Source organism: Nothoprocta perdicaria, unplaced genomic scaffold (genome assembly GCF_003342845.1).
Source record: "Nothoprocta perdicaria isolate Ctin4 unplaced genomic scaffold, notPer1 scaffold_178, whole genome shotgun sequence".
Lineage (NCBI taxonomy): Eukaryota > Metazoa > Chordata > Aves > Tinamiformes > Tinamidae > Nothoprocta > Nothoprocta perdicaria.
The window spans coordinates 1,425,050-1,497,138 of NW_020454960.1; the positions used below are offsets into that span (position 1 = coordinate 1,425,050).

A 72,089-nucleotide genomic window follows, 5' to 3' on the forward strand; every position below is an offset into this window, starting at 1 on the left:
TGTAGTTACATATTTGCCCTGACGAAACCAGGACAGATAAAGCAGGTTGATGGTTGCATGATGTTTTGTTGGCTCCAATTTGTTGTCATCCTCTCCAGGCTGGGTGGTTTACATATTCAGGGGCATATCCAGCAGCATATCCAGAGGTGATGCTATCCTGTTGACTCTTCAACTGCTGGTTAGTCACAGTCCAGCTTCAGCAGTGATTTTGTTAACAGGAGGCTTCTTCCCCAAGGCTTTCCAAATAGCTTGCCTCAAATGGCTCAACCTTATAAGCAGCCTCATTTAAACAAAAGCAGGCATAATAAGTTAAGTGAAAAATCAAAAGAACTGAATTGTCCAAGTAGATGTATAAAAACAGTGTGGCAGAAAATCAAACGATGCCTTTTCCCCTTTGCTTCCATATTGATTTTAAGGAAAGGCGGCAGCAGTTTGTTTTCCAGGTTTTCTTGCTCATTCATTCCCCATTTTCCTTAATGATTAAGTTCTCACTCCATTGCAAATAAGGTGGTTTTATGTATGGAAAATTTAAAACTTTGGAGATAAATGGATGGTTCCGCCAGACAGTTAAATTTTTTTGGAGATCTCCCATGTTCTGTGCTACCATAGTTGGTCCAGAGCCTTTCTATCAGAATCTTCCACTTGCTCTGATGACAAAAGAACACTTACTCTTCACCTTAGTGCCTACATAAAAGAAAATACTTGCAAGGCATAGCGTAAAACTGAAGTTTCTTACCTGATAATGTCCTATACCTGATAATGATCTGCAGTCAGTGGTTGTTTCCAACCTTTATAGAAGGAAGCAGAACACCTGGACGTGTTATAGGAAAAGGAGTAGATGTTGAGCCAGGCTCAGTTCTACAAAGAGCCAGAATTGCATCTAGAAACATAAAGAGAATTCTTTAAATCCCCATCTCTTCTGCCCATTTGCTTCATATCTGAACGCTCGCTCAGCCAGTTCACAATGGTGATAGACAGCTTTAATTAAGACATTAAACTTGAGGTTGTTCTAGTTATTGGTTTCTAATTACTGGATTTTTTTCCCTGGTTCCATCTCTTCCCTTTTCTATTTGACTGCCTCCTGCTACGTGGTCTAGTAATACAGCCCTACCATAAAGGCAGTATTGGCAGTCTGTAGTGGGCGCCCTGTTGGCCAAGATTTCATCAAGACTCATGCCTACTAGCTTGATGCAGTTAAAATTAACTTGCCTAAGACCAGACTGGAGTCGTGCTGCCTTGCTAGAAATAGATGGGCTATTTCTTAATGAGCAGTTTCAGGATTAATAAGAGAATACCTTAGGTTTAGGTGCTATAATCAAGTATGTTTCTTCCCAAAACTCCTGTTTCCATATCTCTGCACATCTCCATCCTCGAGGCCTTTTTATAAGTGAGCTCTTGAGGTCTCTATCTATAACCGTTGCTGAATGCAGATGCTGCCCCTTTCCCACTGATGGCCACACTGTGTCATAATGTGACATTAAGAAAGCATTCAAATATCTTTAAATTGCTCTTACTTTGAACCAAGGGTGTAGAACAAGTGCTGCATAAGCATTCACATCTTCAGCGACGACCATCACCACAGCTTCATAATCATGGTCCTATCCTCTCACAGTGCTAATTTCCCCTGTTCGGATAGCAGGTTTTGTAACAAATCTAAATTGCAAATAAAGCAAAGTGTTCCTGAAAAGTGTATTAGCTGCCTAAGCTAGAAATGCAGAAATTGAATATGTGATTTATGTAAATTAGGGAACTTCAAGTACTTTCCAAATTAAGACACTAATCTATAATGTAAACATATTAAAATGTTGCAAAAAACCCCATTCGTTTAGTGTAGCATGAAAAATGCTGTGTAGTTACTGCAGAAAATGCTTTATTTTTGGTTGTGCCACCTGAAAGAAGGGAAATAGAGTTGATAAGGCCAGAGAACCAGCTTGATTCCTCAGCGAGGAACCAAACATCTCACGATCATTTTGTTTTGTGCCTTCTGATTACTTCTCTTTTGGTGTGAAAATGTCAACATTTTCCATGAAATGTGAGAATATGCCAGGAGTCCTTTATTTTGTTCATTTGGTAAACACAAAGATTAATTTCAGGTTCTCTCTATGGTGCTTCTGGTTGCACAGAGCATGCAAAGGAGGTTTTGTTCTGTATGCCTGCAGCTGGACAGGTATGGGGACTTCTGGCAAGATACGCTGGAGTTTCTGTTCCAAAATACATGGGGGAGAAAGGGGAATGGACAGAATTTTCTATCACCAGGAGTTATTCTTCTGGGTAGGCCAGAAGTCCCATTTCAGAGTTAATATAATTGTTTGGTTATGATGTGTTTAAAAAAAAAAAAAAGGAAGAAAAAGAAAAAGCATTTAAAAATGTGAAAGCATTTAAACATGGCAAGCATTTAATATGAAATGTGAAATTGTTGAGAAGATTTTCAAAAGTTGACATGATGTGATGCCTATGGAAAGCTGGAGCGAGCCACTTTGATAGCATTAAAATGAAGGTTCTCATTGTGAAAAACATCCATTAGTGCTAAACTGTAAATTTGACTAAACTTACTTAAAAGAAAGCTGAATAATAAATCTGTAACTTTTTTTTTTTTTTTAGTTGACTTGTATTTTATGTTATGTGCACATTGTCAGGTTTGATAACAAAATGCATTTTAGTTAAGCGATGTGATCCAAAGCCCATTCAGGCTAATGGGTGGAGTGCCCTTGACTCTCATAGATGTGGATTAAGGCAAGAAATGGCTTTAGTGGGCTGGAGAACTGGTCAGCAGAGCAGTGTAATGGGACAGAAAAATACAGCAGAGAAGAATAGATGGCTGAATAAACTGAGAAATGCTGCAGCAATGACTTGTACTTCCATGGAGACACAGATAATTTCAGCAGGAGAGATGGAGAGCGCTTCATCCCAGGTAGAGTAAGCACCTCAGGACTCCCGTTTTTGGTTATAGCCACCTCAAAGTCTTTACTGTTAGGACAGAGGAAAGAGATCCATAGACCCAAATGATGCATTTTAGAAAATCAAGTCTTGTGGGAGAACTTGGATGTTCTCTTGAAGACCTCAACTACTTAACATTGCTGAAGGCCCCTAACAGGATATATAGCATAATGTTTTTTAATGAAAGAAAATGTCAAGGAGGTCAGGGAAATAACAAAATCTATGCCAAAAAAATTCTGGTTGGCATGTACAGAGTATCAGTCATTTGCAAAATACATGTCCCTGGGGAGAGGCGAGCTGGTGGACAGGCACAGTTTCTAAGGAAAGACAATTTTGAAAAGGGCTAAGAGAACAGAAAACAAGCCATGAGACTTGCACAGTAAATCACAGAGGAATCCATATGTTTGCACAATTACAGATAGCCACTTTTGAATCTTTTTCCAATTTTTTCTTTTTTAATTTTCCTGGCAATTATAAAACTTCTTGAATGCTGAGCTTCAGTTCAGTGATCATCTTATAATAATCAATTTGCTTTTAATTTCTGAACAGGTTTTACGGACTGAATGTAATTTGAGCATTTGAAAGCATTTCCCTTGGAACATGCCATCACTCCATTTATTAAAATATCCCCTGGGGAGTTGGCTTTTATCAGGTAAATTATAGGGACTATCATCCCTTTGGCAGTTTCACAACTTTTGATCATATATTTCTCCATTCAGCATTGGCAGGGTGAATTTATTGGCTTATGTGAGATTGGGTTTCAGCAAGCTGTTGCTTAATAAAAGGGATTGGGACTGGAGTCAGGTAAAAAGAAAGTGTACTTAAGTTGAAGGGAAGACGTGTGGATCTTAAAAATCCCAAAGTGAGTCTGCAAACCAGTACTCATCGTCTGCTTTCTGGCTGCCTGAAAAGCACTAGATGAAGGTAGGAAGAGTCAAGGTTTCATTCCTTTGAAAGTGCTATGGAGCTGTCTGCATTGAAACCAAGTGACTCCAACGTTTTGGGAAAACTTTGGTGAAATTCTTTGAATTCACAGCTCGATATTACCCATTCAATGATCCTTCCTCCTCAGATTGCTTTCTCCAGCCATCTGCTGAAAGCTTTGAGCTCTTTGAGCTGTTAGGAACGCAATCCTTGTGGCCCCCTCAAAGTCGGTCAGGATCCTGACCCCTTTTTGTGTTATTTTTGCCCCGGTGAAATTTATCATGTTTGACCCCATGTCCTCTGGATCCAGAGGATGGGCTGCCTGAATCCTTCCCATTGGCATATGAGTAGCAGTTTGCATTTATGCTCCAGTAAAACATGAGATAAGGCTTTTGATCTGTATAACAGGACACATCGTTAGATTCATATTTTTTGCTGTGCAAACTCAAACTCCCATTATTTACAAGTGTCAGAAATACAATTGAGAACTCGGTCTGCCTATATGACCAAAACACATTGTGTACAGACGTGGTGTGGGTTTATCAAATCACATAACCCCTGGCAATGCGATTTCACAAAGAAGCATTGGGGGTGGGAGTGATGGAAGATGCGCCCGTGCATTATGATGTGAAGTTTAACCTTGCAACCCTGACTTTAAGACATAGCCAAATATGAATTGTAGTGTCATTTCATTTCTCACTATCAGATTGCCAGGAAATGGAGCCTTGTCACTACAACCTCATTGAGGCTACTTGCTGCTTTATGGGAAGCTGTGAAAAACATTGTGTTCATAGCGCCGAGCTTTTATCTTCCGTCTACCCCTTCTTCCTTATTTTTTTTTCTCGCAAGACATGAGGACAAATAAAGGGGTTTTATTCCCCCTAGCTCATCCACTCCTACCTAGAATGGAAAATCATTTTAGATTAACTTGGTAGTGAAATACACAGCACGAAGTGGGAGGCACAAAGGAGACTTTTAGTAACTGCTGGCAAAGGGCAGGCAGCCCCAGCAAACAAACTCCAAGGAACAGGGATCCTCTTTTCATGGAAATGTTTGTTAATTACAAACAAGAAAAGAAAAGTACACAAGATCTATAATTTATATTAGAAAGTCTCCAAATAAAACTTCTTTTTAAGTTTTTCTTGAGTTGTCAGCAAGTCTTCAGAGCACAATATTCCCATATGTGAGTAACTGAGTATTACATACAGCTGCATGTATTTTTAATGCCTATAACACAGAATCTTTGTGATCACGTCAGTGTGCTTTAGTATAATTTTCTGAGATAGACACAGAAACGTGCTTGATTACAAACAATGCTTTGAAGACTCAATAATTGACTATTAAGTGTAGGATTAACCAAAAAGAGATCATAAAACAGCATGATACAATTCACTAAGTGATTGCAAGGATGTTTGAGGAGGTAACTTTTAAATGACTTTGATATCCCTCTGGGCCAATTCTGCCATCCTTAGTCATGCTGAATAGTATTTTATTCTCCTAATAGCCTATATCTGATCAGTGGGACTCTTTGCAAAATGAGTCACAACTCAGCATGAGCCAACATGGCTAAAACGGGTCCAACTTTTAGTGCATTCGCATGTTTTATTAAACCATTTGTAGTTACTTGGGTAAGTGATTTGTTGGTACTGACTTTTTAATAGTAGAAGCACAATCACCCGAGTGTATTTTCCAAGAACCTATTTCTTGAACTGCAACGTTGCAGCATCATGAGCTGTAGACTCTGACTAGATGCCTGTATGATCAGCCTGGTGTTCAAGGCCTGGTGGTCAAGGCCTGAGTGAGTACAAACTCCCTGGAAAGAAGGGGGTATTATTCCCACTTGATAGGCAAGGAACTAAAACACACATTAGATATAGTGGAAGATAAGAAGATTAAGGACATGAGGCTGATGTCCGAGACTTCAAGAGAAGGCAGTTTTCTCTGGAATTATATCCACTTTTTATTTTCATCCCTACCACTGAAGATGAACTGGATTAAAAAGCTCTTTTTCTTTTCATTAGGCTTTGAACATCATGTTTCTCAATCTGCAAGCAGAATCTAGCTCTCTCTCTCTTTTTTTTTTTTTTATTAATCTGTATAGATTGACATTTTAAAAAATCCTGAACTTCAATGTTTCCAAGTTTATTGCCCTTGTGATAGTGAAGACTATCTTCCAGCTTTGCTGGAAAAATACATGAATCTCTAAATGACCTTAATTTCTCCCTGGGTGTTTATTCTGAAAACTAGCGATGACGATATAATACTCGCTATTGACCATTGCACTGTAGGCCATATTATCAGACAGGTTTCCTCAATAAGCAATGTGCTTATTATTGGTTGTTTGATCAAATAGTGCTCTTGAAGAGGCAGGGAAGGCTTTTAGGTACGATAGCAGAAGATGAAATGTGAAAATCAGTGTTGCACTTGAGGAAGGTGCTAGCTTGGTGTGACACTTAGGCAGTAGAAATTTTTGCTAACTGCTACAAGGCACACAGCAAACCTTGGCACATCACATGGGCCTCTTGATGATTCTGCCTCCCTGATCTATCCATTTGCTCTTTTTTAAAAAACAGTTTTTCCTCCGTTTTTTAATTCAGGAAACAGAGACAGACCTCAGCAGCTCTTAGTTCTGCTGTGCATCCTGGGATGTTCCAAATCCATGATGGGAAGGAGCCGTCCTGCAGAGGGATCAGGCCAGCTTCCACCAAGCAGTTCAGTGGTGCTCCCTACGTTGTTCTACACTCCGGCCACTGCAGACCCAGGTGAGGTCTCCACACTGGTGGTGATCAGAAAGTCAGGTCTGACAGTAGCATTTCAGTCATCTCTACATCTGAAATGTGTCCATCTAACCCCCAATAAGATTTTTGCAATCAATGACGAGTAACAGTTGTTCTGGCAAGTGCATTACCAGCACCCATCCAGTTTCTGGCCATTGGCAGCTTTGGAGATGGTATTCAGAATAGCAGTGAAGAATTCATCTTTACGTGCTCGTTTCTTTGGACATTTGACTGCATCAGCTTGTTTCTTTGGACCTTTTGTAACATAGCTCTTTCTTCACATGACTTAGGGGGAATATGGTGCAACTTGCTAGGCCAATATGATGTTTTGATAATTGCATATACTTGCTGGAAAGTAGTTTTTTTCCATAATTGATGGAAAAGAAGTAGTTGCAAAGAATGCACAGATAGTGACCTGATAATTTCATTAACGGTTAGCATGAAATGGATGTGATGCAGCTCTGTTAAACAAAACCAGGTAATTTCCAGCTCTGCCATTCACATTCTGGAGGGGCTAATCTGGTCAGGCCTTGCCTAAGTCTGTAATGAAGGGTAACGCTCATGAAACCTGCTGCTGCTTTTCCAGTCTGTGCTCAGTAATTGTAGGCTTAGCATTTAGGTTACAGCAACCGCTCGTTCTTTCCTACTGTTGCTGAAAATCCCCAGACCAGATTGACGTGAGACCCCATGTCGGCAGAGCTCTGAAACAGAATCACTGCCCGTTTCAGCTTGAAGCCAGGTAACATTCTCTGTTTGCTGCACATGTGATGAGGTTGTCAGGAGTTTGTCATCTCCTATTGGCTTTGGGCTGAGACCACAGAGGGAAGAAGTAGACTTTGACCGTCTCTTATTCAGAGCTATGGATATGGTGTCAATGGGAGCCTTAGAAGGAATGAAGATAAATAGATGATTGTGTTAAGAGAAGAAGTCTTTAGAGCTGTGCCTTTATTCTTTATTCTAAGAGTTTCATTTTCAATTAGCAGATTTTTTTTTTGCTCTGTTTTCTTTTTGAGGATGGAGAAGAAAATATTTGGCCATATAAGCAAAGATATCTGAGCCCATTTTAGATGTTCTGGGGAACCCCCTTGGCCTCTGTTATACCATTTAGGGGATTCAGGTCTCCCTAAGTCCTGTATCATTATCTGCAGCCTTGTGAAGATATCTCGGTACCTAAAGATGTCCAAAAGGTTCTTTAATGTCTATACTTGCGATGCTTGAAATAGTCTGGATTACTTTCCATTCCTCATATGCCTCTCCCTCCTTCCAAAGTCATCCAAATCCCTTGACCCGTTACGTAAAACACTTGAGTCATCGTGTCGAGAGACAGGACCGGCACAGCTTGGTCTTGCACCACGTGAGCGAGGCTGCAGCTGGTGGGGCAAACTCCTTGCCAAAGACTATTGGGAACGTGGTTGCAAGCCAGCATCTATCAGACCACGCACAAATCTAGGCAACTGCTGGCTCCCTCCTGAACCATTTGCACGGAGAGAATAAATGCTCTGCTCGATGAAGAGAAAGCAACTGGCTTCCACGCTAAGCTTGACAACGCAGCTAATGTGCTGCCAATGTTGTGACCAGCACCGTTGCAAACTATCAATGAGATTTTCTCTGGGCTGATATGTATCTGCTGGAGAGATGTCATTCTGATAACTCAAAGGACCTGTTTGTAACATGGGAATCCTTGAGCAGGGTTAAGTCCGGCCATCGGAGCAATGGGTGCTGGCCAGGACCAGCTCTTTCAGCTGAAGGTCAGCCTGGAGAAGGCAAAATTAACCTGCTGAGCTCTAAACCTGGCACCGTGGCCCATGCCCCCTCTCTGCTACACGGAGAAATGAGACCTTAAAAGGATCTTTCAGCATCATTAAGTCCAATTAGGCTCTAAGTAGGCCAGGCTGTTAAACAGCTCTCTCGCCCAGGCTTTCCCCCTTTGCTCATCCACACAAGTACATGCTCTGTCCCAGTTCTCCAGCACCTTAGCAGGGTATTTTCATTTATTGGTATTGGTAGAAAAGAAGCCAAGTTTGTGGGTTTTATTTTTATTTATTTTATTTTTTTTGCATAATAGATAGTCTTATCAATATTATTAATAGTTAAAATGTCTTTTATGTGGGTAAGCGAGCTGAATAATTAAAAAAAATGTCAATTTAGACTTCTTAGAAGCAATAACTCCCCATGAAAGTTTTATGAGAGACATTTCCATTGTTTATTCATAAAGTGGTAACAATTAAACCAGCAAAATGTAGAAACAAAGTGTTAAGAGATGGCCTGCAGTTGCTCAGCACCAGGACCATTTGAACGCTTGGACCCGGCATCATTTCTGTGCGGATGGAAACTACACAGATGTAGGCTGAGCTGAAGTTTGCATTGCTTCCATAACCCCACGGTAGGGATATACTAGCACTGCAAGCATGCCCTTGCATTTAGAAGACGGTTTCCAACTTGGGACATGCTCGAGACAAGCATGGGACAGAGCGGCACAGAGGTGGTTCACTCACCTTCGTCTGGATTCAGAGCCAGATTGAGCTGGTTTTGTGGCTTTCAGCCAGCTGCAGCCCTGAATAAGGATGAATAAGCAAGGGAAAAGGGGCAAGCAAGGATATAAGGGCATGAGGAGAAAGGAATGCGATGTGGGTCATTTTTCTTCAGCGACAGATACAGATATTTGTATGGAAATGGGGCTGGGATTCTCCGATTGCGGCAGTCGGTGAATCCCCAAAAGACTCATTGTTGCTGCTCAATGATGGGATTTTTAACATTTCCTCCTTCTGCTCCTCTGGGGGAGCCTTTATTTAATTCCTAGGTACTTCAGAACCTTTTCCCAGACTTGGGCATCTTGAGAAGAGATCTGGATACGCTAAGCAGCAAACTAAGGACATTTACGGACTCTCTTGTAGTGCCAAGGTGCCTCTGCTGCTGTGCACTGATGGAGTAGCCTGATGGCCAGCTCTGTTTTCACATTAAATCCCAGCCTGCACGTGAGAGGTGTCTATTTCAGGTGTCCTCATGAAATTGTTGTTGCTCCACCCTCGCAGACTCCAGGTCTGCCAATGCTCAGCCCACGTCAGCTGGCTCTGTTGGTTATCCACACAGCGGGGAAGGTTTTTGAGTCAATTTGCAAGTCTTGGGAAGGTGCAAGAACAAAGAGGAGACAGTTGACAGAAATTTGAGTGTGCACCTTTTCCGTGGAAAAAGCCTTTCTCAAAGCAGACTTAAACTGTAAGGCTGAGACTGCATTTAAGGCATGAATACTACAGGTTATGTGCGGTTATTAAGCTAATTGAATGATCACAAGTTGTGGTATTGGACTGTCAGCAGAAAGCAGATGAATGCGTTCTCGTGAGAATGGCAGGGGCATGTCTGGATCCCGCTGGGAATACAGCCAGGCAGGATCTGCTCACCTCTACATCTTCAAAAGCTGCAAAGGAAACTTGGTCAGCTTCTGCACAGAGCAAAATTCATTGGGAGAGGGAGACAAGGCCACAAGAGACACCCAGAGAGTGCAGCTTTGCAAGGCAAAGCTGGTCATCCTCATTGCTTTCAGCTCTCTGCTTTCTGAGGGAGGAAAACAAAAATAGAGAGTTTAACTCAATGTGCAGTGGAGGGAAATTTCCATTAATTGAATGCGTACTGCACATGCCAGGTTACTCACATTGTGGTGCGAGACAGTCTCTTGAGGCAGGTTTAATTATTGTCACCATCCCTAAGGGACGAGAAGCTTTAATGAGAGAGGGGGGAAAAAGTACTGTCTGATCTGCTCCCAGATGGAAGAAAAGTAATATTCAATACAATTTTCGGGGGGTTTTCAGAAGCCTGTGCAGACGACAGGTTACTAGGATGATCTTTCAAGAGTACCAAAAGATTATGTGCATAATGATGAGTCTTCTGTTCTTGCTGGCTTCACATTATCAAAGACGCATCAATTATGTGTCATCCTGGTTGAAAAGCACTGCCTGTGCGTGCTGCCTTTGGGTTTCCAATGTGTCTGAGGGTGACTTGAGTATTTGTGACAAATTGTCTGCAGTCCTGTGCCTGAAAAGTGCGTTCCTGTATGTGCAATAATGAATGCAAAGCAAAACAAGCTTGCACTGACTTTGTTTGACTGTCCCTGTGTACATATTAAAAGCTGAGGGGTGTCTCTGTGCAGCGCTTGGCACAATAGGGACTGGAACATGAAGTAGAGGGTCTTGAAGGCACTTTCAGATATAAACATCCAGCAAAGGAGGAAAAAAAAGAGAAGACAAACAAATTTATTACGTAGGAGAAAGATTTCCAAAACTGGTTTGTAACATAGAAGAAAAATGATGGAAAAGTGGCTTGCATTGAAGAGGCAGGGGAAGAGTCTTGATGAGTTTCATATTGGATGGGTCAAGAGGGAATCAACATGGGGAAAGAGAAGCATTATTTCTGGCATGTTGTAGAATGGTTGAGTTTGGAAGCGACCTCTGGAGCTCATCTAGTTCAACCTGCTCTGCTCAAACAGGGTTGCCTAGGGCAAATTTCCAAGGATTGTATCCAGATATTTTTTATTATCTTGAAGGATGAAGTCTCCATAACCTCTGGGCAAAATATTCCAGTGCTTTGTTTACCTCACATTAAGGAAGTTTTTCCAGATGTTTGGATAGAGCTTCCTGTGTTTGAGCTTGTGGCCAGAGCCACCACTGAAAAGAGTCTGTTCCCATCCTCTCAACACCCTTCCATAAGATATTTGTACATGCTGATGAGATCCTCTTCTCAGTCTTCTCTTTTCCAAGACTGAAGAGTCTCAGCTCTTGCAGCCTTTCTTCATATTAGAGATGCTCAAGTGCCCTGTCTTCATAGCCCTTCACTGGACTTTCTCCAGTAGCTCCATGTCTGTCCTGTACTAGGGAGCCCAGCGCTGGACACCATACTTTACATGTGGCCTTACTGGGGCTGAGCAGAGGTAAAGGATCAACCTCCCTTGACCTGCTGGCAACACTCCTGCTAATGCACCCCAGGAGATCATTGGCCTTCTTGGCCTCAATGACACATTGCTGGTTCATGGCCAGTCTGTAGTCCGTCAGGACACCTATGTCCTTTTCTGCAGAGCTGCTCTCCAGCAGATCAACCCCTAGCTTGTCGTGGTGTATGTGGTTATTCCTCCTAAGGTGCAGACCACTGCCCTTGTCCATGTTGAACTTCATGAGGTTCCTCTCTACCCAGCTCTCCAGCCTGTCCAGATCCCTCTTAAGGGCAGAAAAGCCCTCTGCATCTCCTCCAAGTGTTTTGTCATCAGCAAACTTACTGCAGGTGTGCTCTCTCCCTTTGTGCTGGTCAGTAATGAAGAAAAAGAGAAGACAATGAGTTAAAATTGATACCTAGTTTCTTGCGTTTACATACGCTTGCTGTGCTGTGCATTGGGGAGGCTTTGCAATAGGGCAAGAAGTACCTGCATGGAGCTTCGAGGGAGAGGTGCTTCATATTTCACTGAGACAAAATCAGATATGTTTCTTATAATGGCCTTGAGCTGTTCTTTGTGTCATTTCCCCAAAAAGGGCCCTGAAGCATTTTGAACCCGGCAGCAATTGCTAGCATCGAGACTTGCCTGAGGAGCTCTACCTAAACAATCCGTTGCTACCTGGTAGCATGGTGGTGCAAGTTAGTGCTCATAAAATGTTCTCAGGGCTGTGGATGCAGAGGCCATTGCAGTCTGACAGTTACTGATGGTTTCTCCAAATCTTCCAGATTTGTATTTCCCTCTCTCCTTCACTCTCTCTCTCTTTTTTTTTTTTTTTTTTTTTTTTTAGACAGCCTATTTAGAAAGCCATTAGCCCAGACCCTGAATTGACTGATAATTTAAAGGCATTTCAAAGCACGGCCTTTGCTCCATCCCCAGGTACATGGTGCATATCATTGGATACCTACGGTAGCGCGGCAGCACTATCTCACAGTAATGGCACATGGGTCCGTTGGCGAAAATAAATCAGTCCCCAGATCTTGCAGGAAAGAAACTGGCATCTGGAATTTATCTTCTGTGGGTAGTCCTTAGGAGAGGGGAGAAAACAGCAGGGAAAGGCAAAAGGCTGAGTAGAAGGGGAAATAGTATGAGCGAGTAAATCCAACAACTAAACTCATTTCTCCTCTGAAAGACACCCCTAAATCTGTGGTTTCACAGGGTCTGTGAACTGAATCTTTTGCCCATGTGCAAGGTCCTCCTCTGCAAGAATTCCCTGTCTGACTGCACACATCATGATCACCTCAGTGTTGCCTGTTATTTATGCAGTGGCCAAGTCTTTTAGGCAGTGGCCAAGTTATTTAGGCAGTGGCCAAGTAGGGAAATTTCTCCATATATCTTGACCAATGTCTTTGACAGTGGCTGTTGTCCTCACCAAAACCCTGCTAAAAATCAAGGAGTTCTGATAGAGCTGCAGTACTTCAGCCTATCCTTAAGTATATGCGCTGATTTAAGCATGTGGACAATACTGTTGATCATAATGGGATCAGAAATGGAAGAGAGGCTTTTCTAGATGACAAATAAACCTATTTACAAAACAGAAGCTAGTTTTAGAATTAATGTGGGGAAGCAAGTAAGTCTGGGGTGTGGATATAACAAGCTCTCATTAGCATCTGTGAGGAATTAGAGATTTATAGAATAACAGTTCACCCATTGCTCATATTTTAAATAACAATTATTTGGTCTAAGCATAATTATAAATAAGCTTTTGCTTCTCATAAATTTTCTACTTGATTACTAGAGCCATTGTTCAAGTGTAGAGCAGAGAGAAACCATTAGAAGCTGTTTATGCTCTGCAAATGAGAGCAGAAATTATAAAGGAAATGTGTATTAGTGAATAAAAGGACATTGATCCATGTGCAGAAAACGTCGTGCCTGAATGAGATGCAATTGTGCTGATTATTTTTGTGAACAACCAGAAATATATAAGCGAACATCTGAACATGTCTATACAATTCCTTGTTTATGCTCCTGGAAATATTTTTTTTTCTATTTTGTTTGAATAATACATTTTTTTCTATAATATTTGCTGAAATGCATTATTGGCAAATCTTTCCCTTAGGCTTAGTAATTACAAATTATGTAAAACTACTTAATATATAGTTATTGCACTCCTTATATAAAAGTATTCAAACAAATGTGAGATCCAAAGAACTGGGCTTTGCTTTGTCTTTCCTTTCAAACTTTGAAGATAATCCTTAGAAGTAATTCATGAATCATGAGATTTCTTGTCCACTAGTTCTCTGCAGCCGGTCACCTTAATTCCTGTCCTACAAAATGATTTTGCAAAGCCTCCATCATCTCAGAAGGTTCTTTTCCATTTCAGTCAGTGGCATTACACAAGAAGGAAATTGCCTGGAAACATGCTTTTTAACTGGAGCATAAGTGGGTTTTGTTGAGTCTTTCAGGACAATCTTTCCCCCATTTTTTGTTGTCAACTTATCCATGAAAAGTTGGGTTTGCACTGTTAATGGGTTAGTGTAGGTTCTCAAAAGAAAAAGCCCTTTATTAGGTGTGACACTTTTTCCCCTTCTTCCACTCCTCCAAAAGCAACAAAACAAAAAAAGTCATGGAAAATTTTTGAAGAGAAAACAAAAACTTTCTAAAACTTTCTTGGTTGGACTTGAGGAGGGCAGGAGTTCCATTTTCCAGATCTCTCCACTTGAAATGCTCTTGGTGTGACTGATGAAATGTAAACAAACCTCAGATATCTACAGTCAACTGGACCTGAAGAAAGGATTTCCTACTATGTTTGTTCAATCAGTTGTCTTTCACATCTTTGCCAAGCCCATAAAAATAAGAATTCACTTAGATTTCAAGTGATGACTTCCTTTATTCTCTACTTTGATGAGAAGGCTGTTTTGCTACAGAATCTAAGAAATGTGTGCTCATTCTTCATTACCTACATCTAGGGCAAGGGAGTCTAAATATGAGTTTTAGAGCTCCTGACTTTCTTCTCAAAAAGCTAATTTACACCAGTTAATTTTCTGCATGCAAAGTTGTTCATTGGCATACATAGGGGCAAAGATTGTAGCATGGCTTATACACCTCAAGTTAGAGTAACCAACCCTTGAAATCCTGCTTTCATTTTTCCTTTTCCTGACACAGGAGAGGTTCTGGTAGGAAGTTCCCAAATTCTCCAATGTTGCTGAGGGTCCCTTGGAAAGGAAAACTGAGTCACTTTATGAAAGTGCATTTGAATGGGAGCTTTGCCAGGGAGCTCTAAAAAGCAACCGCTTGAATCTTCAATGTTGTAGCTACAGCAAGATTAAAAAAAAGAAGGACGATGACTTTATTATGCCTAGACTAGAGAATAATAGGCAAATGGTTCAATTAAATCATCTTTCAAGGCAGGAAAATCACAGGATATTGGTGGGAATGCCTAGTCTGCTGTACCACAGATTGTACAGACAGGCATTCAGTGAAAATGCACCTGGAACTGCAGGAAGGGAGGAGATGGAAAGCCTGACATGTGTGGGAGAAAGGTAAGGGGAAAGAGGAAGTAGTTTACACAAAATAGACAAAAAAATGTTTTTCTCTCCAAAAACGTTGGCTTCTGTTTTGAATTCCTGCCACATCTAAATGCTTTGCACCACAATTTCCAATTAAGCAAGCATCTAGTGCTCATCATTTCTTAACAGCCCTTACTTGTGAGCACAGAAGGACCTATTTAGCAATGATTCAGCAGGTGATCCTAGTCAAGCTTGTGAGTAATCTCCTTTTCTCCTGTGAAAGAGAGGCTCATTCTGAGCAATCACAGCTGTCTGTGGGGATGTGAGGAGAGTATCATCCTTGCATTTCTAAGGAGGGTTAGCGTTATATACTCTTATCTCTTTCCCACCTACTTTCTTACTCTTTTCTATTATTATTATCATCTATTTCTGTTTGTTTTATTTTGGCTTTTTATTAAGAATACATCAAAAATGCTGTCTTAGAGCCAAGCCAATTTAACTGGATAGAGGCAGTAGTGCTCTGTGAGTTGGCTGAGCTGTGCTGGGGTTTGCAGTAAGTGTTAATTGTTTTTTTTCTGATGTCTTTTATCAGTGCATTCCATTGTCTTCATCCTGCTTTGAACTGTCTTTCTCCCCTCTAATCCTGGGGCACCCTACCTGCTCTAGACAGAAACCTGTTAGCGATGGATTTACCCTCAACAGGCTTCTGACAGATGAAGGCTTATGCCAGCTGAGCTTTTATTATTATTATTATTATTATTATTATTATTATTCTAGTGCTCCCTTCCTAGTTCAAAACCACCTGCTCGAATGCTCTGAGCTACACCAGGCGGCCTGTTGTTCCCCTCGGCCCTTTCCATCTCCTCTTGATGGTCTCCTGCTGTTGACCTGGTCTCCAGCACTGAAGTTACTTATCAACCCACTGCACTTCCTTGCCTGCTCTTCCCTGCCTTATCGCCTGCCTTCCATCCACCGCTGGTGCTGCAGTGTGCTTGGATATTGCTGTAGGCCCGGCTGGTTATCGTGTTTAATTGTCTGTACGTTTGCTTTTTGCAGCTGGCCGCCAGCAGAACTGGGTTGACCTGGTATTTGCATAGTCTGCAGGCTGTCTACAACTGTGGCCATCCTTGCTGGATGAAGTGGGCCTGCTGGGACCCCAGTGGATTTATGTAACTGGAAACAATAGCATTAGGTCCAAATTGGGAGCTCTCGATTAATTTCTGGGCTTTCCCTGACCAAAACAGCTCACGGCTGCAATGCTCAGTTTCTCCACGGTCACTGGTCCTAAGTGTTGCTCTGTGTGGTCTCCAGCAAAGACCAGACCCGGCTGTGAGCAGAGGAGCAGCCAGTGTTAGACTGTGGAGCAGCAATCAATGCCTAGGGCTGGGAATTTGTCTTGTGGGTTGTCCTCAGCTTGAAGCCTTGCATTTAGCACATGATGATGCTGCGAAGCTTTATTCTCCAGTTATTTTACTGACTCCGTCTGTATTTTTCATTCCTTCCCAGAAACTCACCCTTCTTTAGTTGAGGGAAATCAGTATTTACTGCAGAGACACCACATCCATAGGGCTAACAGGAAAGGAACTCAGGGGTATGGGCTGCCCTATTCTAAGGCTTTAAGACTTTCATACAGCTTTATATTTTATAGAAGCAATTGTGTGATGCAGATTTGCCTTGATGATAGTTTCCCCCTCATGTAACAGCTTCTTTTGTAGAAACCTAATAAGCATCTTTGCATCATTAAGGACTGAAATACTGATTAACAAAGAGAAGTCTCTGTTATGAGTTTAGACCTTCTTCCTTGATAACTACAGGATTTGGTTTTGACATACAGCTATAATATAAATGGAGGGTGATTAACTTAATAACACTTTCAGCTTAAAAAGTTATCTATTATTATGAATCATTGTCTGAGTAACTTATGGTTCCATTTTCCATGGGTTATAAAAAGCAGAGCTGATTTAAAACCAACACATCTGATTTGAGCTTGAAGGCTTAGGCTTTTATTTTTCCTGAATTAGTTTAATGAAGGGCTGGTGTTTTAAAAAGCATCATCTGGCTACTCTTTTTTTTTTTTTTTTTTTTTTTTCCTCCCGTCCTTCCGTCCTTCCGTCCTTCCTTCCTTCCTTCCTTCCTTCCTTCCTTCCTTCCTTCCTTCCTTCCTTTTTTCCTCCCTCTTTCTTTCTTTCCCTGGACATTTTCACTTTCAAAAAGCTATTTTTTTTTGTCTAGAACATATAGATTCCTCATTCTTTATGCAGCACATTTGGCAGAGATGGCACTGGAGATCAGTAGCAATCACAGCAATATAGGGTTGAGTTATTACAATCTATGTTTGCCTTGGCTCATCTAGAAGGGAAGAAAAAATCAAGAAGAGATTAAAATGCAATTCAACTTCAGTAACGCTAAATTTCTTGCCTAGAAAATGTTCTGCAGAAGGCCTTTGAGGGACATGCTGGGATACACATAGAAATGGTGAACCTTTTGGACTGGTGAACTGAGCTATTTTGCAGTCAAGATGCTCTTAAGTCCAGCATTCAGATGTAATTCCTTTATTGTGACTTTTGTAGCTCAATGGATAACAGAATTCATTGATCAAGTTCTCGGCTGTTAGGTTCTTCTCAGCTAAATCACAGGAAGAAGTGATTTTCATAAGCTATGAAAGTCGCTTCTTTTTACAGTGGGATACTCATCTAGTTGGTGGAGTTGGGAAATTTGAAATTTGCAGATCTTTCCAACTTATGACTGGAGGTGGTTTGGCCTTATGATTGTCTATTTTGTCTTCAGGTCTTGTATTTTTAAGATATCCTGGGTGATATTCTGGTTCTGGACGTCCAGATGGACGTTCTGGAAGTATGAGGGCTTTTAGGAAGTTGAAAGAAGAGATTTGTTCACAAAATCAAAGCTGCTCCCTACTTTTGTGACATCTAGCGCTGATTCCCACAACAGTCATCAGCTGAATGTTTCCCATGTCTTCGACAGGTTATAGATATTTAAAGTGGTTGTCACACTGATTGAATGCAAACTCTCTTTTTTTATGTGTGAGTTCCTTTTATGCTATAAGACATTTTTTTCTGTGATTATTTATGTTTAACTTGGCACAAAAAGCCTGACAGCCCACTGCTCTTGGGTAGTGTATCGCCTGGCACATCTCAGAGATAGCTGCACTTGAGGTGCACAGCTGTCTGTAAAGCTTGATAAAGAGGCATGTGGAAGAGGCATCTTTTGATAAGGAGGCACTGGAAGAGGCATCTTTTACTTAGGCCTGGAGAGAAAGAAGAGGTGTTAGTTATTCATTGGCATAGACTTGCATGACATGAAAATGATCTATCTCTTTTGGAGTGAGAAGCAAATCAACAGTCGTTTCTATCCCACCTCCTTACAATTTGCGGCACAAAGGAGCAAGAGAAACATGTTCTGTTTACAGGGATACCGATTAAAATAAAATACCTGTGCAGTCAGATTAGCACCTTAGCAATGTTTGCTTAAGTGTTGATGTGAAAAGTGAAGGTCGTAGCAAGCGATTTCAGGTATGGTCTAATCAATGTATTCAATGCAATATATTCTTTAAGGGGGCTAGCATTAGTAGTCTGGAACATCACTGTGACAGACTCATGTGCCTGCAGCCAAGTTTAACCAAAGTGTTGATCTCATCCCTAATTCTAGGACTTCAAATTCAGCTTTCAAAATGAGAACTTTTTCTAAAGGGATGGTGACATTTTTAGCATTTCCTGGAAGTCGTAGAATCTGAAGTTTCACTGCTTTTAGACACAAATATCTAAATGTCACATTCTTTTTTTTTCCCCCCCCTCTTTTCAAAAAGTGACTTATTTTCTGAAATTACTGAAGGACTTCTTGAAAAATTCATCCTTGGACACATCAAATCAGCATGATGAAGAGTGTTTATGCCTTTCCATTAGACAGTGGTGTTATCTGACAGCATCAGATCAAAGTATTACTCTGATGTTCAGTTTTGTCTGGTCATTGTTCCCTTGGCTATGAAGTGTGTGCAATGTCTAATTACAAGTCGAAGAGCAAATTGCTTAAAAGATACTTGGTAGCTTTGAATTGTTTGTGTTTGTTTAAAAAAGAAAAAGGTATTTGAAGCAAATGAATTTTCTTTCCCCTGGCAGAATGCCATTACTTCTATGCCCCAAATTTGTAGGGAGAAATAAAAATGGAGGGCTGAAATTATAGTAAAGTTATAACAAGCTGAAATGTCTCATCACTGTGAACAGGCTGTCTAAGGGTTGCACTGGGAAACATTAATATTTAAAGGTATTCTTCAGGACATTTCCAAGCAGCTCAATGTGAAACATCTTTGCCTACTTAACACATAAATATTTTAAGATGTCAATATTTTGCACACATAGAAAAACACCTTAGCTCACTGCAGGGAAATCAAGGGTAAATGTCTTTCTGTGCTCCCAACACTGCCAAACTATTGGGTTTCTAGGAGTTATTTCAAGCATGGGAGAATGCACAAGTCTTGTATCTAATTTCATTTCAGATTCGAATGCAGCTTTAACTTTAAAAAAAAAAAAAAAAAAAAAAAAAAAAAAACTCTAGAAAGACAGTATCTGCAAGTCTGGCATGACCTGCAAGTGATCTGCAAGATTGGAGTTAACACAACAAAAATGCTAAATTGCTAAAATGCAACTAAGGACAACCAAATAGCAGATCTCTCGAGAGAGGAGATTTTTGTGTTTGGCTGATTATTTTTATTTGTTCTAAGAATTATTGAATAACTTTGCCATGGCAGGCAGTTTGGGGTGACTTGAGGCACTGGGCAGCTTCACTCAGGAAGACCAAGTGGTCTCTAAGGTCCAAAATTTAGGCCTCTTACAGATATCCCATGTGGCCCTTCTTCAGGCTCAATAGGATGGAGGTGACATTTATTTGATGGTCTGATCCATGTACTTGCACTACAGGTCTGTCCCTCACAGTCTCTTTTGAACATTCATTCCAATACCTAGAACACTGACAAAACAAGTACACAAAATCATTGTCTTTGTCTTCTTTTTTCATAAAATAACTCTTCCACACCAGTTTCAGGTGTGGATTTTGTCAGTCTTCATTTGAATGTTAATTAGCAGGATACATTTATGTAGTTTAATATTAGAGAACCAACCTTGGTTAGATTTGTTTGCTGGATAGCAGATTATTGTTATTATCATTATTATTATAGTTGCCCTCAGTCTGCTCTGTAGCTTTCACTGAAAACATTTCCTACAGCAAAACACAGGAGATGGAGAGCAATAGTTCAGGGAAAAGATAAGCTCAAGTCAACAATGTCAAGTCAACAATAAGTCGACACTGGCTTGCTTTTGGAGGCTGTGAGGGAAATGGCAAATAATATTCTGAGGGTTAGAAATAGAAGATTTGGGCCAGAAACACCTGCCTTATCCTTGTTGACATGTTAGCACCAGGGCTGTGTCTATTTATGGTCACCACACTAGTAGAAACATTTGAAATATTTGGTGAGAGAAAAGTGAGAATGAATAGTGGTCTAGAAAATTTATCCTAAGAGGAAAGACTGGAAGAACTGCAGTTATCTGATATACATGAGAATAAAAAACAAACAGGTATATTCATCTTCAACTCTAAAAGACAACTTATAAGAGCAGATGGACTGCATCTTTTTCTTTCTTCATTTTGAAGAGGATGAAGAGGACAAGTAGGTTCACATCACTACACTAGAGAGGAAGAGGGTAGACATTAGGAAAATATTTTCAACACTGAAATGAATTGATTGTTCAGCTTGTGATGCCTTCTGATTCCCATTATTGAGGGTTTTTAAAAACAGTGTTAGAAAAAATGTCCTTCAGTAGTGATAGAGATAGTCTTGGGAAAAAGAATGGATTAGGAGACATCCAGCTAGCCTGCCCAGTTCTTTTTTCCTATGGTTTAATTACATTGAAATTCAGAACTAGAATGGAGGTGACCTGTCTGCATAATGAACAGTCTTTGTGTCCTCTCTTTCATACTTTGAAGTACTGTATTTGGTGAGGAGTAAGCCCTTAATATTGCTTAATTTTTGTTTGCTCAATACCAGCAAAGAAAATTTTGCAAAAGAGTGCAGTGGATATTTTTCAGTATTTAGCTTTTTTGAATGCCTGCAGGATTTCCTCAGGACAGAAATAACATTTAGCAGATTTAGTGGAATTGCCCTGGGATAAAGGCAAGTGTTTGCTGTTTCCCCATATGTAATGGAACAGATCTTGCCAAGCTGTTCATCACCAATGCTCTAGATAATTGTTTCAGCTCAGGATAGAAGGAAAAAAAAAAAAAAACCCTTTTTAGAAAAAAAGTATACTTTTGTATAATTAGCTCTTCACTTTTGCTTCTTCCACTTAAAAAAATAAAGCCAAGCTTCTACATTGCTTTCATCCTAAGCTAGTAGTTTGCTGCAGGATATCCTACTAAACAGCTACCTAAATAACTGCAACAGCCCCTCAGCATGTCATGGTAGAGGCTCATTCTTGTCATGTAATAGATGGCAAAATTATGGAGGATAATGCAACATTGTCTGCTTGGAAATAGTGTAGAAAGTCAGAATCTATCTATGCCTTACTAGGAAAATTCATATTTCTTTCTCAGTTACAAACAGTAGGTATTACTCCAAGTGATAATAGTGATAGTGGACTGCTATCAAATGCCATGACTTCCATTTAGGAATGGTGTCTGCAATTGAAGAATTGCTAGGTGATCTGCAGGAGCTGGTGGGAACTCTGTTGAGCTGCTGTGATAAGAGGCCATAGGAGGAACTGATTTATTAGGGCTTTCCATTTTGACAGATGTCATCACATGGCAATGGAATGGATTGAATGGATTTAACACATCTTAAAATGGTTTTAACATACCTTAAAATGAGAGAAGAGAGGTGGAAGCTTTTGGGCATCATGTGTGTTGTTAATGGCCTTCTGCAGCATGGATTTTGCAAACTGGTTCTTTTGACCTTCCTTGAATGTTCCGAATTTGGGGTTGATTGGGTTGAGCTCATTTAATGCATGGGAGAAGGTGGGAACCCAAAGGATGTTTCTTAAAAAGGCTCATTCTTCCTTAATGGTTAGAATTAATGTAGTAGAGATCCCTAAAGGATGAAATTTTGAGCTCTTGTATTTAGAGTTTATTCAGCTCCTGTAATGGAGTCAATGTTGTTGACATTGTTTATATTACGCTGCGGGCGCTAATTTGATTTAACACCACCGAACTCAATTAGAGGCAATTAATTCTCGCTATTATTTCAGTAGCAGAAGTATATGGAGGTAATGAAAATATGGCAAGAAGCTTTGCAAACCTGGGCAGCCATTATCAGTTAAGTGCATGTTAGTGTGGCGGTAACTGCCTGGATTTCCCTAGTTCCCCCTGCACGGCCTACCCAAGTGTTGGAAAAAGCCTATTATCCTTGATTAGTTTGGAAGCACAGATAATTCATTACCCTCCAGGAAGCCAGAAAATGCCTCAAAGCTTTTAATAGCTCTCATAAAAAGAAGAATAAAATTAGAGGGCACCACGAAAACAGTGAGCAAGTGACCAGTGTGCTCTTAACAGTGGAGCTGCTGGAATTATATCTCGACAGGCAACTTTATCAACAACTGAGGAGAGATTTGTTTTCATGGAGCAGATGGGGTTCTCGGAGAGAGGTGCTGTCAATGTCTAGATCTTGCTGCCTTCCACAGAAGAAGAATGCCAAGAAATGTTGCAGATCTAAAAAGGGATTATCAAAAAGGTTATTTAAAGTTTGTTTACATGATGTGACACGTGTTTCCAAAGGCTAATTTAGATAAGGTCTGTGACTTGGGCTTTTTTTTCTGCTTAAACTAGGATTATCTTGATTTTCTGTTGTAGCTAAGCAGTTTCTCCTCAAGCTAGGGTGCCATTTTTTGGAGATAATGTATCTCAGAAAGTTGCTTTTTCTTCAGGCTTTATGGAACAGGGAATGGAACATCTCTTCAGGGAATGGAACATCTCTCGTATGAAGAGAGGCTGAGTGAGCTGGGCCTGTTTTCTCTGGAGAAGAGACGGCTCAGAGGGGAGATGATTAATATGTATAAGTTCAGGAAGGGAGAATGCAGGGAGGAAGGGGACAAGCTGTTCTCACTGGTGGCCAGCGATAGGACGAGGGGTAATGGCCACAAGCTGAAGCATAAGAAGTTCCGTCTCCAGGTGAGGAGCAACTTCTTTACTGTTAGGGTGACNTTCTTTACTGTTAGGGTGACAGAGCAGTGGAACAGGCTGCCCAGGGAGGTTGTAAAGTCTCCTACTCTGGAGGTCTTCAAAACCCGCCTGGATGCCACCCTGTGCCACATGCTGTAGGTGTGCCTGCTTGAGCAGGAAGGTTGGACTAGATGATCTGTAGAGGTCCCTTCCAACCTTAAATATTCTGTGAATTTATCATTTTTTTTTCCTGGTGATGAGATGCAGTAAGTACTTGCCCCAGGTTTTGTGAGCTACGTGCTAGCGCAGATACGTGGTAACGTCAGGAGATTCTTGGTTCCTTGCTTCCCAAAAACAGCATGAAGGAGAGAACTGAAAGTTTTAATGATGATGTCCCTCCTCCTCTCCTTCCTTGTGGTCACCACGGAGAAGTCCCTTTCTTTGGTCCTCATGCCACGTGCTGGGGTTAATGGTCATGGGCCAGGATAGAGAACCTGGGTGCTCACAAGATGCCACATATGTGTGCAGGTTGCACCATGGATGAGCTGGTTTAGGCAATTGTTTTCAGGTTTTGTTGGGCCTGTTGAGTGCGTGGTGCTAGCCCCCATCTGGGAATTCTCTCTGCAGAGAAAAGAGCAAAAGTGTTATGCCGTGATGCCATATCTGCTCCCACCTTCCCTGTGGGAAGGAACTGTGTGTACGTGTCCTTGTCAACACAGCCCTGAGGCAGAGGAGTGGGAGAGCTCGCTGAGTGCAATTAAACATGGTGCAGCGTGCTGGGCACACAGAACACCAATGCTATTTAAGTAAACTACATCTCCAAGCTTATAGATGGATGAGCAGATTCCCCCAGGGCTTCTTAGGGTTTGCGCTTGCATGCTTGCCATCAAGTCACTACAGTATTGCCATTTTAAAGATAAAAGTATTGATGCTTTGCTGGCCTTGCGTTGCAATTAAAAGGGTAAAATAAAATGTCATGGGTTATTCCTAGGCTTGGACTCCTCCTAGGACCAAAGAGTAGCTTTTGGGCTGTAGTGATCTTTAGGCTGTCTGCTTAGTGCAGGGGTCCTTCTTGCAAGGAAGTGCTTGAAAATATGGGTCCCTGGGGACCTGGAATTCCTCCTGCCGTCTTAAACAGCATTTGCATGCTAGCCAAAGTGGAAAGTCCAGCAGCAGTGATATCACATAGAGGCAGGTGCGGAGCTGCAAGTCCTAGAGAAGGAGTTTTCCAGTGAAGGAAGAGAGCAGGAATTGATGTCATGCATCCTGCGGATCAGGATGTATTACAAGCAGTAATGCAATTCATACAAATGCCCCAGAAGAAGACATCTATACTGCGTAGTTAACCAGGGTACATAAAACCTTAACTCAGGACAGATCCACTCCAGTAATGGGTAGTCCCAGAGTTATTTTTCAAAGAACATAATGTAATAACAGCGGTCTCTTTTATTTTTTTTTATTTCTTTTTTTTTCCCCCCCATCTTCTACTAGGAAGTGCTGTTGTGGGAATGGGAGGAAAACAGTCCTTCAAAGTCATTTATGTGTCAGCTATGAAGTGAATGAGGCACAACCGTGAAATGAATTGAAACTTGTGCTGCAGCTGATCAGCCTTTCACTCGTCATCTTCCCCTTTGGGATGAAAGGCAGTGTCTGAAATAGGAAAGGAAGGGGACAGAGTCCAAGCAGAGATTTTTTTTGTCCCAATTTTTGCCATCTCCCAGCTCCATCCTGTTGGCCTGCAGGTGGGAAAGTTGCTGAGAACACCGCAGGAAAGTGCAATTATTTATAACTGAGGATAAATTAGGCCTCTACAACTTAAGGTGAATGAAAATTAATGTAGGGCTGAGCATGGTAAGATTGAATTAGGATGGTCTTTTTTCATTGTATCTTAGCGGTGAGATTAAAGTGTGCAGGACCCCTGTGTTATGCTCTTAGGCCTGGGACTACCTGATGTCGTAAAACACAGTGACACAAATATTGCTCATTTGTGCCACTATAAACTTAACTTTATAGTGGTACAATCAGTACTACCGTTTATACTATCTAAGCTCAGCATTACTAATTGTATCACTATAAAGCTATTTTATAGTCAAATAAACAGTACGAATAATGCTGTCAGGCACTGGTATTAATGCTGCAAATAAACCCACAAATGCATGATGTGGATATCTTTTTACGGTGCTAATATGCAAACACGAGGGGCCAGCTCACCCTTGCAGTCCATGAGCTTGTGTCCCTTAAGTTTTATCTCCAAAGAGGAGATAAGGAGGTGCCCTTGCCCCTTCCTTGGGTTGAGACCTGTATGGCCACATTTGCTTTTCCTCACTGTCCAGCTATTGCCTCACCAACCATGGACATGCAGTGAGAACCCATCTATGGATAGGTCATGCTCTGGAATTTCAAGGGAAATTCTTGTTTTGCCACAAATTTTCTGCTAATTTGCAACTCTTGGTCATAAATTCAGTAAAAAGAGTACCCAAAGGCCAAGGTAAGTTGTATCCATCCAGCAGTAGAGGCAGTGGAAAGGAGGTGGATGATCATTTTCTGCTTTGAGGCTCAGGGATGAATGATACACTTGTATGTGCAGTGTGATCACGCAAATGTTTTTTTTCTGTAGAAAATCATGATTAAGGAGTATTTTTTAATTTTTTTTTTAATAACCTGACACAGGGAGGTCTGCTGCAGATGTTGATTGAGCTTGCAGGAATCAATAGGCCAACCATCTGCATCTCAAGTGTTACTTGAGCTTAGAACCGAAGGACAGAGGACTTGCTAAGGAGCTTCAGTATCTCTGAAAGAAACACCATGCTTATTTAAAACCTTGCCCAGCCCTCTGCACAAAGGAGAGCAAAAGTGGAGCTTTGTAGCATCGTGTGGGAGTCTCTGCAAAGCCTGTGGTAGAAAGGAAGTATTTTATAAGTCTCTCCTTGGAAAATGGTATCTGCTTCTAGACCAAATCTATTTGCCACAGTTTTATATGTTGCATATTTTAAAATTTGATGAATATAATAAAGCTAAAAGCAATATCATTTTATGCCTCAATTCATAAAAAGTCAATTTATTCTTCATAATTAACTTTGTTAAAAATAAGAAACTATGCATTGACAGGAATATGTGTAATCTATCGATTTTAAAACCAGCTGAAAGGCACATCATAAAGCTTGCCTGTATGTTTTAGGTGTTGTGCTTTTACATTAGCCACCTTAGTTTTCCATTTCTTGTAAAATAAAGTTAAGAGATGCCCTCTCTGTACCATTTAGTCCCTGATACAATAATGAAGCACTTTAAGGGTAAAAAATTCAGTTTTGTCTTCTGAAACTAGTGGTGGTGCTTTGCTTTGACATTAATATGGATATCCAGAGTCAGGTCTAGATTTGATGCCCAAGATTTCTGGTCTGATTTGAAGGTGTTGAGTTCTTTAGACTGGCGGCAGGATCTTCATCCATTCAAAAAGATGAATATTGTACAATTAAAAATGTTGCCTCATTAGGGGAAAAGAAGAAGGTCAGGTGCAAATAAAACCACCAGCCACCCACTCAAATAGTTCTGGCATCAAGCTAATGTTTTGTAGGCCAACAGTCATAAGCCAGAGTGAAATATTCAGCCAGCCTTGATAGCAGCAGACGATTACAGGAGATCAAGGGCAGAAGGCAATTCATGTACTGGGAATCCAGATAGGTCTTGGCAGTGACTCCTCAGCTACATATATTGACGTTAGTTGCCAGGCATACTGCACATGAATGACCTGGAGACTCTATTAACAGCCTTTGGTTCTGGAAAATAAGCGGTTCTGCTACTTGAGCTTTAGTGAAAACTGTCTTTCTTTAAAGGCTTGTAAAGGGAAATATGCAAAGAAGGAGCAGAGTCAGCTTCTGGGCTTCTCAGATATATTCCCGTGTTTCTGTTTGTTTGTTTTAAATAAGGTCTTTCTAGCTGATGTAATTGTAAAGAAACCCTTGAAAACATGACCCGAAGGTAGCCAATGCAATTATACATGCTTGAGTATGCCAAGAGCCTGAAGCACTGGCTGTGAGAATAAATAGCCCCTTTCAGCTCCGCATATTAACTCAGATGCCAGTGATGACACTTCAAATGTCAACAGTGCTAGCTGCTTCCTTGCTTGTTGAAGCATGGAGAGGAGAAGAGGGATGCAAAGGTCTGTGTGACCTACTCCAAATGAAAACACTCGCTTGAATGTGATGGGAGAAGCGGTGTCTGGTAGACATCCCTGCTTACCATCTTTCTTGGAAGGAGGGAAGCTGAGACTTCACTGCTTGGCGAGATATTGAGGTCTAGTGAAGGTGAAGCCAAAGCAAAAGAGGCCCAAGAGATGCTGTGACACATTTTGGACATTCAAGCAGACTGCACAGAACATCCTTAGTCTGATTCCTTGGGTGAAGCCTTGTTTGCTTAGTTTGAGCAGCTACCCCTTGCTCTGCAGTTTAACCTCTTTTTCTCCATCACCCATAACTCAACTTCTCCTTTCTGTAGATCCAAGCACAAAACCCCAGCAACACTAAGCTGGCCATTCTCTTTCCAGCTTGAGGATGGGTCATGTCGTGTGCAATAGAGCCACTTAGCACAGCCAACACATTTCATCCTTGGGGCTGACTCTGCTACCTTGGTTTCCTCATGGTGCTCCATCCACATGGCTATTGATTGCAGTGATTCTTGGCCCTCCTTCTGGCAACTCTCTTAACCTGCTTGTCCTCACACGTCTCTTGTTCGCTTACTGTCTCAGTTGTTTTACTCAGTCCTTGTTGGCAATGTTGTTGGAGGATCTCTCCCAAGCCAGATATTGAGTTGTGTCTAGTTGTCCTTCTAAGTGCAGTGAATCTGTCCACATCTCCCAAGCTCCTTGTGCAATCCTTTGCCACTGCATGATCCAGGAACCCTTTTGCACTGCTTGATGTTGGAGACAGCCAAGTTCTGGAAAGAGATGGCAGCTGCATGGGAGGCAGCAGACCAGAGCTATGCAATGAGTTGTTGAAGATCTCTGGAGCCCCCAAAGCTGCCTGTGCCCATTGTCATACCCCCACACATGGGTTTGAGCCTTTGTGTCTTATGGGGATGTCTGGTCTCGGAGGAAAGGGGTGACCTTCTGCAGCTTCATATAGGCTTCCACCATCTCCATATGATGAACAATTTTTTTCCATGTGAGGGCTGATATTCGACATTTTTACCAGCCCAGCGCCTCATATATTGAAGGAGTCAAAGCTAGGAAAAATAAAGCAATCAAAAAGATAAAGTAGTTTATTAAACTAGACAGTGAATGACTGAACAAGGGCAACTGTGGTCTACAGCTTGAGAGTAATGAAGTGTAAGGGTCCTGGGTTGTTTGGCTGCGATCTGGGTGTGTTCAGCTTTGAAAGGACATGGGGATTAAGGAAAAGACAGGTTATGATCATGAATATGCAAGATATCAATAAGAGATAATATTAACATCTTGTTCAGGGTGGCATTGCAGGAAATATCTTTGTCTTGATCTGTGGGAAAGTGAACTAACTAAATCTTTTTTTTTTTTTTTTAGCCTACATGAGGTGTGAAGGTTGTCTCTCCTCTTCTAATTGATATAAAGCTCGTGCCTCATTTCTTCTCAAGGTAAATTTGAAGGTCTTTTAATTTCATCTTTAGATTTCTTTTTTTTTCTTAGCTGAGAGGGGTCTCAGTTCTATAATAGATATTTTTGTTCTACCAGTTCTGGGACGTGAAGGACTGTGACCAGTTTTCATGTATGTGCTTCCAGCAGACCTTTAAGCAATTGGCCATGCCTCTGTCACGTGAGGTTTGCATTGGTTAGTTCCTTAGTCTCTTTTACCCAAAAAGAGATCATACAGGTGATCTTGTTGGTCTGGGAAGCAGCCACCCTGCCACCAAAGCATGGCTCTTGTAGGATTATCGAGCCTTATCAAGCAGCTGGAGAAAGCTCTGGGTTTTGCTGTTATACAGCTGGGTACACGAGCATTTCACTCTTTTTCTGTACCAAACCAAGTAAGGACAGCCAAAGGAAATCTGTTTGAGTTGTTACAAGCTGGCTCATGAGCCACACAAGGATGTAACATGTAGTATACAAATACTGTGCACAGTGTGACCCCAACTTATTTTTAGACAGGCTGTTTTGCAGGAGTCAGGAACTGTGAGAGGATGTGAAAACAAACCTAATGTCTCCTAGTATCAGCTAGGATTGTCAAGGACCTTTGCAAGTTCCTTGCAGCCCTGTAAAGAGCAAACAAACATAATCACAGCTCCACATCCATTTTTTCCTCAGAGATTTCTCAGCTCTGAGTCAGCTTAGCATGCCGCTAGGCTGTCTGCTTGCGTTGGCACCAGACCATCAGAGCCCTTGCTTCTTTCAAATGCTGACAGTAACACACTGCCACAGAGAAGCAGTTTCCATGGAGCAGAAAACTCAGCTCAAAAAGCACATTTTGTATGTGTATCGACACAGCAGCAAACTTGGGTTCGATGAGGTAGATGGTGGAGCTTCCATCTGGCGCGTGAGGTTGGGGCTGCCAAGCCAGCAAAGTTGCCTGTGGGTTTTGGATATTGGTCTTACAAGGACAAAGCATTAACAACTGAGACTTTTCCAAGTTTTCCAGGGCTTTTGGGATTCTTGCATGATTTCGTTCATTTGCCTGTGAAGAGGGAGGTCTTCATTGTACCTTGCTATGATTTTCTTTTAAAACTGGTTACAAATGCAAAGGTAGCCTCTAAGGGTATTTATTGCTGTACCGAGTACAAAGATTCAGTTATTTTGGGCTATTCTCCTTGGACATAATGTTAAGGGTCTGGCAAAGAGTTCAGGTTGAGTTGCAGTGATTGCAGACTGGAAAATGGGAAATAGTTGGAATTCTAGTAACAGGAAGGATCCCTTTCCTGTAGGATGAAAGAGTCAGATGGATGTGCAAAGGAAGACGGCTTCTTTGATTTCATCCAGATCAAGAGTTCCCTATAAGAGACTCTTTGACTCCCTCTGTCCTGCATGCATCTTAGCATGCAGATTGGAGGACATTTTAAAGAATTTCACAGACATTTATTGTTTGACTGCTTTTTCCTTGCAAATTTGAAGTTGGATAACTTTATCTCCAAGAGCCCCAAAATACCTTAAAAAGACAACCAGAGCAATACATCCTATGTGGCGATTTTTACCAGGTTCAGGTCAAAAGATTGAAGAACATAAGTCTCAATGGGCGCAGAAATTCCAATGATGAAAGAGGGTCTGACTTGGTCTTCACATCATGATGCTTGACAGCATGTGCTTTTATATATCCCTATTCACTCATGTAGCAATGCAAGGGGTTTTGTGTGCAAAGGGCCTCTGTTCCTCAAGGACCCAGGACTATGGCCAGAGAGAATACCCAGGAGATGCTGTTTTTTGGTGAAACAGCTAAAATCTCCTTTCCCAGGGCACTGTGCATCTGTGGCTTTCCAAATGCAAACTAACCAACCATACACTGAAACTAACCCAGCGCATGAGCCAAATGAATCAATAGAAATATTTTCCAAGGCTGGAAATACAGATTTCACTGTTGAAACATAGGGCAGTTCATGCTCTGCTCGAGTCAGCAGGGCTGCTTGGGTAAGATAATCTGAATTTTCTGCTTGTTATGTTTAAAGTAATGTGACAGCAGTGTAAGTCAGTGAATTTCAGAAAGGTGATGATGTCTCCCACATCTAATGCTGGACCACCCTGGGCCTGGAATCTACTTCTCTTTCCATGCCAGGTGTCTGAGGTCAGAGTGCTTGATCTTTACTGAAAAGGCTTTTCTCAAAATCCTCTAGCTCTATTTTTCTGTTCCAATGATTCTATTGATTTCCATTGATTTGAGTCATGGCTGTATAAAACCAAGGCAAAGCAGGGGGACGAATCCAGCTCTTTGCAGGGAGACTGTTTTAATTACAAAACACAACAATATTTTCAAGGGGACTTAAGGGAAACTATGTGCTCTTTGCAGAAGGCGGATGTCCAAGATGTGGTGTTTTGTTTGCTCACCTTGTATATTATTGAAGCTTAAGTTGTTTATTAGTACTGAAAACCTTCAAACTAATAGTAGAAAAATGGTTAAAAAGTAGTAGTAGATGGTTAAAAAGTATAGTTAAATGGTTAAAAATGGTAAAATGGTTAACAGTGTGGTAAAATGGTTAAAAAGTAGTAGAAAAATGGAAAAATTTAGAGCAGCTATACAGCTGATCTAGCATGGATGAGCAGTGGGAGATGGGCAGCGTTAGCAGCTCGCCTGTTCTCTGTGTAAACAGGGTATTTCAGCCTTACTCTTTTGCAAGAATCTCTTAGCTCAGTAGTTATGTCAATGACATCTGAGATGGAAAGTGTTTTGCTGACAAGATCATTAAAATTTCAGTGTATTGTTTAAGAATCAATAAACAAGTATTCAGAATAGCTTTCTTAAGCTGAGTGCTCAGCCGGGTTAAGAATGAGCTTCCACATCCCTGCATCTTGTTCAGATCAAGGCTCTTTCCTTCTCCTTGAATAAATCTATTCAATTAGTTGATGAGATTTTGATTTCTCTCTTCTTCCCCTACCTTTTAATAGCAGTTTAATGTATGACTAATCAAACAGTAACTAGCATGCTGTCTGCCCCCATCAAAATAGGTTATCTGCTGTCTGTGTAGAGATTTATCCTAAGAATGCAAGGAGCAAAATTGTAGGATTGTGCATGTGATTTTTTTTTTTAAGAGCATTAACATAACATAGCTGTGTTTGTCTCCTGGCTTTTGCTTCCTGTGGTTTTACAATACACTGTCATGCTAACCAAGCTGAGCTGCACGTGAGAAAATAGCTTTATCCCTTTCAAATATCCATCTCTTACAAATGCTCCTGCAAAAGGATGGCTCTTGGAACATCTCCCAAAATAACAGCTATCAGCTCTGTCATGTTTGAAAGGGAAGTAATTTTAGATTTAAATTCCTTTCAGAGCAGATATTCCTCCTGTGTCCCCCAGGGTAGTTCGTGATGATCTGTGCTGCTGAGGAAAGGACCTAAAAAAGATGATGGACCTGATCCTGCCCTTGAGCCCACGTAGATCAGAAGCTGGGCCAGCAGGATTTGCTGGGTTATAGGAGTTTATGAAAAGAGGAGAATCCAATGGATGGCCTATAATCATGATGATTTATTGATATTACAGTTACATGTTTAGTCTGCATTTGGGTTCAGGGATCTATTTCCACCTTGTCCAGGCTTAGAATGAGAAACAAGTGAATGGTTGTAGTAGCTTCAAGGATTGTAGTTGCTCAGGGAGTACAGAGTCTGCTTTGAAGTAAAAACATGCCATTTTAAGGAAGTTCCTCTGCTTGTGAGTTGACCCAACAGCAATGGGAGCTCATGCTGCCGTGCAACTATCTGTTGCTGGTCTTCATCACTGCACCACGCCAGCAAGGACCTTCATCCCCATGGAGCTGAAAGGAGAGGGTGTGATCCCAAGATTAAAAGAGCGCCCTTGATAGAGGACTTGTTAATACTTCCCCTTGATGAAGGAGGCTCTCTTGCTTTGGTGGTTCAAACTACTGATTGACTGAAGGATGAAGAGCAGAATCTCTCTGAAGGATCCCAACGCTATGATAAAGTGGGAAGTTTTCCACTCCAATTCCATCCCTATGCTGTGCTTAACAAGATCCCTTTGATGTTCCTAGTCCTTGTCAAGTATTTTTATTATTTTTTATTTTACTTTTTTATTTTTATTTTATGTTTTATATTTTTATTTTTTATTTGCCCTCAGTTATTGAGGAGAAAACATCCTATGTTTCTTTTTCTCAAAACTTAGGGAAAAAAAATAGCTGGATTTGGGAGATCCTGCATAAAAAATACAACACGAGGATTTTGTGAGTGAATTTGAAAGGGTGACAGAGATTCTGAGGAAGTGGTGGCATGAAATGTTCAACATCAGTGTTCTTGATTATGGAGGAAGGAATAATTTTCCTCTTCATGAAGCCCTCAACTTTCTTTATGGAAGTGGGAAGGCTAGAGTCTCCCGAGACATGATGGAAGTGATGCCTCTACAAAGGCCTGGCTGGGCTGAGAGGAAGGGAAGGAGCTGAGCTCTGTGGATGAGCTCCTGCTTTTGCTTGATGCCGATTTCAGCAGAGCTGACATGTGACCTCTCAGAGCTGGTAGGTCACGTAGTCCATCCCACAGCCCAATGGCAGAATCAGTTCAATCTAAACAGCTCCAGGGAAAGGCTCATATTAAAAGCTTGCAGAGTGGCTGTCAACTTTACGAGGGAATTTTCATCTATCTGTAGATATGTAAGTCAATGACTGCCCACAGCTAAAATTGATTTAAATCAAAACTGCATGAAGATTGTCTGCACAGAGCAGCCTGGAGAGCAAAGGCACGTATATTTCTGAGCAATCACTGCCCAAAGTCGAAGAGAAGCCCTGCTCTGCTTCGGTGGCAATTTTGTATGGTAGGGAGACAAGCAGGCAACATGTCCTTTGGTTCAATAGCTCTGCAGGTTTTGGGGAGCAATGCAGTGAGAAGTTTACTCCTTAGACTGTCTTTATTAGTTATTTTCTCTACTTCTTTTGCTTTCCCCTCTCTTCACCTGCTCTTTTCATAGTCTTCCTTGCAACTGCCCCACCACTTTCCTGATTTTGCATGGACTAGCTGAAGTGGTGGCTATGTGTAAGAGTGTGAGCATGATCAAGGTACGTCCCCACATGGCGTGCTGTGAATCCAGCCATCTGATCCAAGAGATGTTTTTTGAAGATTTAAAACATAGACAACAAATCATCCTTCATTTTGGACCAATGGACTGAATTGTCTGGCTGCCTGCAAAAACATCCCTATGAAAATGTGCTTGAAAAGTAAGTGGAAAATAAGACATTTCAGCTGGAGAATGATCAGAAGGGATGAAAGAGCATCTTATAAAATGCTGGCTCAGAGAATGGGGCCAGAGACTTAAACTTACTCTCTCTTCTATGCAATCAGAAAAATTGGTGTTAAATTGTAAGGCCAACTATTTAGAGCTAATCAGATGACTTGACTGTTAGGGAGGTAACTAGTGGAACAAGAAATTATTGAATCAATAACATATTAGGACTGGCTATTTTGCAGGTGTTGAGAACATTCGCAATGATGTCAGAGATGCTCTAAGAATAACAAGTAGACTCATTCACACTTAAGAATATAAGGCTCCTATAGATAATTAGGGGCATCACCTCTTCACTTTTTAGGCAAGCTATCTTATGGTTTTTTTAAGAGGATTTTGCCCATCTATCTTTGTGGTAGCTGGTACAAGCCTTTTTAAGAAGCAAAATGCTTCATTAGAAATCTCTCTGCCTTGTTGCAGGATTATATTTCTAATGATCTTTGCTTCTCTGAATTTCACACAAGGTCAAATTTGGCCCTTCTTGGAAATGATACTACCATCAAAATGATGATGCTACCATCAAAATTTGAAAATTATCCTTTGCTAAATGTTATTTCTGTAGTAAAAATATGACTTTGCTAGGTTGTCTACTACTCCAGTGTCATTCCTGGTAGCACACACTTGTAGCAACAGAGCAAAACTGAAGCGTGAAGGAGGCCAGACCTTGCACCCAATGTCCAGTGTTGTGCATTAAATTGGTTTACGCTCTTGGTTGTAACTTACTGATTCCTTTATCACATTGCTCCTATCAAAATAGCATTAGAGTATTGCAGTTGTTGCAGCACTGTGTTCCCAACTCCAGACCTAAAAATTCTCTTTGAGAACTGTTTACCAAAACGTCTCTATGACAGACGTGGAGAGGAATTGCAAGGGAGTTGTGACAGCAATTGCTTTTACTTTGTCTAGCCTAAATCATCATCATCATTGCAAGCAATAGCTTGGAAAGTTGTTTGTCTTGCTCGCCCATCATGACTGATGCTCGATATCTTGAAGGGCTTTGTGGTCAAATGCAAGGTTGTCTATAGAGCTGAGCTGTGCTTGGCATGCTGCAGCAATCAAGGAGTAATGAAACGTTAATAGATGGTTCTCTATGTGTTTATTTTATTTTTTTTTTCAAAGCAGAATTTGTTCCCATTGCTTCGAAGCAAAGGGGCATGCCTCTACAAACTGGAGGAGTTACAGGAGCTGGAAGCTCACCTGGCTTCATGGTGTTAGGTACGTTGCTTGCATCCTCTTCCTCCCTTGCATCCATGCTCAAAACTGCTTGTGCCTGCTTGCCACCAGAACCCTCTTAGTAACATGTGAGAGTGTCAGGCACAGCTGGGTCTCCTTGGGCAGTGGTTGAGCAGTTCTCAATTCGAGCGACTTCATTGCAGCAAGGTGACAACAACCAAGTTGGCATTAAATTCAACCACTTTGCATTAAGTTTTGCTATCAGAGAGGAGAGGCAAATCATCTCCCCAGCCTGTACATGAGTTTCCCTGTCTGAAAAGAGGGATGGTCTCAGGGCTCTCTAAGATGCTCCTGGAGATGTACGAGCAGCTAAGAGTCATTGCATTTACCATCTCTTACGATGACACTTCAGAGAGAGGCAAATAGGCCCAAAAACATCTCTAATGTGGCAATATTGGCCTCAGGCACTTAACCTGTGTTTTAACACTCCAGCTCTCCTGCGCCTGCAAAGGAAAGAGCACTTGCAATTGTTCGAGGAAACCCTCCAAATATCAAAGCACCTAATAATGAAGGGAAGCCGAGAGAGAATAGGACGGGTTCTCCAGTAACCACATTTCCATACAAATATTTTATGCATGTGAAAATATGCATTTTTTTGTTTAAGACGCATGTAAAATGTAGATAATCTTAAAAGCATTTTTCTAATGCAGTTTCTCCTGTGCACTTTCAAGAGGGAATTGAAGTAACCCCATTTCTCACAGATGCTAATTAAGATACTTTTCTCTTTTACTGCTCTTGTTTAATATGTAACTTAGGACCAAAGGTTTATCAATCCCTGATCTGTTGGGCTGAAAGTACTTCCTTAGTAAATGTCTGTATTTCAAGATTCCTTTCCATCTGTTAGACGCCAATACCAGGCTCTGTGATTAAATTTATAGCTTACAATATTTGCTTTTATCTGTCTGGAAAAACACTTTTATATTTTTTGATCAGCTTATTTTCCTAGCCTGGCTTTTGGTCTATCCAAGCTCCTACTTCTTCTGGTCTTATATTTTAAGATTACTAAAAATGTTTATCTGTTGTGATTGGCAAGTGCAAATTGAAAATATAAACAGATGTCATTTCAAATTGGTATATAAGAGGGATAAAAAAGTACAGGCAAAAAATAAACCCCTTAGGGAGGTTCTACAGCTTGCTGATAAACTATTTCTCTCTTATAAAGTCTATATGCTGTTGTCAAGTGGAAAAAGCTGAATAACAGTGAGAGTTGATGCTTAATATAGAAGATAAATAGTTCTGCTGTCATTAATAAATTATTTTTATCATATGCTAATTTTATTAAGTGTCGTGCAGCTTTGTCATCCAGCAATAATTTTTTCTGGTTTGCACCACCAGCACCTCAAAAATAGCCATTCCTGCCCATCACCGTTCCTAAACTGTTGCTCTGCAGATGCTGATGAGTGTTTGGTCCCATGGTCTCTTCATCGTGCCCTGTACTGTCTCTGAAATCAATTCTAATGGGGATGCTCTTTGTTGTTGTTATCGCTAATGAGAACTGGGAGAGAAAGCTCTGCATTTAGTTAATGAGAATGCCATGGTCTGGGCAGAGCTGGAGAAGAAGTAGATTTGAGAGGTCGACCTTTGTAATGAATCAGAATGCTATCAACTCGCATCAGCTGTGATATGTAGGAGAGTTTAACAGCTCTGTGACATGCATGAGGTCAAAGAGCTGTATGCCTGTGAATTCTGCATGCTTAAAAATATACAGCAGTTTGCCTCTTATGGGAAAAATGAACTGGTTTTATAAATTCATGCTGTTGACCAAATTGTGTAATGGTAGGTAGGATTGAGAACTGGGACAAGAAAATATTTTTGCACCAGAACAGGCTCATGTTTTCAGTAGGACTTGAATCTGAGAGGTAGAGTAGGAACTGGTATGGCTTTGCTATTAGTGTGTCAAAACTAAGATACTCTAGGGAAATACCCAAATCTACATGCTAGCTTTGCCCCTAATCTTTTTCTCTTTGAGTAGGGCCAACCATGTCCTAAATTAACAATTTGCATCCTATTGAAGAGTGTGAGCATCTGTGATTTGCTTTATATAACAGAGCCGTGGGAGGGAATTTGAAGGTGGCTTCTTTATCATTATTTATAGACATGATGGGAGGAAGAAGTGAAAGATACCTGAAAACTGCAGCATACTCGGATTATTAGTTTAGCATACTTGGATTATTAGTTCATGACCAATTCCTAGTCCTCTGGAGCCGTTTTCCTAGCTAGTTCCCGTATATCATCTCATCCATGTGGAGGAAGAATGTGGAGGAAGAATGTGGAATTCCAGGGCTCAAGAGGCTGTAAGTAATGTGTGTGTTTGACATTTGGGTGAAGCCTCAACAGATAAGTGACTTCCGTGTTTTCCATGTTGCTTTGCTTTAGGTGCATTTGGATACAGTCCAGTTGTAGTGGGTGGTTTTTGGCAGAGCAGATAGACTTTGAGCAGCCAGGGTTATTACCAAAATTGAGTTGCACAATGGGAATTAAATAAAGGGCAGAGCTGGTTTGCTCACAGCAACTAACACAGGCATCTCAAAGTCTCCCCATATGGTTTACAGAAATGCAATAAAATTACTAATGAGAGCAAGCAGCACAGCTCTGGATTACTTTAAAAGCTGTTGAAAATGCGGCTATTGCTGAGGGACTGATATTTTTTTCAAGGAGTGACCCATTATAGCGAATAGAGTGATTCCTATTTAGTCTCCTTATCTTTCATGGATTCAGAAAGTGGGCCATAGCCAAAGATTTGATGACAACTTTTTGACGCAGGTTGTGGAGGAGCCGACGAGGAGAGGTGGGCTGCTGGACCTCGTACTAACAAACAGAGAGGGCCTTTTTGGAGATGTGAATGTGGGGGGTAACCTTGGCTGCAGTGACCACGAGCTGGTAGAGTTCAAGATCCAACGAGGAGGAGGCAGGGCAGTAAGTAGCCTTGCCACGCTGGACTTCAGGAGGGCCAACTTTAGCCTCTTCAGAGACCTGCTGGGAAAGATCCCATGGGCTAGGGCTAGAAGGAAGAGGGGTCCAGGAGAGCTGGTTAGTTTTCAAGCGGCATTTCCTCCATGCCCAGCAACAGTGCATCCCTGTGCGTAAGAAGTCAGGCAGAGGGGGCAGGAGACCTGCATGGATGAGCAGAGAGCTCCTGACAAAACTCCAGCAGAAGAAAGCAATATATAGAATGTGGAAAAAAGGACAGGCCACTTGGGAGAAATACAGGAATGTTGTCAGGGAATGCAGGGATGCAACAAGGAAAGCCAAGGCACAATTGGAATTGAATCTGGCACGGGATGTTAAGAATAACAAGAAAAACTTCTTCAAATATATCAATAACAAAAGGAAGGTCAGGGAGAACGTGGGTCCACTAGTGAATGGGGTGGGTACCCTGGTTACGGAAAACACGGACAAAGCAGAGCTGCTGAATGCTGCCTTTGCTTCTGTGTTTGTCAGGGGCGGCCCTCTAGAATCCCAGGCCCTAGGGACACACGAAGAGAGCCAGAGGGAGGAAGGCTTGCCCTGGGTAGAGGAAGAGTGGGTCAGAGAGCATCTAGGGAGAGTCGACACCCACAAATCCATGGGCCCTGATGGGATGCACCCCAGAGTGTTGCGGGAACTGGCAGATGTCCTAGCCGAGCCGCTCGCCATCATCTTTCAAAGGTCCTGGAGAACAGGGGAGGTGCCGGAGGACTGGAAGAAAGCCAACATCACTCCAGTCTTCAAAAAAGGCAAGAAGGAGGACCCGAGTAACTACAGGCCGGTGAGCCTCACCTCCATCCCCGGGAAAGTGATGGAGCAGCTCATCCTGGCTGCTCTCTCCAGACACATGGAGCAGAAGAAGGTGCTCAGGAGTAGCCAGCATGGATTCACCAAGGGGAAATCCTGCTTGACTAACCTGATCACCTTCTACGAAGGAATATCTAGCTGGATAGATGAGGGCAGAGCGGTGGATGTCATCTCTCTGGATTTGAGCAAGGCTTTTGACACTGTCCCTCACAGCATCCTCCTGGGCAAGGTCCAAAGGTGTGGGATAGATGAGTGGACGGGGAGGTGGATTAGGAATTGGCTCGATGGCAGGGTGCAGAGAGTGGTTGTCAATGGTGCGGAGTCCAGCTGGAGGCCTGTACTTAGTGGTGTCCCCCAGGGGTCAGTTCTCGGTCCGGTCCTGTTCAACTTATTCATTAATGACCTGGATGAAGGGCTGGAGTGCTCCCTCAGCAAGTTTGCCGACGATACCAAACTGGGTGGAGTAGCTCATAGCCCTGAGGGCTGTGCTGCCATCCAGAGGGACCTGGACAGACTGGAGGACTGGGCAGCGAGAAACCTCATGAGGTTCAACAAGGGCAAGTGCAGGGTCCTGCACTTGGGGAGGAATAACCCTGGACACCAGTACAGATTAGGGGTGGACCTGCTGGAGAGCAGTCCCGCAGAGAGGGACCTGGGTGTCATGGTGGACGACAAGTTGACCATGAGGCAGCAGTGTGCCTTGGTGGCCAAGAAGGCCAACGGGATCCTGGGGTGCATTAAGAAAAGCGTCTCCAGCAGGTCGAGGGAAGTGATCATCCCCCTCTACTCAGCCCTGGTGAGGCCACATCTGGAGTACTGTGTGCAGTTCTGGGCTCCCCAGTACAAGAGTGATGTGGAGCTGCTGGAGAGAGTCCAGCGCAGGGCTACGAGGATGATCAGGGGCCTGGAACATCTGCCCTATGAGCAAAGGCTGAGAGAGCTGGGCCTGTTCAGCCTGGAGAAGAGGAGGCTGAGGGGGGACCTGATCAGCGTGTATAAATACCTCAAGGGAGGCAGTGAGGAGGAGGGGGGCGGCCTCTTTTCAGTGGTGGGCAGGGATAGGACTAGAGGAAATGGCTTCAAACTGAAGCATCGGAAGTTCCACAGGAACTTAAGGAAGCATTTCTTCACTGTGAGGGTGACAAAGCACTGGAACAGGCTGCCCAGAGAGGTTGTGGAGTCTCCTTCTTTGGAGATCTTTAAAACCCGCTTGGATGCAGCCCTGTGCCACGTGCTCTAGGTGACCCTGCGTGAGCAGGGGGGTTGGACTCGATGACCTCTGAGGTCCTTTCCAACCTTCGGCATTCTATGATTTGGATTGCTCTTTTCACTCTACCTCTTTTATTATCCTCATCATAAATTTCTTCGAGATTGGAGTTTGAAATCACAGCACAGTTTGGCCTGCTGTATTTTAAGATTAGCTGGAAGATCCACTGCTTTTTATTCCCTAATCATGCACAAATAAAAAGTAGATGGTCGCTGGTGGAAATGGAAAGGTGCATCTGTCTTGCTGTCTGTCAATCAACAACATGCCCTGTGGCACAGTCAGGGGAAAGTATTTGATTTGTTATTGACATATCGCCCAAAGAATTGAATTAACGTGTGTCTGAGGAATAGAAAAGTAAGCAGATTTTCTAGGCTTTGGGATCCAGCATGCTGTGGAGTTAGTAAAATGGGATAAGATAGTAAGTTAGTTAGTGGGTGGGGGCCTTATGGCTCAGAGCCTTGATGTTTAGTGTGCGGCTTTCTCTCCAGTGCTGCAAAAGCCTTGTAGGGGCTTAACATATTTCACTATAATAATCAAGAGTTTTGTCACCAGCATGAGGAGAAAGGTCTTGATTTTTCCTGCTGCTTGCCCAAGAGCAGACCCAGGTTATCACACTGCGGCTTATAGGAGTGTGCACATAGAACAAAGCCTTACATCGGCCTTGAATTTGATCCAGGGTTAGTAGGTGTCAGTGTTTTATCCCCTTCAGAGGTTATTTGAAGAAAACCAAGCAGAATTAGAGTCTGTAACTCAGTTCCCTTGAAAAGTGAAGTTTTGCCTGGAATCGTGCCCCGTCCCTGAGCTCAGCATCACCCCTCCACAGCTCTCCATGCTGTGGGGTGCTCCACATATACCACCTCTGCTTTAGGAGTTTTTAGCAGGTTTCTGTGAGCTCCAGGGACATGAGTGGAATTAGACTGGGAAGTCAAAGCTAGGCTGGCGGCACCCACTGATAAATTTGAGACCAAAGGCAGTCCTGACCTGACAACTTTTTACAGGGGTGTATGCAATGAGCTGGTAGCTTCCATCCAATTCCTCTTGTTTGGTCACCCCATCGCCCATGTCCTTCAGTTTGCCTGTCCTTGGCAGGACTCTCTTGAAGGGTTGACTTGTCCGAATGGTGACCAAATGCCCCAGCAGATCTAGACCCTAACTGCAAGAAGAGCTAATGTGAAGGGGAATGACTCTGCAGAGTTGGTTTTCGAACAGGGCATGCAGATGCTTTCCTTCCCTGGCTTGCTTCTTCATCACCCCATGTTGGTCCCATAAGTAGGAACACCCATAGATGCTGTTAGTGCTGGCATGGATGCTACCACTTCCACACTCTGATCCCACCTTCCCCAGCCTATCCTTGAAGCCAAGTGCCAAGGCCGTGCTGTTGGGCTCTTGGTCCCTCCAGTTGGATTAGCATTGAGGAGCCACCTCTGTGTTCTCCCGTTGAAGCAGAAATCTCTCTGCTCTACTAGGATGGATGGACCCAGAGGTACCTCATCTGGATCCCCAACTTGCCTGTGACCCAACGTTGCTTGTCCTGCCCTTCAGAGAAGCACATTGCAGATGTTAGAGGTGACCAGCACTAGCAAGGCCTGGGCGAAGAGGACATCTGAACAAGCCAAATGCAAAGGGTACATGGGCAAGGCATATGTGTGGAAAAAACCTTGTCCTTCCATGGCTTTTGAATCCTATGGGACTAGCTGCTTTGTTTGGTGTCATGCACATATGAGCGGGCTCATATAGCGGAGGATGCTCTCCTGGCTATGAGCGCTCAGCTAAGGATTTCACAGATTTGTCAAATGTGTAGCAAAATACCTAGGCACTTTCCTGCAGAAATACTTCCCGCTACAGCAAAATGCAGGCACCATAATAGCAGTGAGACACAGCAGCAGGGTCCGCAGCAAAAGCCAGGTGCTTTTTGTCCAGCTGCAAAATACACACATGACACAAATGCCCAATCCCCTTCAAAAGCATCTGGGATGGAGGAAAACCGCTGCGCTGCCGTGGAGATGCTGGGCAGGGAGCTCCGGGGGCTCCATCTGCTGGTTCTGGACGTGGGTGACATTGCTCTTTTTTTGCAAGGAAAATTCTGTAGCGTTCAGTTGTTTTGCAAAACAAATCTCCAAAACAGCAAAGCAAAAAAAAAAAGCAAACAAACAAAAAAAAAAATAAGCTATATAATTTCACTCGGATCGGAAAAGCACACTCTGAAATAAAAACAAAAAAAAAAAAAAAACAAAAAAAAAAAAAAAAAAAAAAAAAAAAAAAAACCCAGGAAAAGGAGGAGGAAAACTCCTGCAAGCATTTGTTGAAAAAGAGGAGGGAAAGGTTAAACAGGAGGAGAATGTAGTTTTTGCCCCATAAATAGTGGCTTAGGGAAGGAAATTGTAGCATATCAGAAATGGTCTGAATAAATGCTCTCGTTCCAGAATTAAATTTAATTAAAATGAAGGCAGAGGGAGGGGCTCTCCCACTATTTCTCTGGGGTAAGATAGTGGGATTTGGGGTTGCAGAAGTGCTATCAGAATTAAAAAAAAAAAAAAAAAATTTTTTTTTTTTTAAACTATGGAAGGGCTAAATAAAATTATTCAGGAGGTGCTGCTAACCTCAGGGATACGTGGAAAGAATGTGAGGGTGCTTTATTTCTGAATTTTCTGGTTGTCTGTAATATAACTCCCTGTCCCCAAGTCGGTGATGGAGCATCCTGCCTTTGGGGTGGGTAAGTGAGACACATCCATCCTCGATGAGAATGTGGTGCCAGTTGCTCTCCGAAAGCTTATTGCAATTTCTAGGGCCTGGGCAAATGCTGATTATGGCGATTGCCATCCAAATGCCTTCAATTTACTAATAAAGCAGTGTGATAAGTTTCCACTAACGCTGTCGCCATCTGTCTCATGATGATATTGGACAGATGAGTTAGATTGGTATTTCTGCTTTCTTTTTAGCTCAAACACTTATTTCAACAGCTGACAAAGTTCAAAGGATGCGTTTGCCATCCTTTTTCCTGCCTCTGTGTGAAAAAGGGAGGATGCGTGAAGGAGGGTTTTACACTGAAGGAAGACCACATCCTTGGTCTGCCATGGATTTTCCATGGGATTTTCCTGAGGAATGAGGGACTTCTCTGTTCTCTGCTGCTGGGGACACATGCTTGCTGGAGGGGAAAGTTTCTCCACAGCATGGCCAAGGATTGGCCTCATTTGGGGTTAATGATCCCCATGATCCACACGACTCTGCAACCTTCCCATTGGCTTGGACAAGACGGCGTTACTGTGGTGGCACTAGTGATTTGGAAATACTTTGTTTGATAGGTGCTTAACTTTTGATAAGGACATGGTGCCTACTGTAGAATAGGGTGGGCTTTATGATAGGCAAGGATGGACTCGGGCGCTGCCTTGGCGCTGCCTGCTGTGATGCTATATAAATTTGTTGTTTGCTATATAAATTTGTTGCTCTAAAAAAAAAGATGCTTTGCATGCATTGGAAGAAAGCTTCCACATAATATTCGTGCATCCCATGTTTATTATTTATAGCAATCATAGTTCGAAAGCACGGGGTTGGGCATCTTCTTGAGCTCTTACTTCATTTCGTGCTGTTATGGAGCTAATGGAAGAGTAAATGATGATGACAAGAGGAAGATGGGTTTCAGAATAGTTACTTGCCATGACTTGGAGCTATGGTACTATGTGAATCTCTGCAGATTTCCCAGGGCTGTGTCAGCAAAATAACTTATGGTGTCTTTCCCCATAACACACGCAGCACTTTTTGGATGGTACCCACAAATTCTCTCCAGCACTTTGGGCTTTTATTTCTGTAATCATGTGCGGTATGCCAGACATTGAATCACCCTTTGCTAAAGCTCGTAAAATAGTATTCAATCTTTATGTTTCTCTAGCTGTACAGCTTTACGGGTTATTGTTTTAATGGTTCTTAGCTGATTATCTTACCCATATCTTATTACAGAGCATAAAGCTGTTTTTCTTTATAGGAAATTGAGTTTTGATTGTGATTCATATTTGCAATTATTATTTAAATTCTTTCAATGACTCAAAGTGACACTTCAGCTAGTTTAAAAAAAAAAAAAAAAAAAAAAAAAAAAGCCAATCCAGCCTCCATCAATAACAGCTTTCTCCCTTGTCTGTACCTTTGATAATCCATAGTAGCATGGCAGTCCTGTGAGTCAGATCTTCTTGGAGCTCCTTCTTACCTCTCTCTTCTCTGTGTCCATATAAATCAGGACAATAAATCAGGCCAGAAAAGATCTCTACAAAGTACCAGCTTAAGCAGGGATGCCTGTTCATAAAGCATCTGGGCGTGCTGGGATTTAATGCACTGCCATTTCACTTCCAGGGACTCCACATCGCTTTAATGTCTTGGCCTAGTTTCTCAATAGAGGGTTTTCTGCAGGATGGAGATGCTCATCTGCTGGAAAGCTTGACCCCTTAGTTTGAGATCAGTCTCAGCATGGGAAAGGCAAACAGGCATGATATTCCTAGCCCAATGACGATCAGTGATGGTACCTCCTGCTCCCACTGAGGGGGGGTATGTGAAGCGTGCTCCTAAAATGAGGTCTTTGTCCCACTTCTTTGCCCATCCGTCCTGCCCCCTTTGCTGTTTTCCAGCTATTTTGTGAGCATGGAAATTTCCGAGAGGTTAAACACTGCCCTCTTGGAGAACTGCTGTTCCAACCTGTCCCAACTGGAGCCATGAAGGAGGAGATTTTCCCCTCCAGGAAAGCAATAATGATACCATCTCTGCTGGCCTCTGTTGACCCTGCAAGACTAGAGCAGCTTTTATCAGTAGCTGCCTCTCTATAGGAAGCCATCTCAATTCGTCATAGGGAGAAAATTAAAAGCTTGGACAGTGTTTTGTTTTGGTCTGTTGTTCCTCTTTACCCTCTCCATGGATCAGCATAGCACAGCTGGAACATGGCTCTAATAAGCTTCACATGGTGTTTGTAAGCTTAATTTAGTGTTTTTAAAAGCATTTGGAGCTGTGTACCTGTGGAGAATGATGTGTAAAGGCAGGCCGATATTTTCCTTCGGCAGGAGAGGATGACTTAGGAAGGACTGGACTAGATTCAGAGAACTTGGCCAAGCTGTTCCTGTACAAAGTCTGGTGATTCACTGGGACATATCTTCTGAAGGGAGCCCTGTCCTCAGCTGAAGCCTGAAGTTTTCAGCTTTAATAATCTTGTGGGACTGACCTTAGCCTGGTTGTCTTTTTTATTTATCTATCTATTTATTTGCTAGGTGTCTCATAAGCAATTTTTCCAGATGTTGTGAATATATATACAAACCCATCACAGTTTCAGGTGAGCGCTGTGGAATACTACAGAATTATCGATCTTGCATTCATTTATTATTTAGTTCTTTTTTTTTTTTTCCTTCTTTACTTGCCCTTTTCTTCCCTTCTCCATGCTGGGGACAGACACAAAACTCAGTGAGAACAACCTCACAAAGCAATTTTTTTTCAGATCTGGGACTGCTTGTGTGAGGAAGTGGGAGCTGACCACTGACAAATGGCCATGTTTGAGCTCAGGGAAACATGCTGAAGCTCTAGCAATGAAGTGACCTTTTATTTAAATGATCATTTCATAGTGCAGATGACATTGAGCAAATGAAGTCAATACCTTGAATGAAGCATGACAATCAATACTGGAGGCCCAGGGGGTTAATAAAATAAGTCAGTGCCACAGATCTGCCTAAGAGGTTGCGATCTGGTTACACGGAGTGTTGCTCCTTAAACATTAAAAAAAAAAAAGAAAACTAAAACCCAGGTGCAAAGTGCGTAGAAATTAATTGAGAAAGTAGAGAGCATAACCAATTTTTTAATAAAGTTCATTGACCTCAATATGGATTTAGTATGATGTATTCGGGCTATCGATTTTATGCTTTCACAGCAGTTCTTTGTGATGTGAAGCCACTGCTCTGCTGGGTCATGCTGCGGTGCAGCACCAACCACCCTTGTCCCTCCTTCCTTCTGCTTCACCTTCCTCCCTTCACCTGGGTGGCCACGCTTAAAGCTTTACTCCTCAAGGTGATGCTTACTCCAGCCTGTTTCTTTTGTAGCTCTGCTCTTGAGCTTGTATTTCTCCTCTTTCTTTCTTCCCCTTTCCATGGAGCATCTTTTGTCCCTTCTCTGTCCTCCTCCTCCTCCTCAGCTCCAAAGCTGAGCAGACAGCACGACGAGCCTCTTCAGCAACCTGCTCTTTCATTCTCTTAGATCTCTCAGATCCGTCAGAAGAAGTTGCAACAGGTAGAGCACCTGCTGCTCCATGGGCTCGGCCCACTGCCATGGGCTGTCATGCAATTTTCATAAATGGGAGGGTTTGTATCCGTAAAAGTGGAGACTTTTGCGCATGGTTTATAATTAAATAAGACATGGCAGGCGATGCATTATAGTACAATAACAGCTGCTCTCGTTACCGTGCATTGTCAAGATGACAAACTAGAAGTTACAGTATCTATCACACTCTCTTGTCTGTAAATCTGTTAGTCCTCGTTATCATTACGGGATGCCACTCAAATGCTAAATGAAATCTCTTATTTATACAGTCAGAACTGCGAGAGCTCTCAGGCTTATGTCTGCTTTAGATTTCAGTATTTTTTCTGTGGTACAGGAGAAGTTTTCTGCAGATGTAAGAGCCCAGAAATTCATAAAGTTGGTTCTGGAGGAGGGACAGGTTTTTTTTTTTTTTTTTTTTTTTTTTTNTTTTTTTTTTTTTTTTTTTTATAGATTATTATTTTCTGGTGGAATAAATTCATTTGGGGGGATAAATTAGAGAAAGATAGATGTGCACTCTTTATTTGCCCTTATTCTTCATTACGAGTTTTGAAATAAATATGTGTGCATTTTTACCATTACAGATGTTATAACTAGTGATCTACACTCATGCGTGCATGTATGTGTTTTGGTGGTCACACGATATAGACTAAAGCCTACCTCAAGAGGCATAAGGATATAGGCAACATGCATGAAATTTCAGATACATGCTGGGCAAATAAAACCCTGTTTCTTTAGTTCATCAGTGGTATGTGCAAACGTGTCCATGTGCAGATTAGCTGTGTTGTTTGGCACACAATTGCCCATACATTGCATAGACCAGCCATGGCTGGTCACCTTCTAGGCTGCTCTCAACATTATCCAGCCTCTTTGAACCAGGTTCTAATGGTTTCAGATAGGGCTACATTATGTCTAAGAACTGCATTATGAAGCTTTCAACACCTGTAATAACCCTGGAAAGTGTCTGTCATATACATCTGGATGGTGATTTAATGATAATATTCTTACATGATGCCAACACTGATTATTAGGGAAGCACCTCACCTGGAATTGTTGAACTGTCTGAGAACTTTCAAGGTTCCTCATTTACTGTTTGACCCAGCTTTTTTGCAATATGAACTTTGTGTTCTGAAACTATTGCTAAAGCTTGAAGAGCACATGCAACAGAGCAGGCATAAAGAGATTTTCCCCATGCCAAGCAACTAAAGAGTGGCCTCATTACCTGCTCCAAAACACTGTCCAGGAAGACTCAGTTGGGGCTACTGTTCATTTCCTGTAAGATGAGAACTGTCTTTTAGCATCATGGTTAGTCAGTTACTGGTCACTATTGGCTGATTTTTGGTGTGGGTTTTTTTTTTTTTTTTTTTTTTTTTTGTTCCCGCCACATGCTGAGCTGTTCCAAGTCCTGGTGAGTCCATGGTCACGTTCTTGGTGGTAGTGATACGTTGCACCAATGTGTGGCAGTCTCTCCCTATACCTCAACCACAAACATAAGGAAAAGTAGATTATTAGGCTATTTTTTTGGATAAACCAAAGGAAGAAATCAGATGTTTTGTAAAAAAAATTGGGTAAATCTTCTAGAAACTCAATTTGTAGCCCCTTTTATTCAAGCTCCTTGGATTGCCAGACCATCTGGTCTGTCCTTCCTCACCCCTAAGTCCTGGGAGGAGTAGGTGCGGATTGACCTACCACATCCATTGTACTGATGGGATGCAGAGAAGAGATAAGAGAAGATCATGAATGATAAGGGCTGTGGTCTGGCTTTCCTGGGTCCGTTCCTACTACTTCACTTGCTGCTGCTACATGCTCAAGTGTGGAACCTCCACCAGGTATGTGACAGAAAGAGTCTGTCTTACAAGAGCTCCCATATGCCTTCTGTTAGTCTGAAAGGCGGACTTTTTCAGGAGGACCTGCATCAGCAGCAGCACAAAAGTGGTCGTATTCAAAGAGGTCATAAAATGGACCATAAGAGGCCTGTGGAGCCTTTTGTGGGTGCTGAGAGCTGCTCCTAGACCTGCTGATGCTCCAGTTTAAGAACATATTTATATATATATATGTCTAAGCACTGACTGCTTAGTGAATGTCCTGATGTTTTGGGGAGGATCTCAGGGAAGTACAGCACCAGTCTTGCTAACTCGGGGCTGGAGCACTCTCGTTCTTCACCTCCCATAAAAGCTCTCTCAACTTTAAAAAAAAAAAAACCTTGTCCAATGAACAGGTTTTCAGCTCAGAGGAGGCAGCAGAACTAATTAGAGTGAGCTTTGGTCTACAGTGTCACTCTGGGGATGGCTGCTGACATCTCTGAAAATAGCTAATGTGGGCTCCATGCGTCCCAAATGAATTACAGAGGTCAGCGGGCCATGGAAATAATGTGATCGTGTGGAAGGCCATGAATAATTCCTCCCCAGCCCAGAAAAGAAGGGATTAGTTGTCATCCTCCTCTTTGACTCTATTGTGTTGGTTTAGTTTGTTAAAAAAAAAAAAAAAAGAATGCCACAAGCCCTAGTGTTTTTCTAGTGCCAGTGTAATGAAAAATACCAGCTTTATTATACATCCCAATTGATAAATCTGGGCAAATGTGGTGTGACAGGAGCCTGCAAGTATGAAGAAAGGCCTGATTAGGGCAGGATTTCTGCTGTGTTTATCTTTTATGCTTCCTCACTTTGCAATGGTTTCTTTTAAAACCAAGCGTAACAAGAACAAATGCCAATTCAATTTTTAAACATTAGGGTAAAGCTGAAAAACCAAGGTCTGAGGTGCAATTAAAAGGAAAACCATCAGCACACACTTTCTGCAATCACAGTTGATGCATTAATTTGTGCTTTGCTCCGGGCTTGTGTTTTTCGACTAATGACCTCTAATTATATTAAGAATATTAGGCCCAAATTAGATGTTTTGGTGCTGAAGTCACTGGGAGTTGGGTAGCAAAATGCCATTAGTAAAGGAGACAACAAGCTTTTTCTCACAATGCTTTCCTGGTGTAAGGCAGGACTTGTTTGCTTTAGATAGTCTTTTAGAGGACTCCTGGATCCCCCTGATCAACCAGTCTGCAGTTGATCCTGAGTTAGTGGAAATTAGCTTCGATTGCATTGAACTTAATGGAGTTACAACTACTTGCATTGGTTGAGCAGCTGTCTCACTGATCTTGTAGTAGAGTCCTGTACCTTAATTTCTATAAATATAGGCTTCAATGAATAACTTGGGTTTCAGGGGCTCTGGTGCTTTGCCCTCCTTTTCCTCTACCTTAAGGTAGCTGTGACATGAGATATTTGTATCCCTAAAGCTGAATTTTGGTAAGGCTGGATATGTTTTCATTGGTCAACATAGCCATGCAGCATATGGTGGTTCTTCACAACCTGCGTTCATTTTATTCTGGCACCTAAATCATTGTAATTACCACGGTGATTGAGGAGAGAGGCATTAACAGCTCTTCAGAGGGAATAAACATGTATATGTTTAAATCAAAGTTGCATTAGAGCAGAGGATTTTATTGCTTCATCTACTGCCGTGAAAATGGAGTTTTTTGATGGAGAGCAGGTCAATTTTTTCCTCATCAATTGATGAAGAAACAGAGGAGATAATTACCAAATCTGTGGAGAGCAAAAAAGAGATTTATTTTAATGAAAGAACGTAAAACTGGTTCTAAGGGCAGTACTCTCCCCTTCCAGCAGTAATGATGAGGGCTGGATTTGTTTGTAACCAGCACAGGTTGCTGGAAGCAAGAGCCAATAGGGAAGTATCTGTAAACACATCCCTTCTTGCTTTCAAATCTGCTTATCGACAAAACAGATTTTTTTTATGCCTCTGAAGCATCCATTTGGATCACAAATACAGGCATCTTCAATATGAGATTTTTAAGGAAAGCCTGGGAGCAAGAGAAATATTTTACTTCTCCCTGTGAAGAACTGTGGTTATCATTGGCTGGGGAAATTTATTACATCCCCATTCCTCTGTAAAGTTATATCAACTTTTTTTTTTTTTCTGATAAGACGGTTTTAAAACGGATTCAGTTTATTAGAGAGGAAGATACCACCCTTTTTTAGAGATATTCCTGGTTCACAGTAGCTTGCTCACAGTTCAGCATTGACGGGTGGATTGAAAGTTGAATTTGAAGCAGCTTTCAGCCCCTCCTGTCTGGATTTATCCACGCTGGATGAATTTAGTAATTGTTAAATATAGTTACTAGGACGATCGCACAATTTTCAAGTGCGGAGGAAGAAACCAAAACACTGCTGTGCAGTAAAAGCAAAGGAGACAGGATCTGAACTGGGGTCTAAAAGAAAAGATAACTTTTGAGTGCACTTCACTTTGCAAAGACAAATGAGAGCAGCTCTGCAGGAAGCAGCCCAAGCTGGGAAATGCGAGTGGAGATAAACCTAGTGTCATATTGGTCATAAAATGAATCTTTACAGCAAATTAATTAGAAGAAAATAGAATTACATTGCAAAAGCAGACTTTTCTTTGAACGATATCATGCATAAATCAACTGCCCAATAACCAAATGTGGAAATAGGACTTGTCCCATGAAGAGCAGTGCTGAGTCAACATGAGTTCATTGCATGTGCATCTTCTTCTTGCATAGGGCTGGTCAGCAACTCAGACGCCTTAAATGAACCAAGTTTTGAGGCCTCCACCTAGAACCGCTGTAGCTTTGGAGTGGCATGGTCTGAGGGAGCGTCTGGCACCTTGTGCGTGCTCAAAGAGGGTAATTAAGCAATAATTGTGTTTGACGCTGAGTATATGGCAAGGTGGCAGGGGGGTTGAGCAGCTTGCGAATCAATAAACCATGAGGCTGCAGGCTGAGTTATTTATTGATTTATGACCCGCTTAGCTCCAAGTTTACTCCGCATCTAATGCAATTGTACCTCCTGGATTACACTTCATTTAAAGGAGGAGGGAAAGCATATCGTTTCATCTGAGAAAACATGCTGTCTGCATTAATAATACCTTTCAGAAGCTGGGTGCTGTTGTGTTGCTGGGTATGTTTGGGTCAGATGTGACATTGAGAATCTAGTGCACTGCTGGCTTGACTTCGGCATTAAAAGCTCCAACAAGCCAAACTGCAGAAAAAAAAAAGAAAAAGAAAAGCATTACAGAGCAAACCTATTAGGATCCGTCAAATTGTATTAGTAAAGGTTGGTCTGTGCTGATATAAAACATCGTGGGACAATATTATTCGCTCTAGCAGCAGCCGTGTAATCTGAGAGAGCTAGTGGCCTTTTCAACTTGAGCGGTGCAAGGGACAAAAGACAGGACACAGTTGAAGTCTTGCACTTATCGGGGCATATCCGGAGCATCCAGCAGTTTCATTTTGAATTTTCAGGCCTGGCAAGACTAGCCTGGATAAGAAAATAGTTGGAGGAAAAACTTCTAACCACCCCTTCTAAGCAACAAATGACTTTCCCCCTTTGTCACCACCAAATCCTAGAGGAGCGAGTGCAAAGAGATGACTTGCTTTGGGGTCAACAAGAAGAGCATCTCAACTGCACGAGGGTGGAAAGAGTGGTGTTATTGCCCTGGCATTAGCATAGCCCATCTGCAGAGTCTATCCTCTTTGGAAAAGAGTGGGACACTTTGACAGAAGAGTGTCCAGGGGCCTAGCACCATTGATGCAGGGTCTCAGTAGTGCCACAGCTGGTCCTATAGGCACAGGCTGGTGACTACCCAGGGACAGCATCTCAAACCTGAGCCTGCTGTATTCCTCCTTAACGTTGTTCTGCACAGTTCCCATCTCCTCAGTCATCTCAGATGGAGGCGGAGGTCATGAGGCATTCATTCTTAATGCTGTAGGAAAAGATCATTAGCGGGATACTCAAATTTTTAGTTAAATGTCTCCGAGTCTCCTGCAGATCATTCATTTCCATGAACATGTGTTGCCTTGAAGCAACAAAAAATTTATCCTCCCTTCACAGGTGTAACCCTTCAGCTGCATCTCTGTGATACTTTCTGTTGATTCGTGAGCTCCGTCTGTCGCTGTCAGCAGTAGACATTCCCCACCGATAGCCTGCACCTACCAGGTGCTAAGAGTCTCCTTGCAAAGCGATGGAAGCCACACATGGGCTTGCTGCCATTGCCTTCTGCAGAGTCTCTGAGGTAAAGGACACTCTCTTTAGATACACAGAGGTATGAACATTGTCCGATGGAAATCCCATCGCAGCCACTCAAACATCTGTGAGGCAGGGATTTGTAGGAATTTGGGTTATTTTCAACTTTGGCCTCTTGGATTTCCTCATCAAGATGCTTTTGCTGTATCTCAGCAGCAGGGACTGCCTCACAGACTTTCCTTAATGGCCTTGATTGTCACTGCTGTCTCCTAAAGGTGACTAGTCTTGGGATGTAGGTTGGTGCTGGGACCCATTTTTGAGGTGTTTGATCAAAGTTCAAGAAGTCTTTAAGAGTGTCTTGTCTCTGAGAGCCATAGGTGGCCTGTAGAAGGTTGCAGAGTGGAAGCCCAGGCCAGCACAGCCAAGAGAGCTTATAGCCCTCCTGTCCACATCAACATCTTTTAATCTTTAAAAAAAATACTGAGGAAGAGGACTGGTTTTCTTCCCTTTGTATCAGCACTTAAAGTGAGTTATACACATTATTTAAGCAAGCGTGCAGAAGATACAGCAGGTTTTCATTTCTGTATCTTCCTTCATATTAATTGTATCAACTAATATATTTAAAAATGTTAAAGATAGATAGCTGCTCTCCTTCTGTGTTTGGGAATGGCGAGGCTCATGTTAATGCTGAAAACTGTCCTGCCTCTCACTGAGTCATATCGCTGCCATTACCCTAAAGGCAGCAGGAAGGTGCTATTTTTTTTTTTTTTTTAATATCATAAACCTTTGGGCTGCACATTTTTTTTTTGACAGGGGAGGCATTTAAAATGTATAGCATCACTGCCTCACCTGAGTCATCCCTTATGTACAGCATCGGGCTCCCAAGCAGCAAAATCCACTGGGGAGATTACAGACAGCTCCTTCATTTTTTATAACTCAGAGCATATTTATCCTTGGGGCTGCATGGAAACAGAAAACATCTTGTGTCTTCACATGCGGTAGCTGGGCTAATAGGGAGTAATGTCACCCCAGCCACGTACTCCAGTGCTGCCCTGCTGCTGGAGCAACATCTCTTCTTCTGCATCTTACTCTCATTTAAAATCTAATTTTTGAGAAGCTAGAGAGTCAGGGCTGCTAGTGATGCACCCTCAGTGCTGCAAAGAGTTTCTAAATTAATTCTGCTTTATTTTTCTTTGACTTTTCCTACGCACTGGGCAGAGAAATCATTACAGCCTGAATTACGATACATTGACAGCAGACTATTACCCTGCATTTTTAACATGACATAATTACACCAAGTTTAGTGGTGCTATTACAGTTAAATTATTTAGTTCAATGCCTGAAGTCAACAGTGTCTACTTGTTGCCGTTAAAAAATGGAGACTAAAGTAAGAACAGCTTCATGGCGCCACGAGTAAATAAAGCCATTTCATAGAATCATAGAATGCCGAAGGTTGGAAAGGACCTCAGAGGTCATCGAGTCCAACCCCCCTGCTCACGCAGGGTCACCTAGAGCACGTGGCACAGGGCTGCATCCAAGCGGGTTTTAAAGATCTCCAAAGAAGGAGACTCCACAACCTCTCTGGGCAGCCTGTTCCAGTGCTTTGTCACCCTCACAGTGAAGAAATGCTTCCTTAAGTTCCTGTGGAACTTCCGATGCTTCAGTTTGAAGCCATTTCCTCTAGTCCTATCCCTGCCCACCACTGAAAAGAGGCCGCCCCCCTCCTCCTCACTGCCTCCCTTGAGGTATTTATACACGCTGATCAGGTCCCCCCTCAGCCTCCTCTTCTCCAGGCTGAACAGGCCCAGCTCTCTCAGCCTTTGCTCATAGGGCAGATGTTCCAGGCCCCTGATCATCCTCGTAGCCCTGCGCTGGACTCTCTCCAGCAGCTCCACATCACTCTTGTACTGGGGAGCCCAGAACTGCACACAGTACTCCAGATGTGGCCTCACCAGGGCTGAGTAGAGGGGGATGATCACTTCCCTCGACCTGCTGGAGACGCTTTTCTTAATGCACCCCAGGATCCCGTTGGCCTTCTTGGCCACCGGGGCACACTGCTGCACATTTGCTATGTGCTGTTTTTCATCTCTGGAGAGACAGTTGTCTGTGAGCAGGAGATTTGTAGGGGACAGAGGGCAGCTGAAAACTATGGACAAATTTCATTGGACTGAAAGAGTTATTGGCAGAAAAAAAAATGAACTTGTTTTTTCCTTTTTTTTTCTAGTATATTCAACCTTTTTCACACCAGTTGATGAGATTCAAAATACTCTTTGATTGATGGGCAAAATCTGTGGAATCCATACTTTTTAATTGCAGTTATGTGGAATTAAAGCCAATGTCTATGGATATTTACTATGCGCATCCAGAAGAGCTGGAGGAGATAAGGCATAGTGTGAGATTGGTGGCATTAAAGAGGAGTCGTCAGCATTTTAACAAAAATCAAACTAACACAAATGGAAGAAAAATGAAGGCAATTTCCAATGACTATAAACAAAAATCTGAACTGGTGTGTTGGCCTAGTAAGACCACAGACTTGACCCTTAAGCTGAGATTCCCAACAAGTTTGATGTCACCTTGATGCAGTCCCCAAATAAGCTTGGTATGCTGGAGAAAGTCAGCCCTATAGGTGCGTAGGGGCGCTTAAGTGATTTTACCTTGTGTTCCTTCTAGGAACCTTCATGATAGACTGTGATCTTTGAAAGTGGCTAAAATTGGTGTTGTATGTTCCTTTTTTAGGATGAGAATTAAAAAGGAAGTTTTCTGAGAAATTAGATGTGCTGAGTAAATATTTTGTGTTATTATTCTAGTAGTATTAGAGTATCATTATGTTTCATTAATCATGTAAACTTATTGAGGAACAGCGCTGAGGTTTCAAAAAAAAAAGTGTGTATCACATGGTGTCAGTGCATCTTATCTGAAACTGTGTATCCTCAATTGTACACAATTAGTGAAAGATTCTGATCCTTTTGGTCATATTTTGATGATAGATGTTTTCAAGTATTGAGTAGTGCTGTATGAATAATTCCTTTGAATTTGGCTGTCTCTTCATCACTAAATGTACATGTTTTGCAGTACTTCTGAATTAAGTTGAAAGAAGAGAGACCCCAAAACCAAATTGCCTGACTTGGTCTGAAAAGATTGAGTGCTTTTAATCTTCAGCCTTTGTCCAAAATACTAAACAAGCACTTACAAAAATAATAATGTTGGTAGCAGCAAACAGAATGAAGCCTAAATCAGCCTGATTAAAATAGCCCTGGTGCTGGTTTCCCTTCCTTACACAGCTCTTCTGAAATTGTCATTTCATGCACATCTCAGTGTGCATCACTGTATGCATGTCGACCAAATCTCTGGGAGAAAGCTGAAAGAAGGGAAAGGAAAAAAGCTTTCAATACTTCTTTATCTATCATACAAAAACAAAAACAAAATAAAGGCACAAGCCCGGCTTTATTTTCTCCCTTCTGGAAGTCACCTTGAAGAGATCAAAATTGCAAACAGAAGCATCCATCCATCATTCTTACCAAGATAAGAGGGTGTTGTGCTGCTCCATAAGAGCAACCAAACCTAGCTTTGTAATGGCACGTAAATCACCATCCATAAAGAGCAGACAGCCCACATTCCCAGCTGTCCATTAGGAAAATTGGAGTAGAGACAATCCCTAATGGACGTACATGATCCAAACAGTCTGCCATCACTGGACATTTGACAAGATGAAAGGAAATGAAGCCTAAAGCTCTATATACCAGTGTGCAATGCTGGAGAGTATTCCTCAACACAGCATAGTTATATGCTTTGTATCAGTGAATATTAGTAATAGTTTGGATATTTAGGTTATCCTCATCAGGGTTCCAACTTGAGACATTAGCACAGTCTTTGATTTCTGAAATACAGGCAAAGGAACTTTAGTGAAGGAAGTGAAAAGAAAATCCTGTTTTGCTGTCAAATGGGCAAGATTAAATTTGAAACATTAGATTTTCTTCTTGAGTCAAAAGCCACAGAAATGAGGAAGCCACATTGAGACTCCTGCCCCAATGTTTCTTCCAGGTTTGGGCAGTGTAGAAGAAGAGTGGAATATATGAACATGAAACATCCACTTCTGCTGGAGTTTGGGCACCTCACTCCTCCAGAGCCCAACAAAGTACTGAACTTGTTCAGGAGAGATGCAAACTTTGATTTATACTCCTAAATCCACTGAAGTGTCTTGTGGTAGTTTTGAAATTGTCTTCATTCAAGTTGAACAGACATGTCAAAACAGCATGGCCTGTCACAGTTAAGAACAAAACAAGCAACTTCGAATTTGAAGGCGCCAGGATTTTGAATTTATCAGAACTTGGGCTTGGAGCTTTATTTTATTTATTTATTTATTTATTTTATCAAAATGACAGTCACTGAAGCTGACCTTTTCCGGGGCAGAAAATTAGTGTTTTCAAATGTCTGTATTTTCCAATAGAAAAATACATTTTTAAGAAATACTCTTTCAACCTGTCCATCTGACAAAAGAAGTACGTATTTCCACAGACTTTAAATGAACGCTCTTGCTTTTCTGAGAAGGCACCGGGATAAATGGCTGCAGAGAGAGCATCCAATATATGTGGATTTTAATAAAGTCATGATGCCATTTCTACATAATTCACACCTCAAAATCAATTCCTGTATCAATGCTCCCAGGTGGACTGAAAAATTACTGATTGATCATCGCACTAAGGTAAAGAACTTGCAATATATTCTCTTATGCGGCACTTTCTGGTGAGGGATTTGCAGGTGTCCAGTCAGAAGTCCAATCCTATTTAAGCTCATTTATTTGCTCGCTGTGTCCTCTTATAATAAATACAGCGTTCACAGCACCTGACCACATGAAATGGAGAGATCTTTCAAAGAGCGGCAAGACCAGATGAACAGGCAAAAGTAATGAAGCAATCAAAGCAAGCATCAGCAAGAAAGAGAAGGAAAGCGAGGGGAGGTCTGCATTTGTGTTTGTGAAAATCAGCAGGCTGGGACATGTCCAGCCTGGCTGGCACAATATCTGGAAGGATAATGTTCTGGAATATCTGGAAGGAAACGGCCCAGTGTCTGCAGACTGTTCTTCATCTTGTCCATGACCCCTGCTGGGGTTACAGAGCTGATGGCTGGTCTGTTTTGGAAGAGTGGTCCTAAATATTCAATGTGTTTCTTCAGGGAGCAGTTCAGCTCTTCCTTGCGCTAAATTACCCTCAATGATGGCCAGCTCTCTAGGTAGACTTTAGCATGACTGGGCTGCCATGTGGGAACCTTTGGGATGTGCCTGCAATTCACTGTGTTGAATACGGGCCTTCAGTTCTTGTACTGTTTTGGTTCATTATTATGTTTAGTATGATGAGTACCATGATTTTAGTGCTGTGTTACAAGACCAAAGGATGGGCGCAGATGTCACACTATAGGCCTTTGCTAAATAACCATATGTTGCAAAGATAGGGTAGAGTTAGGAAGCCTTCAGTGGTTTCATGCCTTAGATTGATGATGTTTAGCACATCCCAACACTGAATCAACTGTGCTCACCAGGAGTAGCTTCTGCGTGGTAAAGGTGTGTTGTCTTGATGATCAAATCTCTCTAGCAGACGTATTTTTAGGTCAGAGACTTGCTTTGCTTTGGGTTGCTTTACCTTTCTGCATACTGCAGGCATAGTCACCACGAGCCTTGTGGCTGCTGGTTGAGCTTAGCTCAGTGGCAACAAGCCTTGGCATCAATTTGTTAGCATCCAGAGGCTTGCAGTTGGAAACACACATTAGCAATGTGGAGAATAGCCAGCGCTTTGGAAAGGCTGAATAGGTAAATGGCCAAATATTGCTGGTATTTAAGGAATCCATCATCAAAAAGGAGAAATAATCATGCCTTTCATTTTACTCAGCCACGCTTAATAGCAGTATATGGTGCATAATAGGGGTAAGTGACTGCTTAATCTGTGCAAGAGGCTTGAGATAGTTTTAACACTGGTAGCCTGAGCTGTGAGTCTCTGTCTCCATCTGGAAACCTATAAAAAAAAACCTACAGAACCAGTGCATCCAGCAACTTGCACGGTTAATTCATCTTCCTTAACCAGATGCCTGAGCTGTAGGAAAGGCTGCAGCTAACTCATGAGAAAGACCCTGTTACAATAAAAAGGAGGAAAGAAAGAAAGGAGGAAAGAAAGAAAGGAGGAAAGAAAGAAAGGAGGAAAGAAAGAAAGGAGGAAAGAAAGGAGGAAAGGAGGAAAGAAAGGAGGAAAGGAGGAAAGGAAGAAAGAAAGAAAGGAAGAAAGGGCTATTCCAGGTGTAAGACATAGTTCACAGATCTTATTATCGATAATGAAACACATAACCAAGCTAAAGCAAAGAATAAGAAACATTGCTCATATTATTTTGTCCCCAAGGAAGAGAAACAAAGAACAAAGAGCACAAATACGTAGGGTAGAAGGAGCCTTCGGAGGTTTGAGCCCTCCCTGTTCTGCGGGACACGTCACCTAAGGGTATCCTGATCCTGTTCTGTTGTGAGTCTGAACCAGTATCCTGTCTCCTGGCCCCATTTCAGGCTAAGTTAGTAAAATAGGCCAAGATATGGTGGTTGAACCATGTCTAACAAATCTCCCGAGCTGGTAGTCTGTGAGGTTTTGATCAACATGTAAATGTCTATGATTTGGGCACCAAAATGCCCAAATCACACATCTCTGCATTACCTTCACTTGCTCAAATCAAGTATCCGATCTGAAAACACTGGTCTTCTTATTTTCAAGTCACTGAAGGCTTCCAGTGCAGCCGTACAGGTTGTTTTGCTATCACTTCTCTTTTTTATACATTGGGGAATTTGCTTTTGCATCTTTTAATACAGTAGCCAGCCCGCCTATGCTTCCTTTCTTTCCCTGAGAACCCTATTTATCAAGTCCCCATACATGAAATCTACTTTTGGCCAAGGCTCTTGTTCCTTTCCTCTGCCCAGAATTAACTCTGTCAGTTCTGGCCAAATTTCAAAAGCCTCCTGAATACCAAGGTAAGGGGGATTGTCTAAATGCTTGCACAGAGAAGCAAAGCAAGTTGCTTTTTGGAGAAAAAAGAAGAAAGAACTCAAGCTGTGGGAAGGTTTGCGATGCTTTTGATGGAAAAGCCTCAATTTTCCAGTTCATCTCTTAAGATTCTGCCCTACCTCCTCCTTACTTGAGGAGAAAATCACCTCAAAGGCAACAGAGGGAGATGCTAATGGACCCTGATGCATGACAAAATGACAAAATTGTGCAAAAAGAGAAGCAAAAAAGGAGAGGAAATTGGCTGTAAAGGAAAGAAAGGAAAAAAAGAAAGGCACTTGAATGACACTGGCAACTAATTTATGGGAGAGGCCTCAAAAAGCAAAGTTGTGGGTTCAGGCTGACATTGGGAATGGAAAGGCATGCAAAGAAATGTGAAGGACTAGATGTCTCATGAGTAAAACTGAGGTCTGGAATGTCATAAAACTTGTATGGCAGAAAGTCTCCTCCGTGTAATACTGCAGCAGATTCAGTCTTGGAGGTGGCTTCTGTCCGGGGATGTTTATGGGATTATCCAAAAGTCCTCTAGCTGCAAACCATCTGGAATGGAGTTGGCTGGAGCAGAAGTAGCATTGCTGAGACCAGGAAAAATGAAAAAAAAAAAAAAAAAAAAAAAAAAGGACAGTTTTGGAGTCTGTGTGCGTGCTTGTGTGTGCGGAGAAAAAAACCCTTGTTTCCTGGAGGTCTCTTTATGATTCCTTTTCATCTCTTTCAGCAAAGGCCTTGGTGTGAAGAAAAGACGTGAGGGGGCAGGACAAGACTCTTCCAGGTGGAAGAGACTCCTCTACATGGAAGATTTAAGGAAGCACTGCAGATGAAACACTTCATGAAAAACTTCCAGTCCTAGTAAGAGTGTTTTTACTATGTCCTGTCCCATCACTTTCCTTAAAACATAGGTCCAGGTAAGGGAGGGAGATTTATATATTGCCAGGTACTTTTAATTTGGGTCAGTAGGAGCTATCTCAGCTATCTCAGACAGCACATCTCTGCACTGAAGCTGCATTTACCTCTCTGATGCTTGACCTGAGTTGGTATTTTAGAAAGAAATGTTTCTTTGCCCCTCATCCCACCTTGTATCTGCTTAGTTCTCTTAAAATGTGAGAATTGCAAAGGGAGAGCTAGATCACTTGCTACTAATTGCGAGGAGTAAGGGAGTAAGAAACAGATTTGATCAAAAATCAGGTAATTTCTTTTAGGTGATTTTGTGCTTCTCAATCATCCTTTTCAGAATGTCTGAATAATTGAGAGACTTCCATAGGAAATTGGAATACACAATTATGTACAATTTAGAGAGGAGGGACTGAGGAGTTGATTTTGCAGGAAAAGCAGAAAAGGTTGAAATCAGGCAGTTTGTAGGCAAAACAAAAATCTGTACTGCAAGTCAATTGAGCTTTGTGACTTAAGGCAACACCAAGGTGTAGTGCCTTTCTTAAAACCTAGGGAGCAAGTCTCATTGCCAGATGTTTGATTGCTCCTTTTTGAGGCATATTGCTCCTCTTTGTACTTTATTTTCAATGCCACATAGTTTTAAGCGGTTTTGTTCCCATTCGGCTTCGAGTTGACTGTACAAAATCAGCATTAAATGCTTGCAAGGTCCATAATAATTCCAGGCCAAAGGCTTGGAATGTGATGACAAGGCAGTGAGACCCAGGCCATGGGAGTGGATGATCCTTGTCCATCATTTGTCAGGGAGGGACCAAGTATTTCTTGCTGATAAGCAGAGGAGCACTTGGAGAGATGATCTGGCTATGGGTGCTATGCCCTTGGATTAGGGAAGAGGAAGAATGATCCTTGCAGTTCCATATCTTGGAAGAAGATTTGGAGGAAGGTTCTCATTGCTTGGGGTAACAGCTGGGGACAGAGATGTGGGCCTTTCTGCAAACTGGGCCTCCCTGTTGGCTCTTCAGGAGATCAGGGAGCTTCCGCAGTTGCTGCAGCTGCAATCTCCGGCAGCAGCAATCCTCAGCGAAGATTTAAGACCCAGAAGGGCTGTTCCTGCAGGAAACTGTGGAGCCATAAAACCTTGTCGCTGCTTCCTTGGGCTGGGAGTAATAGTCAGTGGTTCTTACCCATAAAGCAAGCTGTAAAGTAGGCAATTCTTTGAGTTACAGTCTTTCTCCCGGCAGAGATTAGCTAACATATACAGATTAAGTGCATCCCCCAGGATGGAAAAATGCTTAAATATAGTTTCTCTTTGCTGGAGTTTCTAAACAAACACAGAGGACTAAAGCACCCAAGTTAGAGTTGAGATGCACCATGTTTTCCCTGCCCTTTCTGATTTGATCAAGGGCTGCCACATAAGTACTGATTGCTGTTTTATGGCCAATGTAGTGAGGAAGGAAATGGAGAAAACAGTGACATGGTAAAAAAAGTCAGCAGTCTCTTAATCTAGCCCGGTATCTTTTTTAATGGGACAGTGGAGCAGTGTATTAGTAGGGCTGGAATTTTAGATCTGCATTTGGGTGGCTAAAGATGCAGATAGAAACCTAATGGGATTTTCGGGAATGCAGTTTTTCAATGACATTTTGGCTTGCAATTTCCTCTGCAAAGACCATTAGGAGCCAATCTGCATGCTTAAGCGCCCAGCCTAAACTTAGCAATTGCTATTTTATACCTCTTTAAAGTAACCTGCTAAAGAACAGTGCTTCCAGAAGCGGTGTGTCATCCAGATGGCCTCTTCAACCCAGCAGGATTTCTTGAGCTCTGATGAATTTTGAGTGGTGGCATGAAAACGATGGGGAAAGGGAATTATGTAATTAATTAATAATCTCTTGGGCACATGGTGGTGCCTTGTGCTTTGGCTGTAGATCGGTGCCATTTATTAGAATATGGTTTGCTGTCACCCTCAAGTGGCAGGAACACATTGCTGTGCACCTGTGTGCCAGGTGTGACCTTCAGGGTAAAAACCTGCTATTCTGCTAAGGGGACAGCAGGCTCACACCTTTAAAACCACAGAGAGCTTTTGTCCCTGAAGAAGGTGACAGATTCAGATATATCCCTAAGTCCAAAGGCTCCAAATTCCATGCTAATATAGGTGTTTTTCAAAAATCTGAGGATGCTTAAAATAATGCAGTATTTTACTTCAGATACAAGTTATTTTTATGTAGATAACTGGGTGCAGGTCCTAGCTAGTACCGGTGGCCATGCATATCTGCTGGCGCCTAATTCTTCCTCTGCTTTTAAACAACACTGATGTGTTCAAATATTTATGTATTCGTACGTACATTCACATATTTGTGTGTGACAGATACATTTTCATAGACGAATACAGTATGACATTGATGATGACAGCTGTCAGACAATTAAAATACGCTCTTTGGGAAAATCAAGCAGCTCTTAATTTCCTGTGATTTTCATGTTATAATAGTAGATAAAAGCTTAAAAAAAAAAAAAAAAAAAAAAAAAAAAGCTAGAAATAGAAATGTAGCCCAGTAATAAGGACTGAATCAAATTTAATTGAACATTAGCCAAATTATATTATAGGGCAATGTTAGATAAGATACCACTAATGGGAGGATCAGTGTTAACTGGAAATGAGATCCGAGAGAAGAGACCAAAGCAGTACCTGTACACATTTTACATCATCTCCTTGATGACATAAGGAAATCATTTTTATAGTTGATGCATCATAAGGTGTTGAATATTTTATTTGGGGTTCTAAGTGGCTCTAGCCATTCTACTAGCATTAATACATGCATTGGCATCAATGTGATATATTCCCTTAGAGCAGGATACCTTCATATTTTTTTTGAGAACGCTCCCTCAGTTCTTAGTTTTCCAAGATTTTAAGTGCCTCGAGACTCCATTGTTTTAGCCCAGTGTGTAGTTCAGTATATCTGAAAAACAGCTCTGCAATTTAGTGGTTGGGATGGGATTGCATCCTGCTTTTACACTAACGTGTCTCTGCTACAGTCAACAGAGCTGCTCCTTACTGGAAGGTTTTGAACATAGGAGGAGTCTCAGTGAGGAAGAAGACAGGTTGGGGTGGACAAAGAACAAGAAGCAGGGAACTGGGGGCACTGCTGGGCAGCTGCTATACTCATCTTCAAAGCTGATTTGTTTTCAAAGGGATCTTCTGAACACTGTGTCCAGTATAAATACTGCAGGGAAGAGTCTGCAGAGTTTGGACAATAACTTTCATATAAGTATAGGTGGATGTATATAATGGCTTGGAAAGCATCTCATCCCTTTTCCTCCCCAGTTGTGACTGTGAGCCTGGTTCTTATGTATTCTGCCTTAACCTCTGCACAACGCTTCAACTCAGCTTCTCTGGAAGCCTACTCAGGCTCCATCATACCCATAAAGGTGTTCAAGGGCTAGTAGTGGGGACAGAGGTGTTTTGGAAAGAGAAATTCCAGGCAGAAGTGTGGCTTTGTTTACTGTTGATTATCGTTATTATTATTATTTTGAAGTTAACAATTCTTGCAGTATCTGGTGGGATCTACTTGCAAAGCCTTTCACATACGTGTCTGCAACTGGACAGTGAAGTGATAAAGATGTAAAAGATAAGGTTTTAGTAAAGCAGATGTGGTAGGTGGCACAAAGATTTTGCTTCATAACATTGAGATCCTGCTGGCTGTAGGGCCAAGTCTGGTTGTCCCAAGGATGTTCCTGGTCCCCCTGGACTCTCATCTCAGATGTTTCCACCCAAACACCCTTCTTTGAATGGCAACTTAGTCCAAAAGGACTAAGTCAAGGGTGATGAATCAGGGCCAACACCTATCTTACCAGGGCAAGCACCAAGGGCTGGGCCTATTTCAGGCCAAATTTACATCCTTTAAGAGGGACGGAAGGATGGAGCAAGAGGCAAAGAGCTCCAACAACTCCCTCCTGTTCAATATCTGGTCCAAACAGCATCATAGACCCATAGCCTTTGGAGAATCAACCCCATGTCCCCAGGTACAGCAGGACAGCAGGGTTGTCCCAGATAGTGAGGACCTTTGGCACATGTTGGCAATAGTGACCAAAATATGTGCTTTTTAAGGTAACAGGAGCCTAAGTCCAGCATGAGGTCGAATAAGAGAGTTCTTTCAACTCTTTTTCCATTCAGCATTGTATAACCAGCTCTTTTAATTTTATCCCCAAAATGACCTTTAATAGTTGCACTTCTGGACTTACTAGAATTCATATTAAAAATAGTATTGCTTATAGTAGTGACCTTCTAATATATGCTTATAATGTCATTAAAAAAAAAAGAAAGCAAGAAGTGAATATTTGATTTTTATGTGGTTTTAATGGCTTCTAACAGCCTTTTAAGCTGGTATTTTTTCCTCCATCTTAATTTAGCTAGTAGACATGCTCTATTTATCTCAGCTTTCAGCCCACTGTTTTTTCCTGGAAAAAAAAATCAAAAATAATTTTTACTCTCTCAGCTATGGAAAGAGCCTAAAATGATGCATGCATTTTCTTTGAGGTTAGCCTACATTTTCCTCGTATGAGCAGGCAGCTATTTCTCGAATCTGCTCCCTTCTTGCAAATCCACTTGACAGCAGCCTATCGAGGGCTCTCGATATGTGTTTTTGGAGCTCCTGGGACAGGAATTTGGAGGTCCTGAGGCTGCATTTTGATTGAGACTCTGCTCCCTTCACTACTGATCTGAAAGGATGCTGTGCCTGTCTTTCATTCGGGGCAGCACCCCTCTCCCACTGAGGAAAAGGAGACAAATTTTCTAGATTTAGGATGCTTTGCTCCTTCCACCCATGACAGGTTCATCTCCAGCCATGCCTGGCAAGTGCACAACACCTCCCTCTTGCCCCTGGAAAACGCCTGGACCAAAAGCCCATCCTGGGGTGGCATTTACCTTTTTCACACTGCATCCCTTCTGCTGCTTGCAAGCGCTGAGGTCTGGTGGGCAACAGCACTGTCCCTATGACAGATCCTCTGTGCTATTTACCTTCGTCCTTCCTTTCATTGCCTATCCTCAAGGTTGCCCAGTCTTTCTGCCTTGCTGCCTCGCTCTTGCTCTGCACTGACAAAGCCGCCTAGCTTTTCATTAAAGGCCTTTTACTTTTTTAGGGGAGTCATTAATGGAAATTGGCCCTAAAAAGTGTTCCTGAGGAGCCTCATTAGGAGCTTCCCTTCAGCCTCAGCCTTCCCCTTTCAACAAAAAATCTGGCTGTGCAGTGTCCCATCTTCTCCAGCCTAGTTACGAGTCTCCCATGTGACACCTATCAAGGGCTTCACAAAAGTCCCAATCAATTAGATTACTCATTTTCTGCACATAGAGATTGATATTCATGAGAGAGAAATCGGGTTACTCTGATACAATTGCCCTTTGATAATCTTGTGTTACATTTCATTGCATTTTCCATTTATCTCCGTGTACTTAATGTTTCTTTCTGCTAACATTTGCACTAAAGCTGTGCATGCCATCAAGGCCAAACTTACAAGACTGTCATTGCTCAAATCTGTATTTTTTTTTCTTTTTTAAAATTTGTTTTTAATACAGCTACTTTGTTTTCTATGAGCTCAATCATCTGCAACCTGTGCTTTGACAATGGCCTTATTATTTACTAAAACAACATATAAGATAATGTTTTATTCCTACTGTTCTCATTCTCATCTCCCTTTGCCACTTCTTTATTCACTGCTCTCCTTAGGTGCTTGCCTTTTCTCTATCTGTGTTTTAAACCTAGGCATCTCCATGGCATAAACTCGTGGCATGAGCCTCTCCTGTTCTGTGGTTAAAGCTGGTCTTTCTCCTCTCAGACCTGGTCTTGGGAGGGCTGAAATTCAGCTGCAAAATGTTGAGAAGCGCATGTGAGATGCATATTTCTACCATATGTTTAAAAAAGGGACATTGTTGCATGCAGGACCTTGTCATGAGCTTGCAAGATGTGCTTTACAAGAAAGACGGTCAATACAAGTCTTTCCTTCAGCAACATCCACAAGAGAAACATTTGAGTGTAAGTGATTTGGTCTATCATCTTGGAAAGATCATCATGTTTCATTCCTCATCGTGGCACTAGCAAGCCATTTTGGGAAGCAAGACTCATAGCATAGGGCTGGGAGCATGGTTTCTCCTCTGTAGAAGACAACGCCATCCACAATGATGGTCATTTTCGCTAAGATAAATCAGTGCCACCTGATTTGTCACTTAAACAGTTGGCAGCATCAAGTTGCTAGCCCCATTTGGAGTCATCCTGCCCTTTGCAAAGCCCATGGAAAACATCTAAGCAGGCTGTCAAGCATCCCAAGATGGGCACTTGGTGGCATCCCTCCACTGTCAGCTTGTGCTGGATGGCACGGGCACATGGCAAGGCAGAGCAAAGGGGTCGTTGCCGCTGAAGCAGCCCTGCCTGTCAGCTGAGATCCCCATCTAATCTGGATGAACCCAACAGAATCCATCTGCTGAGCCATCTGCGGGCCAGCACGCTGAAACGAGAGCCCATCTGCTGTTTCACTGACACTAAGGTTTGCCAGCCTTGTCCTCACTCCATTATCAGGATATTTTTCTCTCCCCGTAGGTCTCCTCTCTGCTCTTCTCTCTCCTGCTCTGCTCTTTTTTTTTCTTTCTTTTTTTAATGTTTTGTTATGTTAAGGCATTGCCTTTCCCATCTCTGAATCATAGACAATCAGAAAGTTGTATTCCTGCTACTCCCCAGCCCACTGGGACCTCCAAGACCATGCAGGGGCCAAACTTCACACTACTGACAGAGCTTCCCTCTTTCCTCCCATCCATCCTTAATGCTTGGGAATGTCCTAGCTTCAGGTTGGTCACCAGAGGACCAGTGTCAGTGACGCTGTGATGGTGAGGATGGACAGAAACAGTGACTGTATCTAAAAGAGCAGGTTGAGTTTGGAGCAGTGAGTAGAAGGAAGGAAGATCTACGCTCCTTTACTGCCACCGTGGTCCATCCAAAGAGCTTTTCATTATTAGCTGTCGTCTAGGATGTCTATCCAGCAACAGGAGTAGAGGTTTGATCCTGTCTCTGTCCTTTGTGACCCCACCAAGGGGAGATGCACAGCTAAGATCAACTAAATTAGGTTTCTGCCTGCATCACCCTTGTCTTGCATGGCCCTCTCTTTCCATTGCCTTTAGAGCAATCTAGACCTAGACTAATCCCTTAGCACAGGCACTTGGATTATGTGTCTAAAGTAAAGGTTTTTAGTCCCCAGCCCCACATATACATGCCTGCGTTCCCCAACTCTGGGTTCAAAACACCAGCAAATTCATATCCCCCCCAGGGAGATACGGCCATTGTTGAAATGGTTAATTATCCGCTTCAAAAACAAAAACACCACCTCCATCTTTAATTTTAGACTGACTGCTTTTTGGCTTCGACCTCCTGCCATGGGATCTTGTTAAGACTTTCATCAACTAGATTAAATGACTCCCTCCTGAACAATATCCTTTTGCATGGGAATTTGTATTTCTACACTTGGGAGCATCAGGAGTACCTAATAGTGTTGCATTTTTGGAGGAAAGAGCAAATAAGAGCAACATTCTCTGCAAACTGGAGAGAGAGCAGAGGCAGTGTAAGCCTGTGAAACAGCGATTTCTTGGGAAAGAGTGATTTTTTGGTCTTTTTAAATGGACTGGAGCTTTGTCCTTTCATACAGTACTTGTGCAGTAGCACACGATCTCAGACAAGCACCGGGGCTTGTCAAGAGAAGAGTTAATGAACATGTATTGTAAAATACAGATGATGTTAAAGTCAGGCAATTAATGGAGGAGCCTTGAAATAGGATTATCTCGATGCAAGGAGGAAGAAAGCAAATAAAAGAGTAGAAAGACTGTGCTGTATGTCGACTCAGGAGGGTAGCACAATTTTCTACAATGGAAGAGTTCAAAGCATTCTGCTTTTGCATTTATAGACAGTCCTGTTTGAAGGGTACCTGTGTACACTTGAATGCATATGCCTATTGAGAGACACCTTCTAGGATAGGCAAATTCTCTGTATTTGATATTTTTACTTCTGATCCATCTGACTTGCATCCAACTAAATCAGGCACTCATTTACTTAGGTTTGTAGACTTGTGAATTCTGGTGGGCTTGAAGGTCTTGGTCTTGAAGGTCTCGAAGGTAGCAAGGACAGGCTCGGTTTTCTTACCAACTTTCTGGCGTTCCCTATGAAGTGCTCTGCAGGTTCAGGGATGGAATTTGTGATGCACACATACCTGATGCATCTTCATGATCAAGGACACGCAATGGATGCTCAACCATCTCCACTGTGAGCCCCTCAGTGTGAGAAGCTCCCCTCCATGAGTGAAGACAGCACAGGGCATCTCCTCAGAGGTGGGCTAGTTGAGGTTTACCACTAGATTAGCCCCAGGTGGCTGGTATCTTGCCAAAGTAGAGCCCAGATGCAGTAGTGGACAGCTAACCCAAGGAGAGGTCTGTGTCTGCCCCAAAGACTCCGTCTTTCCATAGGAAGCAGGGCCAAAGAGGCAAGGGTGGCTTCTTCTGGTTGCCAGCCAATGCGCTATCCTGGAAGCCTTGGCTGTTGTACACTAATCCCTGAGGCATCTCCTCTCCTTAACAGGTTGGAGCTTTTATGTTCTACTAAACCATGGACAAAATAACTTTAAACTACTGGCAAGGAAGCTACAAAATGGAATACATAAGAAAGGCTCACTGAGTGCTTTCTTTTTATAGGGGCAACATTAAAAATTCGTTTGGTCTCGGGAATCAAAAGGAAAGGGGTCAGGTGAGTCTCTTGACACTCCGGCTAACCCACAAAGCTGTCAGGATGTTTACCTAAATATATTGAGGGCTGTGCTCAGAAAGGGGGAACAGGATTATACCTTTGTACTGTACAAAGATGCAGCAGTCCTCAGCAAAGGAACAAAGTAGGAGAGCAGAGATAAGGGAGGAAATTATAGACCTGAACAGTGATGATAATACCAGGGGTTGCCAATTGCAATTTCAATGCCCCTCTGACCCCTTTTTGGGCATACTGAGTGCAGAAGACTTGCTTCTAGCAGGCATGCAGAGGATGGTGGTGCAGCACAGGTAGAGATGAGCTCCCAAGAACCCCTTTCATGGAGGAGATTTGGGGGTTTATGGCTCTTCTGTATAAGTTTTTAATGCGAGCAACATGTTGCTATAGTCCATTCTGAGTTGCCTGCAGTCTCCACCTCGGAAAGATGTAGGTAAAGGTAGCTGGTACTTAAGGGATGTGTGGATTGAAATGGTTGAACGACATGGAACAACAGTTGGCTGTGCTCTGTAATAGCAGTAAAAATAAGAGCAATAAGAAGACGAAGAACAATTAGAGTAATGAACAGATGACAGACCTGGCAGGGATCTGCCTCGGTGGCCCCCGTGCTGCCTCTGAGGCAGAAGCTCACATTTCTGCATGGCACTGCGCAGCATGGACATGTTATCTGGCTTGGAGCTAGCCCTGGTATCTCTAGCACGCTGCTGCATCAACATGCTGTATATTTAAGGCCCATTTCTTTTTTGTTTTCTTCTTTTGGTTGGGTAATGTATAGCTCAGGATGCAGAGCTTTCTCAGTAAATGAATCCAGGTGCTAACTGCTGCAGGCCAGGAAGACCTTCTGGTCTTGGCTTCTTCTTGGCTGCTAGGCTTGCTCTAGGCTATTCCTTTGACACATGTCCGCAAAGTGTCAGAGCTGTCTGCATCCATGTGGTTTTAGATGCCTATGAGGTGCTAAACATTGGTTAACAGGTCAGTGCAGCCAATAAGGCAATAAACCTGCTTGCATTTATATATATATATAAATGTATATATATACACACACAATGTTTCTATATTGACTTATTTATTATCTACTATATCTTGTAGAGGCTAAAATCCAAATGTGAGAATTTTTTGAGCAACATAGCATTGCAATCCAGCACAGGGACTGTGCATTTGCACTTGCTTTTTGCCTGGTGGATGATTATGAATGTATCCCAGAGCAGAGAGCAGGAGTTACTTAGGGACAGCTCTCTGCGTCTGCTGGGGACAAACAAAGAGCTGTCCTAAAAAACAGTAAATTGTGCTCTAAAAAAGTCTAGTTTGTCAAAGGTGAGGAAAATCTGTATCCACATTGACTGGACAAAGAAAAGAGGGCAATGAAATTTGGGTGTTGTTTAAGAAAACATAAAGAAAACATGCTTTAAATATCCAAAATTGACCCACAGCTGGGACAAAGTGGAACTGCTGGTTGAAATCCCATCCAGATTTGATGGCAACAAATAGAAACTTGAAGCAATATATAAAAAAGATAACAATTTATATAAAATAAAATAAAATAAAATAAAATAAAATAAAATAAAATAAAATAAAATAAAATAAAATAAAATAAAATAAAATAAAATAAAATAAAATAAAATAAACGTGCTTTCCTTGGTGGAAAGTGAAAGTCATCCTAAGTGACCAGGACTTTTCTCCAACCTAAGCATGTGTTGTGTGTCCCAGCCCTCACATCTTCCATTAAACATATGTAACCTGTGCAATAGCCAGGCAGGAAAAATTACCCTAACTGGAGATGGTTTCAAGATTGTAAACATTTTCTGATGTACTTGCACCATGCATGCACATCCAGAGACCATAGTCCTCCTCTCCAAGCCAGGAAAAGCCTGTGATTTTACAGTCCAGGGACTTACAAGGACACTGGGGCATCACCAAAGGATCAGAGGAAAATTTTATCAACATCACTACATTCCCACAGATTTCGAAAGCAGAAACAATGCAGGGAATTTCTGAACAGCTCTGCTTTGAGCTGATGCATTTCTTAAAGGCCCTTAAACAGTGCAAGTAAATAACCTAGTACAATGTGTCAGCTAATTTGTTTGACAACTGATGAAGGAGGAATGGAGAGAGGAACGTGGAAAAAAAAAAAACACGATTCACTAAAGTGCATTTTGCTTTCCATAGAAACAGTCATTTAATGATATATCTTTTTTTGGAGAAAAAAAAGTGTTCATAGAAACAAGATTTATTATATAATTTACTTGAAACAAATAACATGACCACCTCAACTCCACAGCCACTGCAAACAAATTTACCTAATAGCGTATGACAGGGCTTCCTTAGGAGAATGTATGGCTGTACAGTCAGCATGTACATTTGCAAAGGAACTGGCACTGGGAACAAGCACCCTTCAAGCACTTAATAAAGAAGATTTTTCTTTATGACTTTCATTTAAAATACATTACGGAAATCACTTGATTCTCCTTAGCTGCTGCCAGATTTTGAATAACTGGCTTTCAAAGCCTTCACAGTGCAGAACTAATTTAATATATGACGAGGAAACATTGTCAGAGCAGCATGTGGCATCGACCACACCGGTTTGGGACTTTACCACCGTGTCATCAGATCGTGAAGGGGGAGGTGGAGATTGGCACAGACTGACTGCCACAAAAGGGAAAATACTTGTAATTCCTGCAAAAACTCTAGTGAGCGGAT

The 72,089-nt window shown here is 42.1% G+C and overlaps 1 long non-coding RNA gene across 2 annotated transcripts; it reads left to right on the forward strand.

Moving 5' to 3' along the window:
- The first annotated feature begins 15,441 nt into the window (after positions 1-15,441).
- Positions 15,442-42,132, forward strand: LOC112944912. Of its 2 annotated transcripts, none has more exons than XR_003248863.1 (4): positions 15,442-15,615; positions 28,753-28,823; positions 35,231-35,323; positions 41,849-42,132. It is a non-coding gene; the product is annotated as an uncharacterized LOC112944912 (long non-coding RNA). The 2 variants fall into 2 exon arrangements; XR_003248864.1 differs by lacking the exon at positions 41,849-42,132 and adding an exon at positions 35,774-36,157.
- Positions 42,133-72,089: the final 29,957 nt, after the last annotated feature.